General features: G+C 45.8%; 2 protein-coding genes across 2 annotated transcripts; one reads left to right on the top strand and one right to left on the bottom strand.

Annotated features, from left to right (window-relative positions):
• Positions 1-4,104: 4,104 nt before the first annotated feature.
• Positions 4,105-30,973, top strand: LOC8039016 (sodium- and chloride-dependent neutral and basic amino acid transporter B(0+)). The gene is made up of 16 exons (XM_029968921.4): positions 4,105-4,166; positions 10,751-10,843; positions 19,736-19,901; positions 20,704-20,835; positions 21,991-22,166; positions 23,008-23,189; positions 23,935-24,067; positions 24,591-24,725; positions 24,817-24,920; positions 25,038-25,162; positions 26,147-26,259; positions 26,888-27,016; positions 28,106-28,205; positions 28,924-29,024; positions 29,874-30,032; positions 30,824-30,973. Exons 2-16 carry the CDS (start codon positions 10,751-10,753, stop codon positions 30,959-30,961), a joined length of 1,986 nt encoding a protein of 661 aa, XP_029824781.2. The 5' UTR covers positions 4,105-4,166; the 3' UTR covers positions 30,962-30,973.
• A 4,578-nt stretch (positions 30,974-35,551) lies between these two features.
• Positions 35,552-58,575, bottom strand: LOC120848682 (probable caffeoyl-CoA O-methyltransferase 1). Its single transcript, XM_042286751.1, has 10 exons — positions 58,482-58,575; positions 58,156-58,274; positions 57,801-57,855; positions 56,908-57,041; positions 41,987-42,094; positions 40,989-41,094; positions 40,669-40,787; positions 40,480-40,534; positions 39,576-39,709; positions 35,552-35,713 (listed from the first exon to the last, which is right to left on the bottom strand). The coding sequence occupies exons 1-10, from the start codon at positions 58,558-58,560 to the stop codon at positions 35,552-35,554; spliced, it is 1,071 nt and encodes a 356-aa protein (XP_042142685.1). The 5' UTR covers positions 58,561-58,575.
• Positions 58,576-71,641: the final 13,066 nt, after the last annotated feature.

Here is a 71,641-nt window from a genome sequence, read left to right on the forward strand (position 1 = left end):
CCTTGCGTGACGTCCAGCTTCCAGGCGGGTACAGTCAGTGACCTTGCTGGCTGGGGCGACTGGTTGCGCGTGTGACGGCCAAGCGTGCCCGGCGGTCATGCCGTGCATAACACAGCGACCGAGTGCGGTTCGGGTTTTTCTTTTCCCCGAAGGCGGATAGTACATACTACCTACCCACTACCGCTTCGTTCACCTCCAAGCTGACAGTGCAGTGCAAGCTACGTAATCGTTGGGCTAGTCACGCGCCTCCTTCTCCACGTGATCACACCCGTAACTTTGCAAAGAGCAGACGCTGCGGTCTTTTCGAACCAATCGGAGCGACGGAGACGAGGCACGTGACATCAGTGCTAGACCAAGCAGTTTGAGAAGTGGGGGGAAGGAGGAACTCGGGGGCCGTGTCCAACCTCTCCCAGACGTCGCTCTTCTCCCTACTCCGGCGCGCTGATTGGCTCGCTGGAACCGTAGCCTTGGTCGTTTGCCAAGTTACGGAGAGCAGCCTCGTGCTGCGCTTGGGCACGAAAGGGTTGGGCGCCACACTTTGCTTGCTTGCATCCTGCGCGCGTAATTATGACGTAATGGGCAGGTGCGAGACGGATGCCCGGCCATGTTTCGCGGAGCTCGTCTTTTCTTGTTTTTCTTCTCTCGGACGAGTCTTCCTCCCGGCCGTGCAACGAGCAACACGTGTAGACCCCATCACTTTGCGAGCGCCTTCTTTTCAACGTTGTATAGTTTCTTGTCGGAGATGGCCTGTGTGTGTGTGAGGTCGGAATTTCTTCACGCACGGCCTATTTTCTTTTTTGTATGGTCATTGGCGGAGAGTTTGAGATATGTAGTACATTTAAAGAGACGATGAAACATAATCTGGGAGTGGGAAAACGGATACTTTATTATTCTTTCTCTCTCTCTCGCTCTCGCTGTTTCGAGTTTACGTAATGCTGATGTCATCGTGCATCCCAACTATAGGGCCATAGGTGGCTGCTGTTCACGCAGACGTGGCTAAGCGTGCGCGGGAAGTTTGACCGCAGGGTATGACATGTCGTGTTCAGCAGTTTCCAGTCGTTCTTCACAAATTTTAAGTGTATAAAAGATATGGTTGTTTGGATGTAGTGCGAGTTCCAGCAGCTATCGAAATCTGGCAAAGAAATTTCTCGTTCACATCGGACAGTGGAGAAATCTAATCGATCGTTCCGACACCTTCGATACCAATACCCGACAACGATACAATGCATGCGTAAAGACGCCGGCTTTACTCGCCTATCGTATCAGATCGTATCGTTATTAGGGAGTTTTAGGGAACCGTTATCGCACATGCGATGTGATACGATGGGCTCTCCGGTACGAACTGCGCATGCGCCATAACGCAGAAGACTCTCCCATGCGCAGTTCGTATTGGACGGCCCTATCGTACAGTATGTGATGTGCAAAAAATGTTCCCTAAAGCTCTCTATTGGAATTGTCGAACTGATCCACCAGAACTTCCCACCTTGCTTTCGTACTTTCTTATCCATTTTTTCGGTCGTAGTCGAACGCAGGTGTGTGAAACTGTGGACGGGGTTTGATACCTATTCTACGAGTAATCAGAAACGCCAGTATTCCAAGGCGATATTCTAATGTGGTACCCCTTCTTGATGTGCAGCCTGTGCATACACTACTTTGCGCATAAGGGCTTTGTTACGAAATGTTCGCGAGTCCAATTACCAATCGCGAAACTGTGTGAATCACGCATATCCCCGCCATTAATCAAGACTGTGTATTTTACGTTGCACAAGGTGTCTTAGTTAATCCCCGATGCTTATTTCATAAAATCTTGTAAACAATTTGGAATGGAGTGTCATAGGAAACAAGCTGTGTTTTAACGGGTTCGGAATGTACCATAAGGATTTAATCGATTAGTATGTTTTACCTTTTTTTTTTTTTTTTTTGATTAGTTAAAGTCGGCTTGTCCGAAATATTTAACTTTTTTCTAAGAAAAAGCGTTGCCAAGGTAAACGCCCCAGCCTTGACATTGTTTTCCTTTCTTGGTGATATCTTAGAACACCGACTGATATCTTTGTTCCGAAGACCACCACCACCAACTGATTGCGTATCAATCGCGCAAACCGGCCCGTAATCTTTGTTGATTTGCCGTTGCCCCAAAAGCCCCCCAAGCAGATTGCACCTCGCGTCAATAACACGTGCACATGCGTTATATACATAGCTTGCACTGACGTCGCTTGGTCAGACATATTGGGGGAAAGGGGCGCATTCGCATCTTGCCACCAGAAAGAAGGGCGGACTGACGTCAAGTGCAAGCCATGGCAGGAATGAGAGCGGAAGAGAAGAGTTTCATTTGTCGCACCTCCAGCGCTAGCAGCTTCCTGCCTTCGACGGTGCTTCGGCGTCTCGTGAGCCTCGCGGGTGCACACGCAGCCAAAGCATGGTGGAAGGCAGCGAGCGTGTACTGTAGGCCGGACATAGGGAAGAGATGTCCTGCGCCTTCTCACTGCGAGGTCGAGGTCAATCGGTTAGATGGAGGGTCACTCTGTTCTTTCGCGTGCGAGGAATAATGAGGCTACCCAACGAAGAAGGCAACAACAAAAAAAATAAAGAAAGATTCCTTAATCTAAGGCCACCGTTTGAGGAAAGTGTACGCTAACCTTCAAAAGGGGGTAATTCCTCTTTTAGGTAATGCAATGTAATAAGATATAACGACCTCTCTTAGGTATTTTCTTTTGTGAGGAATTGTTTACTCTTCTGTTTTTTATTAGTCGACTGAGAAAAATATACTGCTTGGCTGGCCCCAATTTACCCCCCCCCCCCCCCCTTTTTTTCCCTCCCTTTTTCTCTTTTTATTAGATGTAGGCAAGGTACGACATGCTTTAAAAGTTGTAGTCCCGTTTCGTGGTCCCTAGCCATTACCTAAATCACAACACGCGCACACATACACACAAACAAAACTCTTTGGTACTGGACAGATATGTTATTTCGGCAGCCTCATCTCCGCTGTGTGACCGTATGAATACGGAGGCTGCCAAAATGTATTACAATTGCATCCTTGTTCCTCGTGTAACCTTTCACCGAGTATGCAATGGAATATTTTTCGACTTGTTCTAAAAGGCGCTACGTAGTAATTCGTCTGAAAGTCCGAAGTTGCATGTTTAGGTGCTATTCCAACCCGAGGCAGATCTCACGCATCGCTTGAGCAGAAAAATGGCGTCATGTTCATGCGTCGCTTGCGGGGTCGGTTCTTTTTGTTCGTCTCGCATCCGCTCACTATAAGGTTATAATCATGACGTGTTTCACAATGCCGTCGGCGGTCGTCATTGCTTGGAACGAAGCGTATGTGATTGGTTCCGAGTGATCGCCGAACGCTGACGTCAGTCCTCGTGCCCAATACATGCTCAGAGTATGTGATCAAGCAATGGCGGATGGGCTTTGAGGCGGACTTTTGAAAAGGATCTATGGGAAGACCATGCACCCTTTCCCCACGCTCTTGTCTCTGACGCAGCTCGCAATGCAACTGACTTGTTGGCAGTTTGGAGCACATGGAGTGTAAGCTCGCGCTGCGGAAACTAGGGCCGGCTTGCTAGAATCGGCGTCTCGACCGAGACTGTGAAAGAAAACACCGCTGAAGCTAGCGCACGAGCGAAGGGGCGCGTGAAGTCTGTCTCAAGCGCTCGAACTCCCCTGCGGCTTCGCCGGGCTGACATTCCTCATCTATCATTATTACTCCGTGTACATAAAATCCCCCCTCAAAAAAGAGAAAACGAAAGAAATGAAGTATTTTTTTTTTCCTCGTGGTGTTGAGGGAGCGCCCGCTGTCTGCTCGCTGTCGTCGTCTGCTCGGAAAACAAGGCGTAGAACGCTGTTTTCGCTCAAACCGTATTTGTCGGGGACGTCGCACTTCTCGGAATGTTGCAGCGACACTCCTGATTTCTGTGATGGCGTTTAGTTTTCTGTGACGGCGTCACAACAACCTAAACCAGGTGTCTGCTGATTCACAGTCTGTTTTGTTCGCTTTGAGTCATCATGGAAACAAAAGGAGCCTGACGTTTTCGGATATCAGGACCGCATTGTTCTGACAGTTAAAAGGCAGTCTTTGGTGTCTGCCTGTGGCGTGGTATCCGGTAGTTTGCATTTTGCCCATCCGCTTGTAATACTCCTGCCGAGCGGCCGACAGCCTATTGGTATGTATTCCCCGTACTGCAGCTTTCAATTGCAAGTTTTCCTTGTTCTCGTACGTCGGTCGGCCTTGCTTTTTTTTTTTTTTTTTTTTTTTTTTCGCGGTGGAAGGTTTTAGGCCGATATGAGCCTATAGCCGTTTTTCAGCTATAGCCCGTATACAAAAAACTGCCATGTAGTGTACACATGATCAATTAGTAAATTTCCCCCATATTGAAGGGTTCCCGGACGATAGTTTCGCCCGAGGAACAATGATCCCGGCAAAGTTGTTTATTTTCATTTCTTTCGTCAAGTAATTTTTCCGTCTTCATAGTGAGCGCTCGCACTGCCACGTCGCAACATGCCTTTTAAACCTGTCTTGAACGGCATCGGGCCCTTCGAATAATTAGTTACCACTTCAAGATGAACTACTGCGTTGGCGTACATCGTATGTGAGAACGAACGTACAAAACACGAGGACCAAAAACAAAGGCACCAGAACACGCACGCACAAACGCGTGCCGACTTGCACGCGGCTTCTTTTGTCTCCGTGTATTGTGCCTTCATTGAAGTGCGTAGAAACACTAGGAGGATCAGAACGTCAGTGAAGTCTTTCATGATTCAAAAAACCCCAAGGCTGCCGGTAAAAACACACACTGAAAAAGTCTCCAACCGTTTTAGGGGGTCATTAAAATAACTTTTAAAAGTGCCAAATATGGCAAGCTGATGAACCCGTTAGGATCGACGGGGTCACACTACTTGTACATGATACAAAACAAAACAAAAAAAAGTCTGCAAACACGAGTTACCGCAATATCTGTGGTTCGAATGCCGCGTGCCAAGTTTCTCCTCTGAACGCGTTGCTATGCGGCATTCGAAGCACGGATCTCGCGGTGACTCGCATTCGAATCTGTATGCACACTGTCTTTTATATGGTGTATAGGCAGTGTGACCTCGGCTGTAGAGCTCTTTTACGACCTAATTCTTGTTCAGAGGGCACATGTGCTGGTATATATTCGGGAACCCGGCTGATAAACACCTTGTTTTGAAAACCTGAGCCTACGAGACTAAAGGAGTTAGCGAAATATTTGAGATCGATTTTTTTTTTTACACGTGACTTGCCGTGTTGGATTTTATGCCTCTCTATAGCTTCCCATACAAATTACGATCCCAAAGATAATTTCAGAATTCTAAACAGGTTCCCGTGTGCCCAAGAACGATGGAACGCGCAATTACGATGCCACCGCACAATTCTTTGAAGTTGGGTCAAGGTTGCAGCTAGCCATTACAGCTCGATTTATTGGTATCGCTATCCGAGCTTGTGTCGTCTTTCTGATGTGCTTGGGAGCGGGTATAAATATACAAACATCGAGACTTGTCCCAGCCCCATGATTATGTGATTTCCCCAGTCTACTGATATCATCCGCCGGGCAAACTTAGGTATACATATCAAAGGGTTGCGTTGCCTATGTGAGCTCTCGCACATGCCATTTTTCTCTTGGAATTTCTTAAGTTACAATATATAAGTGGCCCCAAATATTCGAGCACCTCTTAGCTTTTATGGGCGATTCTCGCACAGCAAATGCACAAACTGTATCAGGTTTAGTGCTGAATTTATGGTGTGGGATGTGATGGCCGTGGTTCAGATGCTGCGGTGTTTGCTACTTCCTGGTCTTCCTGGTACCACGTGCAGAGCCGGTCTTTTTCCAAATTATTGTTATTACAGCCCTACCGTCCCTTCTCTACTTTTTTTTCCCGGAAAACGTGTCGAGAATCTGCGTGGTGAAGCATGCGAGCTCTAGTGTAGCGATCTCTAGTGTTGCAATTTGTGTCGATGTATTCCAAGATCGAGCTCACGAACTGGACAGCATGTCTTGAGTTCCGGAGGGTTATGACTGCTGGCTATGTTTCTTCCGCTTAGCGTATTTCTACATATCGCTTGAAGATGTTTGTACCTAGGGTTAGTTTTCTGAAAACTCAAAACAAGTAGCGTAATTGTGTTTTATTTTTAAGCTATTGTTGTGAAACATTTGGTAACATTTAATGGGGCCGTAGCAGGCTGCAGAGCAACCGTTAAAATTTCTAAAATCTGTCTCCTGCTTCTATACATATATGGATTCCTTGTGTCTTTTTGTAATGCACGTTTTCTACTCCACTATTAAACATGTCAAAGCTAGTGTTGTGATTGCGTAATTTTTGGTATTTCTGATAGCTTCTTTAAACTCTTTTGTATTAACGTTTTTTACGATTGCAGCAGTTCATTTTTACAGTATATCGTAGCGTTTTGCTTGATCTTTATGTTTCAAAATACCGCCCCCGTTTGATTCCCATGAATCCGTTTTTCATGTATTAAGAATAAATGTTCACTCTTCGGGCACATTGAACTCACGCGTGTGTTCGCATTCAGAAAGAAGCTAAAGGTTGATCTCAAAATGGTAACGCACGAAGACGAGTGTACTTTTTTGAGAGTGGACTACTGTATACCTTATATTATTCCGTGACTCGTGAGCTTTCTGCCATGTCACGATGCGCTGGCATTGCACTTTGAAAGGTCGAATGGTAACTGTGTAAGCGGGTCACTATGAGCTTTCCTCTGCCGTTTTTTTTCCCTACAGTGGCGGATCAGTCTGTATAGGCGATACGTGTGCTCTTGACAGTAAACCGTCGCATAGGCAATATTTCATACAAACTAGCAGCTCACATAAGTTTTAATTGAAGGGAACTAATTGGTACGGCGAGTAATTATTATAATCCAGTCGTCGCAAGCAGAACTTAAATTGCGGACAGCAAACGTTAGGTTGTGGTGTACATTAATTTCACCACCTCGTTCACGAGAAACCTCGTTGAACTCGATAATGAGCAAAGCATTTGATACTTGGTAAGGCCCAGCTGTGTTGGGTACCAAGAAATGTTCGCGAACCACCGTTACGAAAGGGCTCGCGTATGAATGTCCTGAAATAAAAAAAGTAACATTTTTTTTTATTTTTATAGTTTAATGGTGCATGAAATGGCAGTATTAAAGGAGCCATTGTTCAAATTTGTTTCGATGATATAAACATTCGCTTCGGGGAGTGAAAAACCTATGCAATTATCATTTTCCCGCCAAACCTATAGAGGGGAAAATGACTTGGTGCACAGGTCACATGACGATCATTTTCTCGCCAAGTTTAGTGGGCAGATTAAATTGGTGTACAGGTCAGGTCACGTGATGTCAAACTCCCCGCTAGATTTAGCGAGGAACAGTCTGAGGGCCGTACCAAATTTTGAGATTGCGAGCTCCATTAAAAAGCTATAAACTACAACGCTGTGACAAGTTTGGTTTTGTTTCACATTGTTGTGTGCCGGTAAAATAAATGCCACGGTGGAGTGCGGTGACCTGAAGCTTGTTTGGTAGTTGCGAACGCAGCTGGTGACACGTATACAATATACTCGCCGGATTGGTTCCCGATCTTTATCAATCCCGGGGGAGCGTCTTGTTTTCTAGCGTAAACACCGGTGCAATGTCGAAAGTGCTCGAGATAAAAAAAATAAAAAAATGTTTCCGATCGACGGATAAATGCACGCGAGGTTGCCTCGACAATCGCGGGAAAAAACCTTCGCACGTACTGGTTTTTCTTTTTCTTTTTTTGCCGACGCAGCGAACGAAACCGGAACGTGTGTGATGCTATGCCAGAGCACGAGTCCTTCGAGGGAAGTGTGCCTACTACGTCAACACCTCTAGATATGCCTCGTTCCGTTTTCTAAAGTCCGCCCGCAGTCGAGGCCCTTGCATCGCTTAGTACTCGGATGAAAAATGCTGAGTCAGTAAGTTGTGGCCGCATGCTCAGCGTCTGATATACAGTACCGCACAGCAAAGCAACCGCGCGGCGTGCTCCGAAGGCCTTCCACAGCCCAGCAGACGAAGATGGCAGAGCGCGGAAGGCGACTTTTGCAAAGGTCTATGCTCTCCGATGGCCAGCCAATCAAGCAGATCCCAAAGCGCACCGTCACGGCACTCACTGCCATTGTTATCAACACCTAAACCAATTTTAATAAAAAAAGAGATAGAAAGACCGGTGGAAATTATCGAGGGACAATTGAATGACGTACAACTAGGCTAGGTGGCGCTAGGTATCGCCCAATATGCACTTTTTCCGTTGCTAGACTGGCTCTAATGGGTCGTAGCGTCGACTCCCTACCAAAAAACCCAGTATAACTTTTCACTATCTGGATTACGGAAGCAGAAATTTGTTTCTGCAAACCCGAAATCCAGATTTCCGACAAAGGAGTAATTTCTGAAAACCTAAAATCCAGATAGAATTCAGATAGATTTTCGGTTCCATAATCCAGATAGCGAAAAGTTCTACTGGGTTTTTCGGTAGGGCAGAGCCGCAGCCAATGGCCTGTTCTTCCCATCAGTGATTTCCCTACACCCCCCCCCCCCCCCCCCCCTCTTTTTTTCTGAAGGCATCCCCTTAATTCGCAACACTTCTCTATTCTCAATCCCCCCTCGATTCCTGGTGAAACCCCTGCCTTCGGTGGTCCGAAGAATGGTCGAAGAGTGACAGCATTGGTTTTGTGACCGCAGCGACACTGCGATCATACAAAGAAGTGCGACTGAGGGTTCGAATGAGATACCAATGGTTTCGATGAAAACGGTCATTTATAGCGGGTGCGATTTATACGGGGGGTACTGCTAAGAGACCGCAAAATGCACTGCATTAAATTTCAAGGCCCAAGTGTGGTTGATTACTTTTTCTTCTTTTTCTTTCCCCTGAAACGTGTACATGCCTTCTAATGTGACGTAAGTGTGTGGGTGTCAAAGTTGCTTAGGTGACGCTAAAGACGACTAGAATGTCAGCTTGATTTATATACGACCGTGTACCCATTCACGGTCATCCCGTCAGCAAAAAAAAAAAAAAGCTATCATCCTCTGCATTTTTTATGAGACTTTATATTTATCAGAACCTCCCCGCCCCCTTCCCTCCCCCCAGTTCCCCTCCGCATATACACCCACCCACTATACATGTCTTGTATTTCCTGAGGAATAAGGTTGTGAAACGACGACTTTGCAAAGTGTTACACCGTCAGCGAGGACACTTTTCTGGGACGCATGCCAGTTTGCTCAATGCGAGTGGATTTATGGCACCTCGCGCCGCCCATCACGAGTAGTTTATACTCCGTTTTCGCTTAAGTCCAGACGCAGCCGATGCTGCAAGCACGAGCTCCGGGCTTTCAGCGTCTGACAATCACGCGCACTATACTCTGTTTCATACTTAGCGTGCAACGCTGTGAAAGCTACTGGCGCGAGCGTGGGGCTTGATCTCGCTGATCATTTGCACGCGTTCTCGCGCAAACGAAACCATAGATGAAGCCACGCGCTCGCGCCAGTAGCTTTGACAGCGTTGCACGCTAAGTATGAAACAGAGTATAGGAAGTATTCACTGGCGGCCATAGCTGTGTGCGCGAATGCTGAGCGCGTGCTGATAGCGAGCTTCCACAGTTCTTTTGTAACGTGCATTTCGCACCCGCAAGATTGCCGGTCTTAGCAGCCTATTCATGTGGGCTCGTTCAGAGCATGCGCTCTAGACATCACTTACAAATATGGCGCCCAGTGAATACTCCTTATAGTGCAGTGCAAGCACTGTTCAGGGCCACATGCTCGCGCTCATAGCAATGGCTGCTTCTCGACTTGAGCTGTAACGAAATATAGAAAGCAGTAGGTTATCTGAGCACTCCTACACCTGTCTCGCACTGACGTCATACAGGCTATTATTGTGGCAATCATGTTGCCGGCCGCGTACGTAGGGAGAATAGACTAGGTAACCGGGAACTAACTTAATATATGGCTCCTGAATAAACACGACACAGTCCAAATATTGCTAGCGGATGTCTTGAAACACAATTAAACAGTCGTACGTTGGAGGAAGCCGACAGCCAAGCATAACGGGCAAAGGTCCCCGGCGTCGGTTGGGCTCGAAGATGGCGAATTGGGCTTGGCCATTCGGTGTTCGCGTTGCGTGTCAGTGACGTAATTGACGAGCTGTCAACGAGGCCACGCCAGCCAGCCAAACCCTCTATGAAATACAGTTTTGAAACTAAAATCTAGATGGCGCTTCAAACGACGGGAGGCGAACCGAAGGGAGTGAGGAGTGGCCCCGGGAGTTCCGCAACTGAGCCTGACTGTGCTAATCTATGCCGTTGACAGGTTTAAGAATTTAGGGGAAGCTCCTCCCACCTCTTTCCGCTTTAGCAGAGCAAACGCTGGAGAGGACGTGGTCGCCTCCTTTCCAGCATTCGCTCTGCTAAAGTGGAAAGAGGTGGGAGGAGCTTCCCCTGCGCTCCCCTGCGGTGGCGCTTGGATCAGCTCGCCGCAGGAGTATAGACGCTGCACTTGGGACAAATGGGCACGCGCAGTGACAACTCCAGGTATGGGCAAACGCTGAACTTGTGTGCAAACAGTGTGTTGGTCTATATTCTGTTTCGCTTTACCTAACGAAAGCTATAAACACCCACACACCGTAAAAAAAAAAAGGGGGAAAAAAAAAAGGCTAGAGAGTTGTTTAGGTTTACGCGAAGCGTGATTCTTATTATCATCCGGTGATTTTTTTTTTCTTTTTCATTCTTGCAGATGCACCTGGAGGCTCCTGCTTTCGTCAATCCGGCCTTCCAACCTGATGAGAAGAAAGCGGAAATCATCTCTAATGGAGACGGTGCCGTCATGGTAAGTCCTCTTTTTATTAAAGCTTGAAATGAATTTTAACTCTGCCCCCAATCCCAAGATTGTGTCCGTCCTGCCGTCCTTTCGTCCGTGTGTGCATCTTGCTCTAAATTTGGCGAGGAAAGGTATGTCACGTGACCTATTCATCGCGGGGAAATTGACGGCACCTGACCCATATACACCAATGGACCGATCTCACCAACCGTTCGGTGCATAAGCGAACTTGAGGAAGCAACCTTGGGTGCCGCCATAACTTTTGTTGAAGGACGCGACGGACGCGGTAGAACCGCGGAGGCTGCGTACTCGCAGGTCCAAAGCCTAGCTGCTGCCGTCACCTTGTTCCTTCGTTGACGCATGACACTACCAAAACAAGCAAAAGAGTTGAGCTTTTTTTTCCCCCACTCTAAGAAAGCGGGAGTATGCTGCCTGGCTTTTTCTTTCGGTCCTTGGTATTTGAACACGCGACCCAATTCGAGGGGCACCGGTATGTCTCATGCTTTGGCCCCAAAGTTCACTTGCAGTGTTTAGGAGGGAATGTTGTAGACTAGCACCACGGGTTCAATGAATCCCTCCCGAGAAAGAAATTACGATTTAATTAAGCCCTTTTTGAGCCGTGATGCTGTTCAGGGGCACACACGTATAGTGGCAAGTTTTATTTTTTTTATTTTTTTTTTTTGTTGATAGAGACACGTTTTGGGCAGAAACATCAATGTATGCGCAATCTCTTGTAGCCGACATTTGTAAACCCGCCGCACTGTTTGTTAAAGATAAGGCTAGGGTTTAGTGTTAGTTTTTGCAACGTAGTTGTTAGAGGGGGGAACAGTGCAGGCTAGCTGGTTAAACGACAAATTTAAAACCCAGAGGAGAGGCTAAATAAAAATACAAAAACGGACAAGACAACAAAAGTTGTCTCGTCCGGTTTTTTATTTATCCTTTTCTCAGGGTTTTCAACCATGTAAATACTTGGATGGTTTGCCGACAAACATGCTGAGCAACATTTGCCCTTGTAGACATTCAGACCCCGTTGTTTCTGCGTTATGGTGCATTGCGCAATGCACAACGTTTTTTCATTGTTCATAACTTGGCTTTCTGCTTTGGCAAAAATGTTTTGGGGTATTTCTGCAAACGAGGCGCTAGTTTACACATTGGAAATGAGCTTCGCCGATGCTATAGTTTATGCAATGTGCCTGTTCGTTGCTTCTACCTTCGAGGCAGGTTTTAAAAATAGCGTTTGATAATTTGACTTTGCGTAACCAGTCGGGGGCACGAAGAAAGCTACCGGTAAACACAGGTCGAGTGTTTAACGAACGAGTGCCGAACACAAGATAGCAGGCGTTTCGGGACGCAAACACGATCGGAGGAAAGCAGGATCACACTACACCTCCGACCCAGGGTTCACTTCGCGGTTCTGTCGGTTTTATCCTAATCTATTCTCAACAACAAGGCAGTCGGAATCCGTGTTTGTTTCTGAGCACACACAAGACCTATTTACCGTCCCTTACTGCCTGCTCGGCGAATTTCGGAAAGTTATGAAACCCAACATTCTTGTGTCTAATGCTGCTGCTGCTGCTGCTGCTGCTGCTGCTGTTGTTGCTGTCGCCAGAACTTATACCCGTGTTCGCCCCAAGAACCATAATAAAACAATTTCGGCTCTACGCAGAACGTTACTAATTTCCCCCTTCATGTGTTGAATTAAAATATAGGTGCATCTTAGAAATATGTTATTTTATCGAGACGGACATGTTTCAAACGCCAAAAAACTTCGATTCTTTCTTGGACAATCAAATATTCTAAAAACTACTCGCGCAGCGCGTGAGTGATGCGCACAACCTTTACTTTTCGTGTTATGATGAGTATAGGTTCACTAAATAAGCCAGGCTTATCCCCCTGCCAGATGGTAAATTTAATGTAATTTTCCTCTGTGGCTTTAAACAGTGATCGTCTCGCTCGTGTTCTGCGAACATAAGCGCACTGCCAAGCTGCAGTGTAGTATTTGCTGTAAACAATGTAGACAGGCAAAGATATTTTCATTTTTTTGTTTTTGTTTTTGCGTTTGAGCGTTTGTACGTGTTTTGTTTGTGCAGCAGGAGCCTTAAATAAAGCTACCCTTTCGTGAAAATAATAGTTCTGCTCTAAAACAGGCCGTGGGGATCGACATGCAACCAACCTACAATTTTATAATAATTTTATTATGCATTATTCTCGCGAAATGGCATAACATATCTGACATTAGCGGCAAGCTTGCAAGACACCCGTTCATGCCTCCCGACATTTTATTTACCGGGAAAAGAGTAATCTCACCAGACCAGACAACGATCCTGAGGGCTCATTTCATTCCCAGACTGACAGCCGAAGGCTTCCGAGAACTTGGCGAAGTTCCGCAGCGGAATATTAAGCTTAACGTCAGGCGGCGTCTCTCTAAACTCAACGAGCCTCTTCACGTAAGGAGCGCTGTCCTGCTCGCAGTGACTAAGCGCGTAGTAGACAAAGAAGAGCTGTTCCACTGTGAAGCCTCCGATGGGTGCCCTGGCCTTTCGGGCGGTAGCAGTGTCCACGCCAAGAACGTCGAGATAGTAGTCGTACAGCGGTGCTACTATTGCGTTCTCGACAATGTTGTCTTCCAGGTCCAACATGGGATCCGCGTTTGTGAACTTGAGCTGTATCTCGTCCGTGTACTGTTTTCGAAAGCAGTGCTTGATGCGGCCATACTTTTTGAGTGCTGCCTTGCTCCACCAGTCCTGGAGCCTGCTTTGGTGGTCAACAAAGGAGCCTCTCTCGTCCACCGCCATAAAAAGACCCTTCAAGAGGAACTTGGCGACCATCGGGATGAAGAGGGGCTCGATCTTGCTGGTCCAACCTTTGAGGAACGCCAACACTGCGTACGGTAGAAAGAGGTGGTTTCGGCCGCGGACATACTCGACGTCCGGTCGGAGGCTGCTCACGTGATGTTGGTTATCAAGGTCCAGCGTTCGATGCCAGGGGTCGAAGTATGCTCTCTTGGTGCCGGCCTGAATGTCGAAGAAGCTTTGCAGGAGCTTGGACCCGTCGAAAGGCGCAGACTGTGCATTGTAATAGACGGCCGGAATGCTGAGATCCTTCACGGTGCCCATGAAGGCGAAGTCCATCCGTTCTATTTTTTCTTTCGCAATAACTTTCTCGATGGGGTTGAGCCAGTAAGCGTTCTTCGCGAGGTTTGACATGAGGCGTTGGGTGTGGTTGAACATCGTCTCAATTTGAGAGTCTAACAACGTTGAGTACTTGAGCGGATGGATGTCTCCGAGGGACATTCTAAGGAACGCTGTCATTCCAAAAGGAAAAAGCTTCTCAAGGAGATGCACGCATGCTTGAAATCGCTCACCGACTCCTACTATAGGTTTCTCCAAACTCAGGGGAACTAGGAAATTGACTTCGTCTGGTAGCAGGGGAGCCAGATGCACCATAACCCGATAGCCAATGTAGTTGGTCAGCGTTGTGTACGATGTGTTATCCATGATCTCGGCAAGCTCCTTGAAGTAGCCCGTGGCAACATCTTCCACGTTCTCGAAGCTGTTAGACGCGTAGCCAAAGATGGAGTTGATGTAGTCTACCCAACTCCACTTTGTACTCCTAGACAGGGAGGCAACTGCCTTCGTCCTGAGGAAGGGCGGACTAAATGTTTTTGACTCGATCGCCTCTTCAAGTCTCATCTCCAGAATAACGATGTTTTCGGCAATTATGTCAACCTGCTGGAGGACGCGAAGGACGCTCAACGCTCTCGCTACCATCTGCGTGTAGTTGAAAACGTTTTCCCCAGTGTGCCATAGCTGGTGACGCCGCAAGATTGTCCTGGGAGCGTCTAGTTGGACGACGTGACCCTTTACATACTCTTTTGTGACCCTGATCTCGGTGAAGGGGAAGACGCCCAGGGTGCGGTCTACAAGACCCGCGATGGCTGAGATGTTTTTGTTCGGGGGAACTCTGGTGAACGGCCATCCTTCAAGGCCTAGCTTAGGGAGCATTTCCTGCCAGGGGTCCCACCCGAGTCCGTTCCGACTGTAGATTGACGTGCAGTTGGGGATAAAGAAAAGGGCCTGGCTGATGAAAGTCCCGGGAAAGTCGTAATAGGTCTGAGGCTTCATCTTGAAGTAGTTGTGGAGCGTCTTCGGAAGAGCGTGCATTAGTTTCGCCGAAGTCTGTACGAGGTATGGGGCGTTGTCGACCTACAGTCGTCCAAGAAAAAATACAGGACAAACACATGTTCATCAACATATCAATGCAAAATTCATAACTGACATTTATAGATAAAAACATGGTGACGCTGCGACTGCCCGAGCCTCACAGTTGTTTAATTTTTTTTCGGATTTTTGTTTTTTACTTTAGCGTTTTTTAAAGATTCAAGTGAGTTAGCACTATGCATACATACTAAAATTGTTGGGGAGTGTACTTGATTCTCTTCCACTAACTTGCAACTGTCCCGCGCGGTGTGATGAAAGCTAGACATCTCAGTTTTGACAGTAAGGAGAAAAAAAAGTAAAATATTCATGCCAGATCTCTTTCTTCGTTGATACTCAATTCGAAGGCACAACAAATAAACGCTGTCCCACATGCATACCTTTGCGTCCTTGGCGGCCCAAGAACGCGAACAGACGTAGGCGTAGAAATCCTCGCAGGGTTCCTGGTATTTCTCCAGGTGTTCTCGCAGATAGGCGTCCAGGCGTTCACACACTGGCTGGCTACACACTCTCACATCGCTTCTAAGTGATGGCCTGTCTAGCAGGGGCAACACCGTGGGTACAACCCCGCCACCAATGGCAACAGCAACATTAGCATCAGCGCTCGCAGAACCAGTGCCACCGATGGGTGACATTGAAACACGGGTCTTGGTGATTCTCCGCTCCTGTAGAAACCTGGATCGGTCAAACGAAGTCCGATTCCTGCAAGAGACCCACAAGTCGATGCCCTTGCTTGACGCCAAGACCATTCACTACTTCTATGACCATTCACTACTTCTATGACCATTCACTACTTCTATGACCATTCACTACTTCTATGACCATTCACTACTTCTATGACCATTCACTACTTCTATGACCATTCACTACTTCTATGACCATTCACTACTTCTATGACCATTCACTACTTCTATGACCATTCACTACTTCTATGACCATTCACTACTTCTATGACCATTCACTACTTCTATGACCATTCACTACTTCTATGACCATTCACTACTTCTATGACCATTCACTACTTCTATGACCATTCACTACTTCTATGACCATTCACTACTTCTATGACCATTCACTACTTCTATGACCATTCACCAGGCTTCTAAAGCCATTCACTACTTCTATGACCATTCACCAGGCTTCTAAAGCCATTCACTACTTCCAAGACCATTCACTCCTGCCAGCTTCTTTCGGTTTCGCAGGACCTGTTTGGATGTCACTGAGCATAACAAAGAACCTATCTGAAGATGCTTGATTCTCAAGAAGACAGCCAACAATCAAGTTTGCTGTCTTCCTTCCGGGGCCGTTGATTTGCCAAGAATATTGTGGAGGGCAAAGGCCTCGTCAGGCTTTTCAGCCTTTAGCAACACGTATCTGATCGAGAACCTCAACAAATATAAGCTAAAAATAAATAAATAAGTTTCCCATGGGGTCTAGTTTAATGACGCTATGTTCCAACAGCCTGATATTTGATAGAACATTTCTGAAATATTGAATAGAGACGTTTTTTCATGGCGTAAGATTGAAAAGTGTCAGGATTTTTCAAGCGTAAGAACCATTTTTACCAGATGTCAATATTATAGCGAGGAAGTTTCATCAGATTTTTTTTTTCTTTTGTATAACGGTATCCGTATGGCGAGCTCGCAGTGCCTCTTCGCAGCATGCTTTGACGCGCGCCTCTGGGGATGCTGGGCCCTCGAAAACAACTTGCTAAAACTCTCCTATTCCCAACACCTGCCGCTATAAATGACATAAAGTTCAACCCAGAATGGAAGGCACGAAGCACGGCCACTGATATGAAGGATGCCGTCGCTCTTGCAAGCTGAACGACCAACACGGTGTAGACAGAGGCATGGCTTGTGCTGCTGTCCGATCAGCAGCTGTAGGAAGTATTTACTGGCGGCCATAGTTGACGCCGCGGCATCGGAACGCGTGCTGACGGTAAGCTTCCACGGTTATTCTCTTGCAACGTGCATTCCACACCATCAAGATCGCCGGCCTCAGCAGCCTATATATGTGACCTCGCTCTGTGAACAGCGCACCGGCGTTCAGTAAATGCCCCTATTGAAGGGCATCGCTTCTGCGCACTACAAGAACAGTGTGACCACAAAGGAAAACTGGCGGTTCTCCCCCAGCTTTCTTTGCAAGTCAAGATTCATCGCAAGTTCCTCGACTGTCTCTGAGATAGGCCTAGTGAGAGACAAGGTGTCCCCAAAATAGTGGTGTTTTATTTCTTTATATTTTTCACCGCAAAAGGAAATGCGCATCACCGAAAGCGCATCGCCGAAAGGTTTGAACGAAACCGTTGCTTAGTTCAAAGGTTATAAGCGATTTTCCGAAATCTTTAATGGTAAAATGGCGTCTGACAGAGCTCTGGGGGGCTATGTTGCGCTTTTTGCACTCCCAGGAGACTAGGGAGAGGGAAGTGACGTCAACGACGCAGCAAACGCAGATTGGGTGTTGATTTCGTTTTCTTCTGCCAACATCCAATCTGCATTTGCTGTGTCGTTGACGTCACTTCCCTCTTCCAAGTCTCCTGGGAGTGCAAAAAGCGCGACATAGCACCCCTGGACTGTACGGAGCTTTATGGCGCCGCTACCAAAAAAAAGTTCAAAAATGGGCCCCATCTTTTTCATTTAAATATTTTGAAAATCCCTGATAACTTTTGAATAAGATAGCGGTTAGCGATGAAACTTTGTGGCATCTCACTCGAACCGATAGCTTTAGATTTTTGCGGAAAACTGAGCGTTCGGCAATGCGCAATTTATTTTTGCGGTGAAAAAAACAAACAAAAACAAAACTACAATATTTGAGGGAAAACGAGCTTATAGTTATAGGCCAAAAAGACCGGCAATCCTGATGCTGTGAGAAAACAAAACGCAAAAAGAATGTTGCAGAAGAACTGCGGAAAGCCTGCCCTCAACACGCGCTCAACAGCCGCAAACTCAGCTATAGGGCCGCGAGTGAATCCTCTCGATTCCTTTATGCGGTGCCAAATATGCGGGTTTTTATTCGGACCTTCTGCAGCACGTATATTTCGAGCCGCTGAATACGTTTTTGTTTCTCGGCAAGAATTGGTGTGAGTGACTAAGTGGAACAGTGGGATGGCGTCACGCGCAAGTCACGTATTGGCGTCAAGCCTAGTTCACATGCAGCGGTTTTGGCCCTAGAGCGGCGCGATTTCTGCCGTCGCGGCGCTCTGGCCAGCACCAGCAATTCTGCGGCACGAGCGCCGCGACGGCAGACATCGCGCCGCTCTAGGGCCAAAACCGCTGCATGTGAACTAGGCTTCAGGGAGAAAGGCGAATGGAACAAGGACGGTGCCCGATCTTGGAACGCACCATGCTCTGGATCGGGCTGGCTGTGTCTGGCGTGCCCCCCAGAAGAAGACGGCCCCTATGACGATCCCGGTGGTCAAGACCAGGACCCAGAGCGGCTGGCGGAGCCTCATTGCCGGCGGCGTCTTGTTTGGGCGACCGGGTTGCTGGTCCGCTGGTCCCGCTGCTTTTTCCTCTTTAGCCCCGAATGCTGCCCTCGTGCCCGACAGGGGGACACGAGCTACTTCTTCTCCGTGAAAGCCCACTCGCGCGTACCTCTTACCTTGTTAGTAAAACCGAAATCCTTACCCCCCTCCCCCCCCCCCCCCAAAAAAAAAAAACAAATATTGCTGGAACACGTGTGCAATTATTAACCCAAAATAAAACTGAGTTCAGGGCATGGGCGAAATTCCTTCCAGCTTCCTTCAAGAAACCAGGGAATTTACTGCACGAAAATCGAACTCTTAGTTTTTTGAAAAGCCTAATAAAATTCTTGTGCGACAAAAAAAAAAGAAAAAAAAAACTATGCCCGCGGCTTTTTTGTAAAAAAACAAAAATGGTGTGGAACTATTTTTTTATGTTACAAAAATCATGCAATTTTCGCCTATTTTTTTCCTGCACATGTGGTCTTGTTTTTAATGACAGATTCGAATAACGCGATTTTGCTTGAAAATTTGCAGCTGCATGCTACGTCGAACACAGCAACTTCCCCCAGATTTTTTTTTTTCGTACGAGTGACGTATCAATTGCGAAATCGCAAGTGAAATCGCACCATGCGATCGTTAAGTCTAGATCAGATAATGCTTGGATATAGGCTAGTATGTTGGTTTTACTCGCACCTACGCAGCGTAGTAAACCATCACAATCTAGAGCAGAGAACGACTTTCTGAAGCCTTTCAGAAGTATAAAGTATGGACGTGCATATATTCTTGATCGGCGCTCAATGATCGCGAGAGCCCACAGCATTGACATTATTTACTCGGAAAGTTGTACTCAAGTATATCTCATTCTGCATCACTCGAGAATAATGCACACGAGGAACCTGAATATTTATTTTTGTTTGGATTGTTTACTGTGCTATCGATAAAAGAAAGGCCTTCTGGCCGGTGCTTTTATCAGCATTCTTGCTTATGATTACTCCGTTTCACTTGAACGAGCTCCGGGCTTTCAGCGTCCCTGTCAAGCGCTCGGGCTCGTGCAGAGCAAGCATTGTTCAGGACCACATGCTTGTAGCATCGGCTGTGTCTGGACTTAAGCTGAAACAAAGTGTCGAACCTGTGCTCGCTGGGCTGCGGTGATCGCACGCTGTGCTAACACATTATGTTTATATTGACTGATGTTTTTTTTGTCATTTCTTTTCGTTCTAGAATGGCATTCACGCAGCAGAGGCTGCGAGTCCTGTCGCCAAAGAAGAGCATCCAGAGAGGGGTCAGTGGGCCAACAAGACGGAGTTTATTCTATCCTGTATAGGTCTCTCCGTGGGCATCGGCAACATTTGGAGGTTTCCGTTCCTGGCCTACCAAAATGGCGGAGGTGCGTGAGCTTTTGCACTCGCAGATTATGTGAAACTTTGTTAGACAGCGGCAGTCAGCATTATCCTACAAATCTAAAACATCTACAAAAAATATATATATATATATGTGTATATACTTTCAGCTAGTAGGTAAAGGGATCTAATTCTTTAATTTAAATTTTTTTAGGAATGATCAGTACCTTTTTTACTGCTACATAAATTGGTATTCGAGGAACATATTTGTATACGACATTCACTAGAGGATTGTTCTAAATTTGATGTCTTATATAATATGGATTCACTATCTTATTCAGCTCCTTAGTTGAACCAAAGGGATTATCGGCATAACACATAGCGGGACTTGTTAGGAATAAAAAACAACAACAGTTACTTTCTGTTGAAAAAAAAAGAAGCAATTGGACTCTTTCTTTATATATCTTTTACTTGAAAAAGGACGCATTGCTTCCGACTTGGTTCTTTGAACAAACTTCAGTCGTTTCGCCTTTTGCTATAGGAGAAAAAAAAAACTAAGGTTCTGCATCCTACACAACTTCTGGGTCCCCGTAACTCAGGGAATGTAGAATATCTAACCCAATCAGTTATAGCCACTACCATTTTAAGAAACAAAGGGCTTTTCACCTTTCACGCTTCTTGCTTTGGGATTCATTTTTCCGCCTTGCTACTGGTTAATGAAGCAATATCATTGATAGATGCACGGGCCTCGACACGCTCCGCATTTATTAAGTAGCCAGTATGACATATACACACCCACTATATTCCGGGAGTCTAAAAAATTGGTTCTGGTGTACATCTCTCATCTAGGAGCCTTTTTACTGCCCTACGTCATCCTCATGCTGCTGGTAGGGAAGCCCATGTACTTCATGGAAGTTGCCCTAGGTCAGTTCACGAGTCTGGGACCACTCTCGGTCTGGAGGTGCCTGCCCATCGCCAAGGGTGAGTTAGCATTTACAGATCCTTTGGACTCGGTCGTTTTCGAAGTTTGACCCTGCGATTTCTAATATCGCCGTGCATATAAGTGAAGTAGCCGTGTTGTGTGTACGTCTATCTAGTGGGGTGTTCGTTAGTTGGTCCCAATGGGCGTCTTGTGTCTTCGCTTTAGGTGAAAAAAAAATTAACCAGTGAACGCAACCAAGGTCCTTGTGAATTTTTGAGTTACCCCAACTAACTGTATTTCGGAATTGCCGGCCTTTACCCTCTCCGATATGCTATGGTAGTATCGCGAAATTCAAAATGGTTATTGGGAAATCGGCAAGTAAGAATGATGCCAAAGCCCACTACAAATATACCCGCTCTTTTCAGTACCGTGACGTCAGGAGAAGGCGGGCTTGCAGGTCGAGCGGACAGTCTATAGAAATGGTCCATGCATGCCAAAGCATTTGTTTCGTGCTGCTGCGCGAGTGCTTAGAGCGAGCTCCCAAAGCTTTCGTTTGACAAACATGAAACTGCTTTTACTCAGTTGGGAACAAAGTCTACAGTCCAAAGAGTGAACCCCTGCCTTCCCCAGGCGTCACTTTTTCATAGTTGCCAGTAGAGACTAAGTTTGAAAAACGAGGCGACGACCAATATTGTAAATTCAATAACTTCGCAAAAAAGATGTCTTTTGGCCCAATGATCGGGGTTACTATTTCAACGATGTTTGTTAGCGTGTTCAGAAAGTTTCCAGGCAAATCGGAGCCTAGTCCTCTAATTAACGTGCATCATGCAGTAGTGATACACGGCCGCACGCCGGAACGACACTCATCCACATCGGAACGGGCGGGGGTAGAACTTCCGTATAAGTGGAAGGGATGGAATGTATAGAAAGTGATATACTCCTGCACCCTCTCATAAACTCTATGCAGTGCTGTCGAAAGCTTAGGCGAGATCTTCGCTCAACAATTTTTTTGAACGATTAATCTTTAAAGAAATATATATTTATACGGCCAAACGCCTTAATGCTCGCGCTGTACACAAAACTGCGCTGAACTTCTGCAGTATAGTCCGAGAGAACCGTTCTCGACTTCTGTTATCTATGCTTTGAGAAGGCTCACACAGAAGAACAAGTATCGGTCATTGGAAATAACCAGACAATTTTGTTTTCGCCTCTAGGTGTCGGCGTTGCAATGGTGGTGGTGTCCCTAATCGTCGCCGTCTATTACAACGTCATCTTGGCCTACACGGTCTTCTACATGGCACAAAGCTTCCGTTCCGAGCTGCCCTGGGTGAACTGTCACGAGTGGTGGGGCGCAGACCTGGAGACGTGCTATGTCCGGAGCAAAAATGTGGTAAGTGTGTGCATCCGAGGTTTTTGACGGAATTAATATTTCACTAGGCACTCGTCTACGCCGGCTAATAAAGCAATTCAGTAAAGCGACATGTCGGTCTTGAGAACATGTATTAAAAAAAAAATACTGCGTGTTTTTTGTGATGCGAATTGTGAGATGACGTCACGACATATTGTGTATTAGAATAAAGTGCGTTGATGTTCATATATACTATTTAAGCATAAAAATGACTAAAATACATATTTATATGCTGTTACTGATAGGCTTAATTTTTATGGTTCCTAATTTACCGAATTTTAAGAATCAACGTGAGCACTACACAGCCCAGGGTTATAAACTGGCCCCTGCAATGTTGGCGAGCATGGAACGAAGATCACGCTTGGATTGAATCATTTTGTTTTATTATTAAAAACAAAAACGGCATACAACGTAAACTCCAAAGCTGAGCACGATCGACACCTCGTTTGATAAGAAAAAAAATATTAAAATACATTAATATATAGCTTTTAAAAGTACTGTAATATGCTTTTCACTTGTCAAAGAAATGCGCCGGAGCATGCGCATTCGTGACCAAATTGGTTTACAGTGCGAAAGCAGTGCCCTTAAAGCACGCAAAAAAAAAAAGAAAAAGAAAAAGCCGCTGGAGCGGCTTTTTCAATTCAATTAAAATTATCTTTATCATATATATAGCGTACCTAAAGTTTTTTTTTTCATTCTTATTTTGGTATTTTTTCGAGAGTAAGCAGTGTATTCGTAAAAAGGTCAACCTTGTAGAACTTGTCCGCGTTTCGTGCTTGTGAAAAAACTGTTCAAAATCATTTTTCGTTTGTTTTTGTTTTAGGAACGCTGCGTGATGACCGGAAAGAATCTGATCCAAGAATACATGAACTCCACGAACATCACGAGCGGTATTGCAGTTCTAGGCACCGACAACATGACAGTCTTCGTTCCCGAGGACGTCTACACGGCTCGCTACAGCAACTGTACAAACGCCACGCAAACAGCAAGTCAGCAGTTCTGGGAGTGAGTTCTCATTCGTGCATTCTGAAGCAGTTCAATGTATACCTTCAACCCTCGTTGCCCCACTAAAAAAAGATGACGTTTTCCGCATTATGCACGCGCTGCGCGACGTAATGTTACAAGGTATGGGAGTATTGGGGGGGGGGGGGGGGGGGGGGGTCGAAAAAATTGTTGGTTTTTGCGTTTGAATTGTGTACGCCTCGATAAAATAATTCAAAGCTAATCTAAGATGCACCTACGTATATCTTAATCCGACACATGAAGGGGACAATTAGAAAAGTTCCGCGAGAATCCGGACTTCCTTGTCCGCCATTTGTTTGGGCGCGTACCCTGAGCGTGTATTGGACACGAGAACTGCGTCAGTGTTCGGCGAGTAGTCGGATCTAATCACACACTTTGAGCGATCAAGAAATGGCGACCACCAAGGTGTCTCGAGGGGGTCTTGAAAAGGGTCGATTGGTCGCTCTAGTCGGTACGTGACAGGTTAAGAATCCCCAAGATTCTCCACATCGACTGCGAGCTTTGTGTCCTTCATAACTTTTCGTACCACGCGCATCCAAAGCACGGCGGGAAGGCAACCAGTGTGTGTTGGAGGCGGAGCATCTTCTGGGTTCGTTACCTCGCACAGACTGGAAATGGCATCAAGGGATTGCGAGCGGGCTGCAAGTTTGTGTTAAAGAAAGAAAGATCTCCTGGTATATATGTTAACGTTAGTTGTCCTGTGCTTTATTATATTTTATTTTTTCAGACGCTACGTTCTCAATATAACCGGCGGCATCGAGGAGCTCGGTGTTGTTCGTTGGGATCTCAGCCTCTGCCTCCTTGCCAGTTGGGTGGTGGTCTTCCTTTGTCTCATGAAGGGAGTCAAGTCTACCGGAAAGGTATGGGGCTGTCGACTATCAGCGTTTAGCGTTTGGTGTCACAAACCTTCACAAAAGGCAAACCGAACTCAAAATAAGATTCGCAATCGTTACGCAATTTTGAAGCAGTTGTTTCGAACTGCCGAAGCCGCAGCTACACTGCTCGTTCACCATACAGACGACTCGGTGTTCGATGCAAGCATGATGACAGAAGTGTGTGCGGATAGCATGTTCGAAGCAAGTTTGCTTCATACATGCGTCCAACATGGCCCCAGACATGTTTTCGTTTGACCAATGTGAGCGCCTTCATACAAGAAAACAAAAACACCTCAAACAGCGTTTGTAGCCTGTTTTATTATGATGTATTTAAGCAGTCTGATCGCGGTTTTGTTCACTTTGGAAAAATCTCGGCTGTGTGTACAGAGAAGATATTATAAAAGTGTTGTGACACTGGTGTTGGGGTGTTTCATTTTGTAACACGACCAAAACACTAGGTAAACATTCTGGAAGATTTGTATATTTATCTTTCTCACCCCCATTGCAGGTGGTCTACTTCACAGCGACATTTCCCTACCTCGTTCTCTTCATTCTACTCATCAAAGGAGCCACTTTGCCTGGAGCGGTAGAAGGCATCAAGTATTTTCTCATTCCCGAGTGGAGCAGGCTTCTGGAGATTGATGTAAGTTGGGAATTTCGGCGAGCCATCGCTTCGTTCAAGCGAGTCTGATACCTTCGATGGAGATATCAAGCGGCGGTCTGCATTCTTGCAGATTTGGCGCAAAGCTGCGGAACAACTGTTTTACTCTTTGGGCATATCTTGGGGAGGCATCATTATGTTCGGAAGTTACAACAAGTTCAAGAACCCTGTTCACAGGTTAGTTGTCACAATTCTTTTCAGCTTCGCTCGAAGTCAGTTTATCGGCCCAATTGAGTTCGCTGATGGCCAAGCGAGCGAGATGATTACAATCTGGTCGTGTTCACGCTCTTGCAGGGATGCACTGTTCATCAGTACCATGGACTTCTTGACAAGCATCATTGGGGGAATCGTCATCTTCTCAGTCCTAGGCAACATGTCCACGGAACTTGGAATCGACATTAAGGATGTTGCCAAAGCAGGTATGTAAATCTAATATCCTTAATATCATGGAAGCTAAAGTTGCTAAGTGGGACTAAAAGGACTGGAGAAAGGGTCAGCTCAAATCTCCTTTAGCTAGTTACCCACTAGATAACCAAAATCAGACAATGTTAAAGATGATATGACAGGCAACCTAATCTTCTTAGAAGAGAGGCGATCGGCATTTCGTCAGAAGACACTATTTTCCAAATTAAACATAATTTTTTTTCTTTTTCTTTTCTTTTTTTTGGGGGGTGGGGAGGGCACTAAGTAGCAAGAGCATGGCACAAACGAGTGCGAACGTTCCTTCCATCAACGAAGCCATATCTTGTCTGCTCCATTTAGGTGTTGTGACCTAGAGTGAGCTCCAGAAATCTTGATTTTTGCCCATTGTGAGTCATCTTTTGGTTGTTTCTTTTTTATAGGGGTAGTTCACCAGTTTTCCTGCGTTTTTTTTTTTGTTTTTTTTTTGCACTTTAATAATCTTTCTTCTCCAAGTTCGTACAAAGAAGCTTTTCCTCTCGCCTTCCTAATTGATTCCTTTGTTTTCATAAGTTTCCTACCCATGAATCCTTGAACCGAGCCTCCGAGAGGGGGACGGTCTACCAAAAGTGGTGACTTGACGAAATCAGTAGTTTGTAATCCGGTGATACTAATTCAATAAGAGCAATAGAAAAGGCCCCTTTTCAAACCAGCAAAGAAATTTGCCGCTATGACAATCTGGAGTAACTGACAAAGTAACGGCTACTTTTTCAATTAATGGTCCATTTCTTTTCTCAAGTAATATAATAAAACACTTTTTAACTAAAAGTAATTATAATCGATTACCTTTATAAATAACGAGTACAACACTGGCACCAATGCACCCAATAGCAACCTTTTTTCTCGTGTCATTTTTTTTAAGTTTTTTTTCTTTCTTTCTTTTTTTTTTTACAATTTATGAAGTTACGAGGCATCCCAATTAATGTGGTCGTTCCGTTTCTCAGGTCAGGGGTTGGCGTTCGTTGCCTACCCCGAAGCCTTGTCCAGGCTGGTGGTTCCGCAACTCTGGTCCTTCCTGTTCTTCTTCATGCTGTTTCTCCTGGGTCTCGACAGCGAGGTAAGTTTTAAAGATAATTATTCGTTTAAAATCTAAAGGGTTTATTTTTTGAGATGGTGTTAAATTGCTCGGAATACTTGTTTAGAAACTGCGCCTATGAAACGCAAGGCCGGCGTCGCATAAAAGCAGTGTATTCGGAGTACAGTAAGCTGCTCTTAATAGTGCTGTTCACTGCTCTTGCTACCATTGTTTATAAAAAAATGGAATTCGTAAACCTGTGTACTATGTCTGGGATAGGCATTCAATAGTGTGCCCTCATAAACGCAGCAAATTACGTTACAGGTTTCTGTGGAAATAACTCAACTCCGGGATTCGGGTGGTAGGCTTCAAATTTTTTGTGCGCATCTAACTAACTGGTGCAGGCGCAACCTCGTTTAAACCTATGGCTGTTGAACTTTCCAATGGCTACCCAGTCTACAGGCTGGTCACATGTCAATAGGTGTCTGCCTTGTTCACGGTGGTTTCTAGGAACGCCACCAGTGTAGCAAAGAGCTGATGAGCTGTGGGCAATGCACACGGTTTAAATTGAGCTCCAATAAAGGCCAATCAATCACGCCAGTCGAACAGGCGTCCTAGGAACCTTAATCTCAGCAGTCAAATGACGCCGCGTTTCCTCGTCTCATTCCAGTTCGCTCTGCTGGAAACCTTCTTGACGGCCTTCTACGACGAGTTTCCAAACTCCAGAAAGTACAAGGTGCCCCTGACCTTCGGCATCTGTCTGCTCTGCTTCCTTCTTGGAATTCCGTGCGTCATGCAGGTACGCCTATTGTTTCCCTCGTACCCCTTAACGACCGCTAGTGTAGGTATTAGGTCGTTGGGACCGTTTGCTGAAGCGAGTCTATAATCTCTAACCGTGCCACCTGTCTTACGGGGACGCGAAAAAATACACACCGCGACGCCGATTACGGCCTTCATTCGTTATTTAGAGGATCTCTCTCTCTCTCTCTCTCTTTGTTTTTTGATACACGCACACAGCTAGTATTTCTTACCCTGTGATTGAGCAGGGTAAGACTGAACAGGGAAAGCGAAGTCACAAATAACAGGACATATCTGACGTTGTTCGTGTTTCTTTTTTTTTTTTCGTAGCGTGTTAAGCAAACTATTAAACGTCAATATTTATTTTAAAAAAATCAAATCTCTTAGTTTGTTTATCTACGAGCAGAGGGACAAGCGCTAAGCGTTCTTTGTAAATGTCTAGTTCATGTGTCTGAAAGCCGCGCTCACACCGATAATAAATCATAGATACGACAGTCTACAGACAACGCTCGAGGCATGTCTTCTCCTTGTATGATGGTCTTGTCCCGTTGATTGCGCAAATGCAGACAAGTTTGAAGCACACAAATGTACGCGGAGCGCAAGCTCGTCTGCTTCTTTTGCAGAGGTTGTGGTGGCGTCAGAACGCCCATCTCTAATTGGCTCTGATTGAAGGATAGGGGGAATAGATGGTTACAGCTCAAGGCAGCTTGCTTTAAGGTCTACCCACTATCCTTCAATCCCAGCCAATCAGAGCTCAGCCTTCTGACGTCACCACAACCCCTGCAAACGAAGCAGACGAGCTTGCGCTCCGCATAAAGCAAGCACGCTTTGAACGTGCTCGAGGCGCGTCCGCAGACACTTCTGTCGTCGTATATTGGCAGTAAACAGTGCTTTTTTTGTATTTTTTGTACGCTGAATTATTTGCGACTGTGGCTTTATGGAACCACGTGCGCGCAGCTTTTAGGGGCCCCTTTATAACATTGCACATGGATGGATGGAAGGATGCTAACGGCTGTACCCTTTATAACGGGCGGTAGCTTGCGCCACCTAGCCTAGAAATTAAGAACCATATTGTTGTCCTTGTTTCCAGGGTGGCCAATACATTCTCAATCTGATGGACACCTACGCTGGAGGAGGCGCCGTGCTGTTCATCGCCATCTGCGAGATCGTCGGTCTTATGTGGTTCTATGGTACGTTCTTGCGGATCGCCATCTCCTTTCAGGATGAAACATGAAGCAGTCATTTAATGTACCGTAAATGTCTCACTTCGCGAACTATAAGACGATTGACCTCTATGATGTCTCCTGACAGTGCTTCACAGCTTAGATGAAACCGAGAAGCACCTTATCTCACTGACACTGAAGAGCAGGGTATTAACGTCATATCGGGACGACCGAGCAGAGTAGACACTCCGAAGCACTGTCAGCGGTGCAGCCTATAGGACCTTTGATAACCGTGGTTAGACGGCTGCACCTTGGCGGTATGGAACCGCTGCCCAGATGAAAATACAAATATCAGAGGAAGAAACTTCTCTGCCAATCAAGTTTTGCGTGCCTTCAGAGTTCGCAATGTCGTAACGGTATAACGATAGGTCCCGAAGAGCTACGTGCGAGCTCTGTCTTGCATGCACACATTCCTGAACTAACCCGTTTGAACCTTAGTCACGCCATTGCAACGTGCCGTCCGTTTGCTACCGTGTACTTTCATAGCTCTACCTTGTCTCGTGCGGGCACAACCTGCTTTGTAAATGTTGGCACAGAGGGCGACAGGCTGCAGTGTGAACGGTTTGCCCGTTCTTGCAAATGGGACAACTACGGGCAATTTACACAGCGTGGGGAAATTTTTACTTTCCTTGGTATAAAAATGGACATAAAGTTGCACTTGTAAGTTTCCGATTTTTGTGTTTAGGAATGCGGCGGTTCTGCGCCGATCTGAAAATGATGCTGGGACACGAGATTGGATGGTACTGGAAGGTCAGCTGGCTCGTCTTCTGTCCTCTCATTCTTGGAGTGAGTATTTTCTTTCCGAGTTTCACCCTGTCCAGGTACATCACTTTCGAGCTTGCCGAAATAAACCCCCATTCAAATTGAGCCAGTAAGTTGTTGCTATAGATAGAATTCCGCGTTATCAGTATTTACAGAATGATTCCAAAAACTGCCCGCCCAATCTCTTTTTTTTAATTTAGATTTTTATTGAAAAGCTTTAAATCTTTGAAGTTTGCTTTGTCAATCACAAGGGATCCTGCTTCCGACGTTTCGAAATCGCTACACGGCAAAACAGCCCCAAAGCTGGGATGAGGCTGACTTTAGAAGTGTTATTTTGCTAGTAGACACTTCGGTAAGATTACAATAAGTAAGGTCGTAAGCAGGGTTCAGTATTTCCTGTATGCAACGATATATTCCGAAAATGAAGCACCGAGGCTCGGGGTTCTTCGAAACCAGACCTTTTATTTCGTTTTCCTTCTCTCGTTGGTGCCGGGACGTTTTTCTAGTATTCGGCTTACGGGCATGCTACCCCGAAGTTGGAGAATCCCATCCTAATATGTTCTGTTTCGTTTTTTCGTTTTCTTCTCAAGCATAAGCCAAGATATGTCTATTCTTTGTCTGACACCAAAAATGAATATCAAAAATCAGCAAAACCATGAAAAATAGGCCCCAAAACGGGGAGCTTATAATCATTAGACAGATATGCGAGGATGGCCCGCTTCTCGAGATCATTTGCTCAGCAAGGACACGAAGTTTCGTTACTGTGGTCTCGAGGTGACCACCATGAGATGTCGTTTATTATGAAAGTATACCTTTTCTAACCTTCTGCGAAGTGCACATGCCTTATGTATGCGGTCGTATTTTTGCTCGCAGTTCTTGTTCGTCTACGGCCTGGTCAAGCACAAGCCAATCATGTATGACGACGTTGTGAAGTATCCTGCCTGGGCCGACGGAGTTGGCTGGTTCCTGGCGCTTATTTCCATGGCGCAGATCCCCATCTGGGGCCTTGTTATGCTGTTGATCAACTGGAAGGTCAGTTCTCAGAGGATTCGTGCAAAGTTATGTGTATATATGTATATATGTGTGTATATATGTATATATATGTATGTATGTATATGTGGACATAAACGCATCCAACGTCTGACCTATACGGTATTTTCTGTGGGCTGTTTTATACGTCGCTTGCATTGACGTCATACCGGCGGCCGTTGTTGTGGCAGTGCTGCTGAGCGAATACCTTCCGGTGCATACATTAGGCACCATCCGACTTGTTTTCTTAACCAGAACAAGTAAGCATGACCACTACTAAACAAGCTACGCTTCAGAGTAACGACATCTCAGTCATCTTGGTACTTAAAATCATGGATGCCGGTTTTCTGAAGCCTTATCTGAAATCGCAGGATACGTTTTTCCGTCCTCCAGAAATGTTACAACAGTTCGCGAACATGCAAAACGATAGCACTTGAGCTCCCTAACGCAGTGTCTAAAGCTGAGGAAGTCACATTTGTTTTTTAATTGGGACGAAAGACAGTTGCGTCTGCACTTCTCTAAGCACCAAGATGGCGGCGCACACTAACAGATCTGGGAACGGAGTGCCGATACTCTACGCGTAGCTCATTTAGTGGCTCCAACCACCACCATGATGCGATGACGTCAGACGCAAACCGTTATGTCTAATGCTCCTGTTAAAAAAGAAAAAAATCTTGCTACTTGTAAACGATACATGGGATGTGCACATTAATTTTTGAGGCTTTCCACCCCATAGGTGGATTTTTTTTCGCCAGAGTTTCTAACGAGTCACTTTTGTTGTTCCCCGATTCTAGAACCCTCGAAAAGCGTTCACGCCTGAGAACCGATGGGGACCTGGGGACCCAGACGAAATGGTGCTCTACAACGCCCCTTCGGGGATCACGAACCTGGGTTTCGACTACAATCCCGACCACATCAAGTCGATTATGTGAAAAAAAAAAAAATAGACACTGACCACTGCATTTTTGCAGAAACCAAGTCACAATGTACAGACGCTTCGAAATGTTCTTCATATGTCCACATCTGCTAGAATGTAGTTAACGATGCCGGTATTACCCAGAAAAATATCATTTAGACGGGCCTTGATTGTCCCTATAGTAGATTTGTTTTGTGTTTCTCAGGTTATTCTTAACCAAACGATCCAAGCGTTTTTTTTTTTTTTTTTTGGGGGGGGGGGGGGGAAATACATTTTAATGTACGGTGTTGTCATGGCTGCCCTTTTGTTTCCTAAGACATAAGTGGGTTGCTTGCTTAAATTTTTTTTCATTGTTTTCCGAGAAGTTGTTTTATCTATATATCGTATGAAATGACAAAAATATTTATAAACTATCATTAGACTCTACCGCTTTTTATACGGCATGTGTGGCCAATCACGTGAGACATTCTTGTTTTCATATCCGAGTAGACCAAGCACAGGGAACTTCTCAAATATTGCTTGCTGGTCAAGCAATTGTGGACAATTTTTTATTAGATGTTTTCAGCGGTTTTAGTGCCCTGTGATTTCTAGGCAAAATTAATCTCTCGCCAATTGTGATAGCTTGCATAAAAGGCGAGATCCGTATTTTTTTTTCTTGTAGCAGCTACGCTAATGACGTCATGAAAGTGTCTTTCATGTAAATAGACTATTGTACGATTTCAATTATGATACTTGGGATGATTGATTATTTATTCGGTGCAGTTGTGTGTTGCACGAACTGAGTGATAGTTTTGTACATGTATGTGGATTTTTAAGCGCGATCCAGAGACTAGCTGGGCTAGTCGATTGTTCGAGAAATAAAAAACAAACAAACTATTATTTTGTATAGCCCTTTTTAACGATGCACTGTACATAATGTCGCGCTCTTTTTAAAACAACGGCGGTATTAGTTTTGCCGCCTTTTTTGTACAAGACACTCGTATCTTGTGTCTATTTTTATGCTTTATACGAGTGAAATAAATTATTCATACGGGACACGCGATGTTCCGCTGCTTTCGAAATGTTTTCTTTTTGATCTATCAGTGTCTTAAATGGTGTTTTCTTTTGGCCACTCAGATTTCCAAAACGAAAACAAACCAATTTTGAATTTTTCATTCTTTTATCATAATCCCGGAATATTTTTTTTTCTTTTTGCGATTTCTTAAGTAAAGCCACGGTCATACGGCAAATACAAAAGACTGCCCCTGTAGACCCTGCCTGAGGAATGTGTCTCTCTTTATGGTGGATTCCGAGTCAGATCATCGAACGCGTCAGAACATCCATCGAGTCAAAACATCCATTCGTGGATGTTTTGCCTCGGTGGATGTTCCGACTCGGATGGTTGTCTTGACTCGTTGGATGTTCTGACTCTAGTGCCACGTGACCTGTTGGATGTTTTGACTCGATGCATGTTCTGACCCAATGGATGTTCTGGCCATAAGCGTTTATGATGGCCCTGTAACGTTGGTCATACAAAAGCTCTCTGACGGACTTGTTAGAAGCGTACATCTGTATGAAGGAAACCTGTCGTCGAACCTGTTTGAGGGGCGTCCTCAGATAATTTTTTCATGATGTCAGCCGCAAACACCGTGTTTTTTGTCTGGTGCGTACGAGCAGCGCGGCGGCGGTGGCTGAGAGTCCTCTCTTGGGGAACTAAGCTCGGCGGTATAAACTATTTTTTGTAACGCGTTGCGTGTAGTTTATAATTAGGCACCGGTGCGTTTAATTTGGAGTATTAACATCCGCGCAGTGAGATAGCAGGATGTTTGCCCCAGTCGCGTGCTTTCCAATGATGGCGAAATTTGTTAACATCGAATTTTGTACAAATTTCACGAAAAGAATGAAGCAACTTGACTTGTAAAGTATACTTTCATTACCAGATTTCTAGCGATTCCGTCAATCAATTGAGTCAATGCGTGTTCCTTTAATTGGGAGCTTTAGTAGATCGTTCCAGTAGCTCCGATAACGACACGCGATACTCCGCGGGCTTTTTCTTTGGGCATGCATCGAGTCGTTATTGGGTGTGTGGTTATCGGAATTACCGGAACAACCTATACTAAAAATGAAAAAGACGTCGCTGAAGAGAAGCGGTGGCCCGCACCGTCTCGGCGTGTTGGCCGTGTCAATCAGACACCGGGAAATATAGAACCGCGTTTGGTTAGGGGAATAGAAGCTAGGTGGGCTAGTTCTGCAACGATTTAGAGCTGATAAAAAAAAATAAAGATAAAATAATATATAATTAAACGAACTTTTTTGAACCGTCGCAGACTTCCCAATTGTCCCCACCCTTTCGATCGCCCTGAGCAGAGTCAGCACAACCGCCAAACGTCACCACATAAAAAATAAAAAAATAATAAAAAAAATTCGGAGGCTGAACTTGCCGTGAAAGGTTTTCTATATTGGCCGCCAGGTGCCGTTGATTTCGCAGAAGTTGCCAATATCGCTCAGTCTACGAATTATTGGATGTTTGCGTACAAGCTGATGCATACGTCACAGAAAAAAGTGAATGTGTAACTTCCATTTTTTTAGGGCAGTAAGAACTTTTTCGCAAGGCGTTGTTACATAAACCCGCTGAAGTGTTTTTTTTTTTTTTTTTCAAGCCAGCGCATTGGATTTGTTTCCAGTTCTTGCAAAGCGTACACTGGCTGCCCATTTTAGAAATAAATAATTTGATATGGACAAAGTCCCACAAGAAAATTAAAAAAAAAGAGATAGCGAGTACAATCTAACAAAGCCGCGTGCTGGCGTTTAATGTGTTTCTGAGGCAATTGAGGAGTACACAGTCTGCACGTGTTCGGTTGATGTACAGAGATCAACATGCGATTGCCGCCTTTTCTTCTGTTTTATACTTCAAATCCAAACAACTCTGGTGTGTATGTCTTCTACTTCTTTGCGAGAAATAGGCAAAATAGTATCACGAAAAAAAAAAAAAAGATAACACCCGTGAGTTTTTTGAAGCACGAGCCGAGACTTCCATCTGCATGGCATCAACCTACATCTTCAACTTGCAGTTCTTTGTAAATCGGCCAAAATTATTTGCCAGAAAAATATATTTAAAATCTATGCCAGAGGTGGGCAACACCTGCAGGAGCTAGGGCTCTGGCTGGAGCATAACAGGAAAATAGGAAACGGGAAAAGAAGCACTAATCGTCAGCAGAGAGAGCGACGGCGAAAGCACGGGAAACAATAGCTCTACTATGGTGATGTCGTAGCGTAACGGGTATCAGTGTTGTTTCGGCAGCCACTAACTCATTTTTATTATATTATTACGCTATAGACATTATATTACAAAATTTCGAAACGCATCCTTAGCTTAAAACACGAAAAGTGTCATCTCTGTTTCTTCTTAGCTCATCCCTTTTTAAAACCCCATCAAGAAACTGTGTGTGTGTGTGCGCGCGCGTGTGTGCGTGTGCGTGTGCATGCGCATGTGTGTGTGGGTAGGGAAGGGAGGGGGCGCTTGGAATGCTTTAGCATGACTCTTGGGAACGCCACACACGTCTCCCTCTGGGAAACGCTAGCGCTGGCCTATTCACTTTTTTTTTCTTTCGGCTTTCTTTTTTGCTTCCTCTATTTCTTGCTCCCTCTTTATGGCCTTGTTACAGGGTCAATGTCAGCATTTCCCAAAGGAGGACGTGTGTCGCGTTCCCAAAGGTCATGGTAACGCATTTCCTAAGAATCCACGAATGAATCTTCCTGTAATTTCCTTCGGCCCCTTTCTGTGCTTTGCCTATCAGAATATGTCGACGCCCTTGGATACGGTCGTCCATATCACTCGTGGAAAGAACCACATCCATTCCCCTGATGGAAGGAACCGCATTCATATCACTCGTGGAGGGAACCGCCGTCCATCGTTTTAGCTACTCACATACATCACAGCCCACACACAGTATACTACGGAAAACCAGAGCGAAGAACAAGCGGCGAATGCGGAGCTGCAACTGAGCACGCCCGCATTGCACCGGGCCGTGGCGAAGCGTGTAGTGCTCAATGAGACGGCGCCATTAGGTAAGGCCAACGCTGGGCACAGATTGGAGACGACGGTTGCGTCAACGTTCGGCTGAAACTTGATTCAAAGCCAAGCGTTGCCCTTCTCTGATGACGCCATCTCATTCAGCAGTAAGGCTCTATAGGAGGTGTTGCGCAGCGTCTCCTCTTCTCTGGCTCCACGCGAGCTGTGCGCGTGGCAGACGAAAACGAAAGGCTCGTTCTGACGAAAACCCGCGGCGGTGTCTGTCAGTTTGTCAGCGCCAGGGAGAGGGGAAGAGATTGACGCGGTGCTGACGTCAGCTCTTCGGACCAATGGGAGCACCACACGCGTTTCCCTCTCTCCCTCTTTCTCCCTCTCTCCCCAGCGCTTACAAACGAAATACACCACCGGGGTTTCGTCTAAACGAGCGTTCTAATGCTAACGCGTTAAAAATTGCGCGTGGCATTGTCGAACATTGATGACATCGTTCTTAATCGGAATGACAACAATATTCGCCTGGGACAGGAGTATAAGTAACGCAGAAACCCGATGTCTCATCGACCGGAGAGTAGAGTATACTTTATTGACACGAGAGTTCTATTTCTTAAGTGCCAACGTCACACCATCGGCCAAGGTGAGCATGCACAGATGAATGCGATCATCTCGGTGCAGTTTTCGATTGAGTGCTCGCAGCGCCACCGTTCCTTTCTCGAAGTAAGGATCGTCGATGGTACCGTAGACGTACCCCATCCAAAAGACCTTAAACGAAGAAAATAACGAATAATTCAACTCTTTATGCGCAGTACAGTCATGGACAGTTAAGCACACGCAGGAAGGGGCTTAATACGTCCAAGCTTCTACAGTCACCACGCTGCTAATATACCATACAAAAGACAGTCTACGCACACTGTCTGAGCCATGGCTCTTCCTTGTATGACAGTCTGCCACGTTGGCCATACGACTGCCAGCAGATAATCCTGCCGCCATGTCCACAGTGAACACAATGTCGTTTGTGGGATGCACGAGCAGTTATGTAGCACGACATTATTAAGAACAGTGCAGAAGGACGGGACGAGAGTAGGAGCACACAGGAAGGACGCTGCCCAACAACTGAATGTTTATTGGAAATTCCACACGAGCGCAGTGTCTCTCACGTGAACGCGGTCGTCTAATCACATATCTTAAAATCGCCACTATATAAATCCGAACGCTGGCTCGAGCAAACCAGCTGCGTCACACGCGATGAGCCTAATCAGGTGGATGACGAAACGAGAACAAAAATATGATTAATCACTGTTAATGAATTGCGGTTCCCTGCTCGTCAAATGTATATGGGCGCGACACTGTTAGAGCGATCTTGTTCGCAGGCAAGTATAAGGGTTGCTTCCAACATCTCCCGCCCCAAAGTTCCTCTGCTGCGAGGCTGCCAGCTGAGTGTTGCCCAACGAGGGGGAACAACCCCATTCCCTGCAGTGTATTGGCAAGTGATACCCATAGCCGTTGAGAGCGAAGCCGCGTGCTCTCGCAGTTTGTTGTTCACATAACGACCGGTCTGGCCTATATACACTTCTACGGCTCAGAAAAAGCCTGTACACAGCTTCAGTGGCGCAGGGCACGGAGTGCTTGGCGTGCTTCTCGTCGCATTTCTCTTTACTTTTTTTTTATTTTTATTTTTTTTTTGGGGGGGGGGGGGGGGGTGTTTTGTTTCCGCTCAACATCACGCACATTTTGTTATACTTTCCAGGAGGCTATGAAAACGACATCAATGTTGAAATTCGCTCCTATACGTGTCAAGTTATGTGAGGCCGTGTGCACGTAGGGCAGCACTTGGAACTTTTTTAGCCGTTTTCAAGGTGCCTTCTCGGGGTTTTTCAGCTTCTTTAGCGGGGATTCTGCCACTCCTCCCAAAAGAAAAGGATGGAAAGCTGACTGTTTCAGGCGAACTACCTGACGGTCAAAGTTTTCGCGAACTACGTGTGCACAGGATTTTAAAGGGATACTTCAACGAAATTTGAATTATACCCGTCGTGTTCAAAAATAGGTTGAATATGATCCACAATATCCGTGAATGACAATCGCACGTTTGCATTTTGAGCCTGGTGGCTGTATTTTTCGTTATAAACGGCCCACTCTGGCAAGCGCACGGAGAACAACCAGCGGAGAGCATGTGACATCCAACGCAATCGTGACGTAGTTCATCTCGGGACGAGCAAAGCTACGGCGAGGCTGACGTTGAGAGGATGGCCTAGTCGTTCCAGCCGGGCCTTAGTTCCAGCCACCGAACCAGCTGCTTTTGTACGAATTTCGAGTGACGGTTCAATCTTCTATAATCTTGTAGGGGGACAATAGCGACTTTTGGGACACACAGAAGGGATTCTCGAGTAGAGGGAAGTTCCTCCTTCCCCTCTTCTGTCGTCGTGGCCGGAGGCGAGACAGTAAACGTCACTACCTTTCAAGTTTCCTAGACGGGCATTACAAACGAGGCGTTAGCGACGGTGCTCTTTGCTAATCGTTTAATTCGTTTTAAAATTCTCTTTCGTGACTTTTTTAACAAGATGTTGGTGTGTTCGATGTGATACTGCTCCTTTGAACACATATAGACCAAAAAATGAGCGCTCAAATTTCGTTGTAGTATCCCTTTAATAAAGCCGAACGGACGCACCGTGAGGCGATACCGCAATTTGGGGATCAGCCGAGTTCAAGGGGAAAAAAAAAAGGTATTTTTCCACTTGGACTGGTTGGTAAATTACTTTGTAGCAATTTAAAAGAAAAACACACGAAATAAAATATAGAAAAAAAAGGCGCAGAGCCCACGCGGGTCTACGGGAAGCAAAGGAAAGCTTAAAGGGACACGCGTGCGCACTGCGCGGTCCTGGGCAGCAGGCACGGCGTGCCGTCAGGGAGCGCGGAGATGAAAATCGGTCGGCGCTCCGGTGTTACGTGTGTGACGTCACTTCCGTGACCAAGTTTTCGTGACATCGATCTCCCAACTTCGCGCCCCCTTCCAAGCGCGAAGAAAGACGTAGTTCCACGTCGAAACGAAATTCTACACACTGTACGTCGAGAACATACTGTTGTACCAATACGAAGGCAATAATATTGAGGCATCAACCAATAAAAAAACGGTAGAACACACCGCATAGCCCCAATTGTGATCATAATACACCAAGCACTAGGTTTCTCCACTGTTGGGAAGGAGTAGTGCCTCAAGTAGGTTTAGAAAACTTGCACTTGAAGAACATTCTCGGGGCACGTACTTGGACTTTACTTAGAGTATTTGTTCTGGTACTTTCCGAGCAAAGAACAATTCCCGACCTTCAAGTACATTCCCAAAATATGGTCTTGCTAAATTTGTGTCACAAAATGATGTTTTGTCAACTCTGGAGAAATACTGGGAGAGATAAGTTCTACTCTAACCAGAAATGCGAGCAGACAACATCGTTCCGTTTATGCTGGGGGCGGCTTTTCCGCCGCCTTCCGAACTCTCGCAATGTCTCGCACGGTCAGCGCAAGAAATGAGGTTAAAAATATTAGGACAAAACACACCTCCACGAGAGGTCTGCTCGTGGAAGCTAGGGGGTTGACGCCATAGTCTTGGGTGCAAAGGGTACTTTTGAATTCGGCGTCATTTCTGGAAAAGATTGCTCACTTACAGTTAAGAAAAAAAAATTGTAAAAAGAATGAGTGGTCTAACTTTTGGTGTGCAACCGAGAAAAGTTGAAAACGTTGTATTTTTAGATTATGCGTCTGATAGGATGGCGTCGGGAGCAGCGTCGAGAGGCGTAGCCGACCAGCGAAAGAAAGCACATGACACGCAGACAAAATCCGTCGGCAGCAAGAACGCCGTCGTTATGCAACCGCGTTTTTTCCTTTCTTTTCTTTTTTTATCTTTAAGCTTTACTTTTATTGTCCGAATTTATTTCTAACTAAAAGTACACTACAAATAGATTACCTTCATTATAGTGAATCACGGTCGTTGTGAGCAGTCTCGATAAAAAGGTAGTGCCATTTATCAATACGTGCACCCTCGCCCCGCCGCTCGACTCACTTGTCTGCATCGCATCGCCGCCGTTGACTCTGGCAATTTTTTTGTCCCTATTTCTTTACAGAAATGGAGCTACGCTTTATAATTTTCAAAAAAAAAACCTACCTGCTCATACACTTTTCACGAAAAGTTTAGGTTGATTCATGCAGGCGTCGATTTTTACGGTCCACTTTACATCGAGCCTAGTGACTTGAACCACCCTATATTTATAGTAGTTTACTTTAAGTAGATTGCGCTTCGGTTACTTACTACTCTACTTGAAGTACATAACCTCTCATTAGCCTTGTACTTGACTTCAAGTACTTTTTTAGATGAACTTTTACCAACATTATATTTCGAAAGCTGTCAGTGTCGGTAGCTTCATGAATCGCTGTTTTACGTTCTTATCTGTTAATTCTAGGGCCGGGCGTCGATTAAAATGTTTACCCGAATGATCCACACCCTTTAATCGACTAAGTAATCGATTAATCGGTTTCGTTCATTCCAATGCATAATAGTTTTTATAGTCGGCGCTCTGACGACGCCTCCTCCTGTCCATCAGTCCCTCTCCGTATACAGTAAAGCAATCGAACTCACATTGTCAATAGCAATGATGCCGTTCCTTCTGACCAGCTGCAAACTCTTCTCGTAGTAGACGTCGCAATTATCCTTGTCCGCGTCGATGAAAACAAAATCGAATGTTCCGGCTTGGCCTTCCGCTATTAATGCATCTGAAATTGGTTTTGGGAAGAAATTAGGTTGCTCGCTACGACTCCTTGCTTTGCGGCAGGTAAAGAAATCAGTGATGTATGAACTTGAAGCCAATCGCAGCCACCTGTGTTCATGACGTACCGGCTGTAAGGTGGAAATTCTTTTAATATGGAAGACGGTCGTGATATATTAGCAATGAGGGGAGCAAGGGGCTTCATCGAGGCTGACAGACGCGCTTGCGTACGGGTTCTAACCATCGTGCACAGATACGCACCGCCTACCGGGCAATCCAGGGTGACTTACTCTCGGAAAGAAATTATTATGAGCACAGAAAATGTTTTATCAGCCGAAATCTTTAAGAGAACCGTCATGAAGAAGTGTCATGAAGAATTGTCATGAAGAGCACTGACATATCACGTGATATCATGAGGTCATGCGACACCATGATTCCACGTGACGCCACGTCATCGCGTGACACCCTAAGGTAATCTGACACATTGACGTCACATGACGCCGTGATAAACTATCATTAGGTCACGTGACACCGTTAAGTCACACAGTCATGTGACTTCACGATGGCATATGACATCATGACAAGGCTTCTCACTTTATTAGCGCGTTGCAACGAGCAATGGCATCACTAATAAAATAATTAAAAAAAAAAACTCGAGCATTATACGTAAAAATAATCTTAATTTGCAATAAAAAAGGCGCCTGCTTTTTTTTTACGTTGGAATTATGGTATCATTTGCGTTGGGCCCGGGGAAATGGAAGGGGTGTTCTTGCTTACCCAGCGTCTCTTTGGCTGGCCCGATCCTAGTCTCAATCTTTTGATCCACGTCCGCCTTGAGCAAAACAAGAAAGCGTCAGAGGTTGGTGGGACTTTCATCCTTTCTCTGCTATATTCTAAAATTTACGCGTGATTTATTCTACAAAAAATATGGGTTGAGACGAATGTGAGTTAAGGGGTGTAACGTGCCTTCTCCCAGAAAGGCCGACCGATATCCACGTGGCACTCGTGAAGTTCCAGAGTAACCACTTTGCCGTCAGGGGGCAGCGCCAACGCAGCAGCCATTGCGCTGCACCCAGTGTAAGTACCTGCAGGAACCCAACTTCGAGAAACTTTCCGGGAGTCTAGCTTTCATACAAATAAATAAAGCGGGGGAAAAAAAAAACTCACGAACTCGAAAGAATTGCAAATTGCCCCAGCGTTTAAAGCATAAACTTTGCTGTCTCCGAAGCCTCAATTCCTGCACACCGCGGTACTAAGGCTGACACGATTAAAATATTCTTACTTACCGATTTCGAGATATTTCTTCGCATTTATTGCCCTAAGTAGAAGCTGAAAAAACTGGAGCTCGCATCTGTCTCCCATCATGCCACCCCAGGGCAGACTTTTGGTCAACTGCAAAACACAAGCACGCGAAACACGCATTCGTATTACTCCCGAAGCTTTAGCTACATAATTAAAAAAGAAATAGAGCCAAGAAAACTGCTTCAGAAAATTGCGGTTGCACGGTTAGCAGTGGCAGTGATGCCACTGCTAACCGTGCAAGGCGGGCGAAAGAGACAGAAGAGAGGAAGCAGCACCTATTAGCGGCGAAATGTTTCGGTGGCGCCCTCGTTCGGTTACCTTTCGTGACGTCCTTACCTTGTGAACAGCAAGTTCGATGGTGTTTGTAATGAACATGGGGGAAGCCTGAAATCACAGCGCTCTCAAAGCAGCACTGCCAACACTGTCAAAATTGAAGCACTTAACATTCCTCTTATTTCCAACGATGAGACATCCTTTGCTGATGTCATAGTCAGCATTCGGCCAATTGTGGTGGGCCGACCACAGCGACGCTTTCGATCGCTCACGTCGCCAATACTCTGTTCACTCTTAAACTGAGAGAGACTACAGTCAAAGCTACAAGTGCGAGCTAGCCCGCGCTCCTGGCTTTGAGACGTACATTTTTAGAGCGAGTGCTCGTTCTGTGGATGAATTAAAATAATTAGAGCAAAAATATAACGGAAGATCCATCGTGGATCCGGCGTTAGCATGACTGTTGGGAAACGCTAACACTGATCCCGGTACAAAGGCATAGAAGAGTCAGCAAAAACTTGAGGAAGCAAAATAGAAAGGCAAGACAGAAAAGCGAAGAGGTCAGCGTTAGCGTTTCCCAAAGGGAGACTTGTGTGGCGTTTCCCAAAGGTCATGCTAACGCATTCCCTAAGGATCCACCAATGGATCTTCCTTTTATGTCCTGGATATATCAGTAACAAAGAAACTGAGTGAGCGCTAAAAGCAGTCTTACGTCGATCAGCTCCGCCTGCGCAGGATGAAGGCGAAGGCTGTTATCAGCGGCATACTGTACAGCGTTCTCGTCGGTGTGACCAGCTTTCGGTGGAATGTTGGAGAGATTCTAGACCAGTATAAAACAGAATATAAACATAGTCAGTTGCACTATAGCCCCTGGAGCGCGTCTCTGACTGGTGTGTATACCATGTTCATTTACGCCCGATGATGTCACTGAGGTTCCATGCGCTTGCTTGTCGCGATCCTGGCGGTGGCACAGCAGCAGAGGTGTGTGCGGCCACCGCCTATCCTGTTACAGGTCGCTCTGCGGCCAGACAGTCGACGGAAACCAAAACAGACACGAACTGGCACGTCGCGACGGCAGCGACCCTCGCGTCTGCTCGCCGTTTTCGGGTGCATTTCTTCGGCCAACCGCCAGGATCGCGGCATCCGACAGAATGACACGACATCTCTTGTGACGTGTTTTGTTGCCACTTAGGAACCCCTTTAGATGTATGAGCGGGATAGGACGGTAAACACACAAGTCATATACCCAATTCACACGATCATAAAGGTACCTTTTGCTCCAAGACGTTGACGGTCGGCAACGAATCAGTTCGCGAATCTCCGCGCGTGACAGGTGCTCGCAACCAAGGAGAACGTTTTGACTCGCCGATTGCAAAAGGCCGTATTAATGGGGTTTATAATTATGGTTTCGTCTTTTTCCGAAAAATCTGATAAACTCCGAAAAACACTTGCCGGTAAAATTCTCTACAATTCGGACGTATACGAAAAACTCCGAATTTCGAGATCATGGCAGCAAATTAAAAGCACACACAAAAAAAAAAGAGAGGGCTCTACGAATAAAGCTTTTGTCAAAGTTTGTCAACACGTGTCATTAGTGGCAATGAAAAAATCAAAACATTTTTTAGACTATTGAAAAAAAATTATTTTTGTTTATCTCGCCAGGGTTCGTTCAGTACAATGGACCAATCTGCTTCTGGACCACATCAAAATCCACTGTTCCGGTTTCCAGTGCGGACCATTGTCTTGTTGTGGTGGTTGTGGTTGCGGTTGTTGTACTTCTAAAAGCCTGTTCACACCCTTACGACTGAGTAGGACCGACTGAGACAAGACCTGTTTTTAAGTCTCTTGCGACGGCTGAGGACCAGATGCGCTGCTGAGGAACAGGTCCTAAGCCGTCGCAAGAGGCTTAAAAACAGGTCTTGTCTCAGTCGGTCCTACTCGGGTAGAAGTGTGTGAATGGGCCTTTAGAGGAGCGAGGGGTTGTATTTTCATCGCAGTGAAAGATGTGAACCTGTAGATTTTATAGAATGGGGAGGGCGGCTGAAGTTTTTTTATGGGACAGTTAGTACAGTGAGTCGCAAGGGCGCCAACTCCAATAGCAGCTGCAGAATTACCTTTCGATACTGTTGTTGTTTTTTGTTGTCGTTGTTTGTTACTGTCACTGTTGCTGTTATTGTTGCTGTTGTTGTTTTGTTGTTGCTGCTGTCGTTGTTGTCGTTGTCGTCGTTGGTGTTGTTGTTGCTGCTGTTTTTGTTAGTGAATGTCTTTGTCCGGACATTATCTAATTTAAAAAAAAATTAAAACGAAGTAAATAAACTTGGAAATTTGAGAATTGGGAATCTTCGAAAAATAATTTCCGCTAAACCCCAAATTTACAACGAAAAAAGAACTCTGAAAAACACCCTCCGAATACCGCAAAAAAATTATATCGCAAATACCGCACATTGCGAAAATCGCAAACACTCCGAAAGTGCTTAATCCTACTTATACGCAGAGTTCCGTATTTTCGGGCTTTATTTTCCTTCAAATTCGGGGGGAGGTTTAGGGTTAGTTTTGTTTAAGAAAATCGTTTATCATCGATGTCGGACAAACATCCGGTGTTTAAAGGGCCCTCTGTTGAAGAGAACAAGACACGGGCATGGAATACCCCAACCTTCACTAAACACATTTGTGCACAAAATACTTGGAAAACGTCCAGGTACGAATAAACGAAGAAAACAAGATACGGGGTCTGGTTTTCGAAGAAAAAAGCTGCTTTGCGGACAGTTCGTCGAGACTGTATTTGATGTAAACAAAAACTAAAGTTGTAGTTGCAGATGTTTTACCGGGAAGCGAGTCTTGCTCAGTGACAAAAAAGCTCCAATTCAGTTCTTCTTTTTTCGTTTTTTTTTTTTTTTTTCAATTTTGATGAAACTGGCTAGGAGGCCCCCCTCCCCTCCTAGCCGGTCTCATAGTTTTCCGGGTGTATAGGAAACACGGACTCCCTACCTATAAGATGCGTTCTGGGCACCGTAATTACACACGGAGTCGTGAATACGAATGGCTCACTATATTGATTTCGACTTTATTATTCTGCTGCAGCTTCCGACCACAAAGACACAGGGTAGAGATGAATACCTAATCGACATATTTACCCTGGAGCCGAACGCTTTTGCTCCATCGGTATGGCAGCCGGTAAATGCCCTCCGGAACCACTTTTTGGCATAGCGCGTCACACCCGCACAAGGACAACTGTTTCCAGCTCATCAACGAGCCTGTTTGAAACAGTTTTCATACTAAGTTTTAGACAGTTACAAGCAAAGGTACTCACGACGTTCATTATTCAACCGAACTGCTGGATGGAAAAAGCTTGAGCAGGATATATGCAACGATCCTGGACAGGGGTTCGGCAAACAAGCTTCCGTTACCTCACCTAGCCCAGACTCGTTTTACATGCCTACTGCGTAGGTAGGTCACCAGCTGCCGATGCATGTACAGCTACTGTAGCCAGGTGCAACCTACTTCGGGCTTGAACCGCTATCCCGACGTCATCCGTCTACATTACCTGGAGGGGTTTAATTTTGGTTACCGCCAGAGCGAGATCTGACTTGCCTCCGGCGGAGCGAGTTATAAGATGGCGTTTGCGGACGCTTTGTGCACTAACGCGAACGAAGAACGCGGTACGTCTGCTACGAAGACCTCCATGGTACGAAGCAGGGAGGTAGGAAGAAGGGGAGGCGACATATCGGCTCAAGTCATGCCAAACAAGAAAATCCCGATTAAAGCCGTAAGATGGTCGCTGTCGGTGGGAACGCCCGAAAGAGGGTCCTCTCCCCCCAATAGCGTCTTCTTGTACGTTTTTAGTCATCGTTGGGGACGTGTCCCACCAAATAAAAGTTTTTCCCCGGCTTCATCTCTGGTGCAGCCGGGGAAACCTAACCTGGGGAACCTCCTGGGTTCGATCCCCGCCGCCCCCGCCCGTTTCGATCTGGATGAGTTTCGTACCGGCACGCGTTCGTGTGATCACTACTGCGTGATGCACGTTAAAAACCCCAAGTTAGCGGTTGTACTGTTACACATTTTTGAAAACCGGAGACGACGGACGAAGAAGGGGACAACACACAAAACGTCTCAAACGCAGCTACTAAATTTTATTTGAACAGTCGTTTATATAGCATCTCTCCCACACGTCTTCCGGAACTTCCCACGTCACAGCAACTTTTAGCCAGAGTACATCTCGTCTTGACCCTTTTTTTTTTTATCTCTCTCTCTTTTTCTCTTTTATCACCTCACTTAGTTTGTACAAAGCATTGCAATACAAGCACCATCATCACACCCGCTAAAGTCGGACCCAAGGAACCACACCTTCACACCCCACGTAACCTAACTGGCAAAAAAAAAAAAAAATTGATAATAACACAAAACTTTTTGGGTCGCTTCGTCTAGTCTGATAACAATTCAAATCTCCGAACTCCCTTCATTGTCGCAACCCCCGAAGGTCAGACCCAACGCACACACCTTCACACAAGCTGCAAGGCCTAACTCGCATCTCGTATCACGCACAAGCACGCCGCATTAAAACATACAAAAAAAAAAAAATTTACAACAGCAAAAATTTTCGGGTCGTTCGTCTAATGCGATTGACGGCTGACTGATACAGTTTCCAACAGTCGTGATTCTAATTGTCTCTTTCAAAACTCTTTTTGCGCAATCTTTTTCTTTGCTTAAAACAACAGTAGACCCCCACACCGGCAGACAATTATTGCACTCCTGTACGTGTTTAGCAATCTCAGAGTTTGAAGACCCGATCTTAACTGCCCTCATGTGTTCAAGCAGTCTCTCATTCAAGCACCTTTTTGTCTGCCCCACGTAGGTGAAACCGCAGGCCATTGGAATATCGTACACTACACCAACCTGGCAATCAACGGCAGCTTCTCTGTGCCGTTTCTGACAACCTCGCGCCCCTCCCACGAACGGCGTAAGCCTGTTCAACTTAAAGTCGGGAGTGAAGACCACCTTTATCTTGAATCTCCCAGCAACCGCCAACAAGTTGTGCGAAAACTTATGGAAAAAAGGAATGCACACTACCCTCTCTGGTTTCTCAATTTCTTTCCTCACTTCTCCTCTGAGTCTCACCACACACTTCCTTGCGACACCCTCCACAAGGCTACTCTTATACCCTGCCTCCTTAATGCGTTCTAATTGTCTTATAACAGCTTTATGTACTTTGTGCCGACAAGATTTTTTCAAAGCGTTGTCTAGCAGAGACATGACCACTGGCTAATTTTCTCATCTGCAGCTAAGAGATCGATTACCCGTTGAGGCGCATCTCCATCAAGGCTGTATAAACATAAAGAGCAAACCAATCTTTTTTTTCATCTCTGGCGGCATCATGCCGCCTCCAGAAGTTTCCTACCTCCGTGATACGAAGCGTCATTCGCCGGAAATAAAAAAAAAAACAAAAAAAAACACAAAAAAAAAAACACCCGGTACTAACAGACCGGAAAAAAAGTTAATCGTCTGCTTCGAGCCGAGCGCCGTGGCGAAGTGAGGTCTGGACGCGGCGAAGTGAGACTGTCTCCAATTTTATAATGGAAGCCACTGACAGCTCGCCCTTCGTTCGGAAAGATCAAATGGTTCTGCTGCCGTACACAAGCTTACATTGACCCGCGCATCAGTGAGTATTAAGGACAAGCGCATGAGAGGCCACAAGACCTCTCACGCTATTTGTACATTGGTGAGACGTTCTTACCAAGATATTGTCCAGATTGATGGTGTAAATGAAGCGCCTAGTTCCTCTCCTTCATTCAACTCGCAAATCAGTCAGAATGTCTCGTTAGTTGATGACGCGCAAGCTGTGGCTTTACGTCTGATAAGCGACTGCTGGACCATGTCTCCGACAGGTATGTTTACCGTCCTCTCCCGCCCGTGCCTCGAAAGCGGTCCTGAAGTGACAACAGGTGGTGTCACACGAGCCGGCGTATCACGCTGTCAGCTGTCGCTATCCTGGCGGTTGGTCTAGAAACGCTGGTAAAAAAAGGCGAGCGGACGGAAGGGTCGCTGTCGTCTAGGCGTTTCAACTCGTGTCTGCTTTGTCTACTATCGACTGTCTGACTGGAGAGCGTCCTGCAGTAAAGAAGGCTTTCGCCATATTTATTTCTGCTGTTGTATACCACCGCCGGGAACGCGACTGGCAACGTTATTTCATTAACTCAGTTACAGAAACCACCCATAGACGCCGCTTCCACGAGCAGTACTCCTCTCTATCCCCAAGGCTCGCGTATCCCTTCCCGCGGGAGTTCCACAACTGAGATGATCTAATAACGATTGCGACAACAATTTTTATGACGTCATCAAGTGGAATTGGAGGGACGGCACCACGCCGGCTGCCGTGGGCGTCCGTTGGCAAGCATGCATCACGACAACGAAAGAGCATTGCTTCCGGTTAAGCTGCACTATTTACGTTGTATGCTTTTTTCTTTGTGAAACTTTTTTTTATCGTTTCGCGAATGTGGAAACGCCGGAAAGCGAGAAATTCCAAACCTGGTGCTTACATGACACAGCTGTGATTCGTAGAACCGCAGGCGTAACGCAATGTTGCTTTTTTAGTTGTTTTCATTTATGTCACCTAACTCACTGTGCAGAAGCTCGATGGCTCGGCGAATTGATGGAACGCTTGGGCTGAGGGTTACCCAACACTCAGCTATGTTCCGTCACGGCGCGGTGGTGGCGCGTCGGGCGCATTTCTGGACTGGGGGTGTGGGCGGAATTCACCATGCGGGACGTGCATTCCTGTGTTGTTTTGGAAGAAACCTGATAAAAACCTGCCTTCCCGTCAAAGCGTCGCGACTGGGGCTGTACTAAAAGAATCGATAAATGTTTGAAGGTGAGTTTTTATGTTATGTGCCAGCTCGGTTCGTCCGAGAACGTGGTTAGGGGCCGTGACAAAGGAAAACCAGACGCCGCCGGATCACGATTTCTTGTGCGGGAAGTACTTTCGGTTGAATTCACGGATACTTCTGGTCATCAAATGTATTTGTTTTGTTCCAACATGAACGCGGGAAAACCGCCAAGTTGAACAGGCCGCCTGCGGACTACGTTCAGTGCATCTTCAACTTCAGAAACGGCCGTCTGATCGTTCGAACTGTCGTCTGCTCGCTCAAACGACAGCGGCCCGCAGACCAAACGTTGACCCGGTAATTGCGATAATAAGTAAGTGCAGGCCTCAAAAGACTTTTAAGTGTGAAAGTTGGTTGGGGTAAGTGAGCTCAGTGTAAACAGTAAATACAAGGAGATGTTGATAATTGTTACCAGTGGCCATCATCGGCTTGTGATGCCTGCTTCCCTTGGTCCCATACTGCTTGCGATTTTCAGTATCGACGTCGACCGTCTCGGCTACGGTTCACGCTTTTGCAGCCTGGCCGATGTCATGACTGAAAATAGCGAGCAGAATCTCATCATGCGAATCAGGTTTTAGCGTAAATACTGCGGCGTCCACGCGGAATGAATCGCCGCATGTCCCATTATTCATGCGAAGTTTTGCGGTGTAGCGAGCCTTGTTAATTTTGTTGAGGCCGCTAAAGCAGTCAAACATTGCCAGGAAGACGTAGAATCAAATATTGAAGTGCCAAAAACAGCACGGGGACTCACACCAACAAAGACATCGCATTCCAATGGTTGGTTTGTAATTACGGGCGATGGCGTTCTTTTTGCCCACACTCCACCGTGCGTGCGCGGCGCCGGTAGCGTCCGCTAGGGGCGCTCCGGTTTGTTTGTAAACTTTGTAAACATGAGTTGGGGCCCTAATCTGGACACTGTTAGAACTGCCTTTCTGAAAATTTCATTGGGAAATGGGGCCTCGCCATGGCCAACTTCCTCGGACATTCCGATCTAGTTCTAAAACTTCCCGTGGCGTGGCGCCGCGTGGCGCCACAGAAAGAGATCGGTGGCTAGAGGGAATGCAGACAAAGACGGCTCTGGAAAGCTATAGATTAAACAAAACAGTTATTGCCAAAGAAAGCATTTATGACAATTCTAGGGGAAGCTCATTGCTGTTTGAGGCGAGGACGGGTGTTCTGCGAACCAGAACATACAGAGTGAAGTACCCGGAAATGGATACAGTGTGCACTGCTTGTGGAGAGGAGGACGAGACGGCTGAGCACTTGATACTCTATTGTAAGGGGCTTCACCCTATGCCTATCGAAGACAACATAGATTTAATAAAGTCATTGGGTTTTAGAGACAGCGAAAGGAGAGTGGATTTCAAGACTGTAGAGATTACCAAGCAAAGATTAAGTGAATGGTGGCAGAAATCGAGAGAAAACTAGGTATTTTCTTGTTCACTGATGGCAAGGGGGTTTCATAGCCTCACTTTCTTTGCACTGCGGAGTGAATATAGATTTCACATTTAAATATTCTAAGCTTAAATGGTAAAACACAATGGCTAGGTGGCGTAAGCTACCGCCCGATCCAAACGGCTCAGCCGTATTCATCCATCCATCCATCCTTGAGCAAGATTTGGAGGCCTGGGTTTCCCGCTATGTAAACCTTCTCGTAAATGTGTACTTTCAAGTTTGCTCTTTTTTTTTTTACTTTGTTTTTTAGAGAAAAAGCTGCCTCAAGCATCGCAATCATTGGGGCGTGGAAAGAGTGTTTGCTAACCGTGAACAGCACTTGGGTTCTCTGGAAAGTTCGTCAAGAGGAAGATACGATTGACAATTTCGTGGTCGACATCAAGGCAGATATGCATCAATACATTTTTAAACTTTCTACTACACTTCGTCTACCTAAACTCCTTTGATAGTTCTTTTTACAAGCATCGACAACCAGTACAAATGACAAACCACATTCTTGCTTTTTGAGCCGTAAGAACGTTTGGAGTATGAGACTATAACTTTATGTTTGGTGGTAATTTTGCACCCCCTAGAATGGTGACATCTTGCTTCTTGACGTGTGTCAGCGGTCTTGTTCACCAGCGAGGTCAGGACTCGCTCCCAAAAGACATCTGTGTATTCTGCAGGAGTCCGATGGCGCGTTTTGTAGGCCCTTTCTGCAGCGTATCCTCTCGCACCGGAAGAATAGCACTCGATTTTCAGGCAATTCTTGGCGTGACCGGTTGAAGCTGGGCTGTATCTATGGCCACAAGAAACATATATTTTAAGGCTTATATATTCATAATTGATGAAATTGTTATCTCTCCTTGGTATGTTCTTACCTTGGAATCTTCCTGTAAAAACGTTATTTCAAATCCGTGCGGGATGACTCCTTGTTTTTATTAAACGTTAATTATTAAATAAAACTTTATTTCCTAAAACCTGCAACGTGTTTTGTTAACGAGATGAAAATTGCTTTGCTGCGATGCATTTGTGAATGCGGTTGTGATGAACTTTACGACGATTCCTCGCGCAGGTCAATTGAAGAAACGTCTGGGGAATAAAACTTTTTTCAAGGAAATATAAAATTTCTAATTGATCTACGTTCAATAACACACAGTCAAACATAGTCCTCGGGAACATTACAATTTTATTTCTAGAAAAGCAAAAATTATAATGTTGTGTTTGTAATTAATTGGATTCATCACATCACTATTTGATGATGATGTAAATAAAATTGATTGATTGATTGACTGATTCAATGGAAACACTTTTTTTTATATCAGTGGAATAAAATATACACGCGTCCAAAAGTTTAATTCCTGCTTATTGATATTTTATGAGTGTAATCTCAAATATTCCCGGGAAATATTGCGACATCTATTAACGTCTCGTTTCAGTAAACACAGCAGAGGCGCGTTGAGAGAAGGCCGCAAGGCGTTAATGTACAAGGAAGTTTGGGATATGAGACAATAAATTTATCTAGGATGGCAATTGGTAGCATACATTTAAAGGTTTATGTATGTGCAATTAATGGACTTGGTATATCTTTGTTATATTCTTATCTAGAAATCTTCCCGCGGAAACGTTACTCCAAATCCGTGCTGGATGCCCCCTTGGTTGGAAGCACTTATGCAAAATAACGCTTCCTTCTTAAAAAAGGAATAAAAGTTTTTTTTTTGTGTTTTGAAGTGACGTTCTATCGTTTTAACTCTTAATGAAATTAAATAATAAAATTCCCACAACCTACAAAACACCTTGTTAACAAAATAAAAGTCGCGTTGCTGCAATTCATTCGCGTGAATGCGATTGAGATGAGTTTACGGTTATTCCAACTCAGGTCAACACAAGAAACGATAGTGGAATAAACGTTTTTCAAGGATACATCAAAAATTCTTTTTGATTTGCGTTCTATAATACACAGGCAATTGTAGTCCTCGCGAACACTACGATATTTTGTTAGAAAATGGATAAATTGGTAATTTTGTACATTTGGCATCTAGAATTCAATGCAAAGAAACTTTGCAGAACCGTGGAATGAAAACTATACGTATTCAAAAGTTTAATGACTACTTATTAATATTTTATGACTGGCATATAAAATATCCCCGGGGAGCATGGCGACGTTTGTTGTTTATCAGTTTCAATTATCATTTTCGTACATTTAGCAGAGAAGCACCAAGAGAGGGTGCAAGGCGTTGCTGTCCAAAAAAGTTGGAGATATTTTCGTCTGTTTTCGGTAACCAGTGCCATTCAGCTCCGAGTTTTCGAGAGCTCCCTCGGGCGTCGTTTTCCCAATGAAAAATTCTAGAGAATTTCGTACAACCTTTTGCGTAAGATAACGGTTATAGTTCTTAAACTTTGGCATATATTTCTAACTTTTAGCGCTACAATTGGCAGAAAATGATCCGTATTCGGCGATCCGTAGTTTATTTTTGCGGTAAAAAATACCCCGTAAATTTATTTTTAGGATGCCCTATTATAGACCTTTCCAGCGCTTATCACCGCGGAGGAAAATGATGAGTCACCGAACTGCAAACGCATCTGCGGCGTTTCATATTTTGTGGAAGTGCGCTTCTGCGCAAGATCAGAACGTCTTCTACAGCTCAGTATATAGACCAAGATGACAGCGCGCAGAAGGCGATTGTCAGAAAATGTCTATACTCCGTTTCACATTGAACGCTACGACCCGATGGAGCGAGACAAGCAGCGCCGAAAGTGCATTGCCACGGCGCTCGTTGTCATTGTAAACTTACCGTCACCGGCTTAAAAGCCGACCTTCAGAATCGACTTCTGCCGGGCAGAAAATCGGTTCCCAGTTTCCTTCTTACCACTCCCTCTTGCACGCTTCTCTCCTCCTCTCCCCACAGGAGGGCGTCTCTGAGCTACTCCCCGCAGAAAGAAGGAGCGTCTCCCACTTTCTCGAATGGAAAGGAGAAATAGAGGGGGTTTCCTCCTTTCTGCTCATTGGTCGGCCTTTAAGTCTAGACGCAGTCGACGCTACGAGCTGACAGGACCAATCGGGAGGTGTGAAAAGCACTCCATCACGGTGTTCGTCGTGTTTCTGTACGTGTTGTATAATCGCTGAACCAGAAACAGAAAAGGCCAGTAACTTGCGCTATTCACGTAGCTCGATCGGTCCCATTAGGGAATTTTCGTACATCGTTTTCGCCGTCCCGCAACGCCCTCCGCAACCCGCTACGTTACCCGGAACTCTACAGTCAAGGCCATCGGCGCGCAGGCGCAGGAGCAACCTCTTCGTTGCGGAGGGCTTAGCGGAGGGGGAAACGCAGTCTACAAAAACTCCCTATTAGCTCGCAGCGTCCGCTGCGTGAGCTGAATCGAAGGATCTCCGAACAACTCCTAGCGCAGTCGTCCTGAAACAAGGACAGTGCGCAGCGCACTTCGGTCGTACGACCCACCGCCAGATGCTGTGATTATATGACTGGCCCGAAAGAGCTGGCGACTGAACCTGCAGAGCCAACTTTCTATTTGAGCCGTACCGTCGATTTCGCAGAAGTCGCCAATATCGCCAAGTTTACGAGTTATTGGATGTCTGCGTGCAAGGTTCTCCGTGCGTAACGGTAAAAATGAAATGTGTAACTTTCATTTCCTTATGCGAGTGGAAAGCGTTTCGCGAGGTGTTGGTATATAAAAACTGCTGGAGTGTTTGTTTTGTTTTTTCGCAAGGATGCCCATTGGATGCGTTTCCACTCCTTCAAAGCGTGCCCTGGCTGCACATTTTGGTAATAATAATTGGCGAGTGCACAGTACAAACGTGTTCGATTGACGTATACAGAGATCGGCGCAAAAAAAGAGATTGCCGCCCTTTTTTTTTTTACTTCAAATTGATACAATTTTGGTGAATTCCTCTTCTACTTATTTGCGACAAATAAACAAAATAGCACCACGAAAAAAAAAAAAAAAGGAAACCATGAAGTCACTAAAACACGAATCCGGGCCTCCATCTGAATGGCGTCAAACTACATTTTCAACTTGGGGTGTTTCGAAAATCGGCAACAGTGACTTGCAAAAAATTTATATTTAGAAAGCTGTATCAGAGTTTCGCAACAGCCTGTGGAACATAACAGGAATGCAGGAAACGAGAAAAACACTCAAGTCGTCGGTAGAGAGAGAGCGACTGGACATCACGGTAAACAATACCTGTACGAAAGTGACGTTATGGTCGCTACGGGTTACACAGTATTGCTTCAGATACAAGTTACTAACCCATTTTTTTATTATATTATTATGTTACAGGTGTTATAGTACAGCATTTCAAAGAAGAGATTAAGTTTAGCTTAAAACACGACGAAGAGAAAAGAGCCCTTCTTGTTCCCATCTTAATGGACCAATTTCAAAACACCGTCGAGCAACATTGGCCGTCGCCATTTTGTGGGCACGAAGCGCGTGATTGGATCCGAGTCCTCGCCGAACTCACGCCGAATGCTGACGCAGCCCTCGTGACCATTCACGTGCTCAGGGTACGTGCCCCAGCAATGGTGGACTCGCTTTATTAGAACAGTAGGATGGCGGGCACTTTTAAAAAGGATCTACTCAGTATTCGGTTTGGGGCGTTCTTTCAGGCTTCATGCCATAGGTGTCATCTTTGCTTCGTATTTGACGCAAAGTGGTGTCATATCTAAAAAAAATGGCGCTTAATAAAATCAACCAATTTTATCCACAGTAGCAACTCTGTTCTATATTACATTAAAAAAACTAAATCTTGACCCACGTTTTTTTTTTTTTAGTCATTAAAAGTTATGATTATAGTGAATTTGCCTCATCATTTTCATGGCGTACGTATAACTACACTATAAGAAAATTCGTGTGGCACCAGGGACTTTTAGGAAACCGTTACCGTGTTCCTTACGGCAACGCTCCGGAGTCCGGACGCGGGCTTAAAACCATACTTCAAAGGCTCCAGTACTGCACAGTACGCTGAACACGGTAACGATTCGCTAAATGTCCCTATTGTCGTCGTTCTTAATCAGACTGACATTTGCTGGAAATTGCAATAATTCTTGCCTGTGCCCCTGGCGGTGCTCCAGCCTCTGACGTCCCAGACAACTTCCGGTTCTTAAAAAAAACGTACACAAAGCCCACCTTAACAGCGCTGCTTAAAATGTCGAAGAATCGTTTAACCACCTATCCTACAGGTGAACGCCAAAAGGTCGAAGAAGCGCTATAGGTGTGTTCAAATTTTTCGAATACTCTTGTAAGCCAACTTGTATCATCCAAAACGTTAAACTGTACAGCCGAATGTTCTCGTTAAACCTCCATGTTTGTTGTCCGTGCAGCATTTTGCTTTCTACATAAGCAACCTCGAAAGGCTTGATGTTGCTTGGGACACAAGAGGCGGTGTAAACTCCCTAACCCGATTCTCATCGGCCGGAAAGTAAAGTACTTTATTCACACGAAAGTTCTATTTCTTAAGGGCCAACGTCACACCATCGGCCATGGTGAGCATGCAGAGGTGAATGCGATCATCTCGGTGCAGTTTTCGGTTGAGTGCTCGCAGCGCCACCGCTCCTTCCTCGTAGCGAGGAGCGTGGACGGTACCGTAGACGTTCCCCATCCAAAAGACCTTAAACGAAGAAAATAACCAATAATTAACTCTTCGTGCGCTGTAGGACTCACGGACAGTTTAGCAGACGCAGATGGGGTCTTATTATATTCGAGCTTCTATTGTAACCACACTGCTAATACATCATACAAAAGACAGTCTGCGGACTGTCTGAGGCGTGCTTCTTCCTTGTGCGGCAGTCCTGCCACATTGGCCATAGAAGAACTGTCTGGAGACGTCATCGGAACACACATATGTGGCGTATCCGCCGATAATTCAGCCATTATGTCTGCAACAAACACGATGTCGCCTGTATGATGGATACGAGCAGTGTAGGTCCGGAACATTCTATTACCGCTCCGAAGACAATAATATTGAGGCATCAGCCAATAAAGGAGAGACACAGTACACTCTAAAAAGAGCGTGCCACCTTACACCCTTTTGGTGCCATATAATGCACCCCAAAACTTCAATTCGACGTACAGCACACTATAGTCGAACAGACGGCCCCAAATCTCGCGAGGGGCTTGGTAACGGTGCGATATAACTCGTTAAATAGTTAAAGTACGTATCAAATACCACGGAAAGAATACACTGAGGTTTTGCAGTAGGGCCAAGAAAAACCCCGATTATTTTCTTGTAGTTAGTAACACGTATATTAACTATTTTAATAAGTTGTACCACAGGGCTATCAAGCCTCTCGTGTAAGTTAGTACCATCAGATTGAGGTCAATGTGCTTTACGTCGAACTGAAGTTTTGGGGTGTCTTATATGGGACAAGGGGTGTAAGAATACACTCTTTTTCTCTGAGAGTGTAGAACACGTCGCATAAGTGTCTGTAGCTTCGTAATTCGGTTCTCGACATTCTTATCTGTTGATTCTAGGGCTGGGCGTCGATTAAAAAATTTAACCCGAATGATCGACACCCCTTGATCGATTATTTATTCGATTAATCGGTTTCGTTCATTCCCATATGCACAATAGCTTATGTAGTCACACTGTCGTGTCGTGCCGAATACTCAGAAAAAGTAATTAGTATAAGATACTAAAAACCCGTTTGAAAATGTTATTAGAGTGGTATCTAAGTCACTTTTAACGCGAACCATCTTGAGTAGGGTGCAAATACTTTGAAAAATTAATTAAATTAATTCAGAATCACATTCTGCTTTGATCTTTATGACTTGCAAGAAGAGACTCAGCTCTTGCAATCGAAGTTTACTTTGAAATAATTTGGTACATGCAGCATTATAAGTACCAAAAGATTTTAGGAACAAGGGGTACTCGCGTATTGCAGGCATGGCCACTGGCGGGCTTTAGTTTGGCGGCATGGCACGGCTCAATAAGTTCGTAATATGTCTTGACTCGACTCGGAGCACTTGACAGATATTCCGGCATTGCATATCCCGAACAGTCGAATTAGAAGGGGATCAGGCAGCCAGACTTGACGATGAGAAGGCGAGTGAACGACAAACGTTCACGATCAGGAGAAACATCGGCTCGAGGACAGCATGCAGCCTCTGTCACTGATCAACAACCACGAGGCAATATTTTATGTCTACTGCTAAGGTCGAGGAGGAGCGCTTGTACCTTCAAACTCTCCAAAAAAAGTTAGGAGGGTCAAGACGGTAACACAAGTAACACAAGAGAGTGTCCAAGAAAGCGCTTCCAATATATCCATTCCCTTCCGCATCCGCATCGTAAAGAAATTGAACTCACATTGTCAATAGCAATGATGCCGTTCCTTCTGACCAGCTGCAAACTCTTCTCGTAGTAAACGTCGACATCACCCTTGTCCGCGTCGATAAAGACAAAGTCGAATGTTCCCGCTTGGCCTTCCGCTAGTAGGGCGTCTGAAATAGAAGTTTTGGGAAGGAGTTAAGGGCGCTCGCCGCGACCCTTTGGTGGCAGGTCAAGAATTCAGTGACGTAAAAACTTGAAGCCAATCGCCACCACCTGTGTTGATGACGTAACGGTTGTAAGGTGGAAATTGCTTTGACATGGAAGACGGTCTCGAGAACGGCAACGAGGACACAAGAGTCTTCATCGAGGCTGACAGACGCGCTTGCGTACCGGTGCTAACCTTCGTGCACAGATACGCACTGCCTCCCGTGCCATCCAGGATGACGTACTCTCGCAAACGCCTTATTACGAACACAGAGTGGGTTTCATCAGCCGAGTTCTATGAGAAAACCGTCACGAAGGAGCGTCATGAACAACCGTCATGAGGGACAGTGACATTACGTGGTATCTTGAAGTCACGTGACGCCACACCTTGGCGTGACACCCCGAGGTCATGCGATACCATGACGTCACATGACGCCGTGATGTGCCATCATGAGGTCACGTCACACCGTGAAGTCACACAGTCACGTGACGTCACGATGCCATGGGACATCATGACAAGGCTTCCTACTTTATTCGCGCGTTGCAACAGGCAATCACTTTTAAAGTGTTAAATCAAGAAAAAATGTCAACATTATACGTAAAAATACTCTTAATTGATAACAATAAAAACGGCGCCTGCTTTTCTTTTTCTTTTTTTTTTTACGTTAGAATTTCGATGGCATTTGCAGTTGGCCCGGGGAAATGGAAGGTGTGTTCTTGCTTACTCAACGTCTCTCTGGCTGGCCCGATCCTAGTCTCAATCTTATGATCCACGCCCGCCTGGAGAAAAACAATAAAACGTCAGAGGAATGGCGGGACTTTCATTCTTTAGCAAAATGATTTGTTGGCCTAGTTGGTTAAACATTACGAAAATTAAAAAGCGCAAAAGACAAGGACAAGAGGGAGACAACACAGGACAAGCGCTTGTCCTGTGTTGTCTCCCTCTTGTCCTTGTCTTTTGCGCTTTTTAATTTTCGTAACTTTCATTCTTTCTCTGCTATATTTTAAAATTGGCGCGTGCTTTATTTTTCAAAAAGAAATACGGGTTCAGACGAATGTGAGTTGAGGGGTGTTACGTGCCTGCTTCCAGAAAGGTCGACCGAGATCCACGTGGCACTCGTGAAGTTCCAGTGTAACCAGTTTGCCGTCAGGGGGCAGCGCCAACGCAGCAGCCAGTGCGCTGCACCCAGTGTAAGTACCTGCAAGACCACAATTTGTCGAAACTTCCATAAAGTTTAGCTTTCATATAAATAAATGAAGCGAAAAAAAAAAAAAAAAGAAACTCAAGAATTCGGAAGAAATAGAAATTGCCTCAGCGTTTATAGTATAAACTTTGCTGTCTCCGAAGCCTCAACTCCTGCACACCGCAGTACTAGAGCTGACACAATTAAAATATTCTTGCTTACCGATTTCGAGATATTTCTTCGCATTTATTGCCCTAAGTAGAAGCTGGAAAAGCTGGAGCTCGCAACTGTCTCCCATCATGCGACCCCCGGGCAGACTATTGGTCAACTGCAAAATACAACACGCGTATATACACGCATTAGTATTACTCCCGAAGCTCTAGGTACATAATTAAAAAAAAAAAAAAAATTGGTGCCAGGAAAACTGCACAAATGTTCACTTTTAACGGGATAGCGTTAGGGAGCTCGTGTCGCAAAAAATCCGGCGTCGGTGGCGTGGAATTAAAGCCCGCGTCGGTGGCGTGAGCGAAAATCCTGATTGGTCATTAGCAGTGATCTTTATGGCGATTGCTAGATCGCGCTTCCCCGCTCCGCGAGTGCAGCCACCGGACGGCCATCTTGGGACACGGAAAATCGACCTTTTGGAGCGTTGCGGAGGCTGGGCGGCAGCGTGCTCAAGACACGTTTTCATAGATGGCGTCGGGAGCAGCGTCTGAAGGTGCAGCCGACCAGCGAAAGATAGCAGACGACACGCAGCAGAAATCCGTTGGCAGCAAAAGCGCCGCCGTTATGCAGACGCGTTTTTTACTTTAAATGTAGCTTTTATTGTTCGCATTTATGTTTTAACCGAAGGTGCATTTCAAAAAGATTATATTCATTTTAATAAACCACAGTGGTCGCGAGCCGTCGCGATAAGGAGGTATACCCCATCTATGAATACGAACGCCAAACACCCCCTACTACTGGACCCCCGTCGTCTGCGTTGCTGCCCGCCGTAGACCTTGGCAAGTTTCTTGGCCTTATTTTTTACAGAAAGAGAGCTACGTTTTGTAATTTTACAAGAAAAAACCGACCTGTGAATTACACCTTTGACGAGAAGTTTAGATGGCTACGTGCAGGCGTCAATTTTTACGGTCCATTTTAGATCGAGCTTGGTGACTTGAACCACCCTATATATATGTATATATATATATATATAACACGAGGCAAAATCTATGCCTTCCTGTGAGATATGTGAGCGCCAGACGTGAATGTCTCTTTCTCTCGCCCATAGCACCTGGGAGGCAACGTTATGGAGCAAGCTCACTTTCGCAGCTCCCTATTCTCGCCTGCTGAGGCGAGTGGCCCAGGTGGCGGTCACGAGAATTAGCGGCGCTGCAGTCGGATCTTACTTCCCTGTCTCGCGCGTCTTCTGCTACCACCACGTTGAGAGCCTTTTATTTTCCTTTTTCAATTTCCTTTTCTTCCCTTTTTTTTTTTTTTACAAAAAAAATGATGATGCTGAAGTGTAATACACCACAGAGATCAGAGTCGGCGCAGTGTGAAAATTCTTTCTTTGAGTGTTTGAAATTTATTTTTGTGCGCGTCTGTTTCCTAGCGCTGTGAAGTGTTAGTTTGAATCACCGGTTCGCCCAATGCTAATCAAACTTGGCGGGCTAGACAATCCGGAAGTAAGACTCGGCTGCAGCGCTGCTAGTTCTCGTGACCGCCACTGAGCCCACGTCGCAGGCGGAGCTGTAAAACTGAGCTTGCTCCAGCAACGTTGCTGGGAGGCACCTCGCGGTCAGCTTCTAGTCAGCTCGCATCGTGGACAGAGAGGGCAGAACATGCCACCGAACGATTGGACACGAGTGTTGGGTCACGGTTCGGCAGGGCACTTTTGACCACGGACATTCGAGCTCGAGTCCAATGGTTACGGCCATGGGCCTTCTCAAAGATGGGAGAATTGGACATAAAACGACGCCTCCTGTCGGACCAGAGCTAGAAAATCGCATTTCTTTTTCCTTTCGTCAGCACCTCATCCGCAGAGGGGTTCTTCATTACTCATTAATCTAGTAGTTTTTTTGTCCCTGCTTTATTTTTCCAATTTGTCTCACAACGTTTCGGCTCGCCCAATGGATACGTTTTCATTTGCATTTCAAACAAACCGTATTTTGTTGTTTATTAATGCCTAAGCATTAGCAGCCATATGACAGGGAAAAGCTGACGGCGTTCGTTTGCGGACACCGTCAGCATATACAAGCGCGAGCTTGCCTGCGCTCATGGATTTGAGACATACATTTTTAGCGCGAGTGCTCGATCTGCGGATGAATTAATTAATAAAAAAAATATATATATAAAGAAAGATCCATCTTGGATCCTTAGGGAATGCGTTAGCATACCATTTGGGAAACGCCACACATGTTCCCTTTTGGGAAACGCTAACACTGAATCCGTTACGAAGCCAAAGAGAGGCAGCAGAAAATTGAGGAAGCAAAAAAGAAAGCCAAAACAGAAAGGCGAAGGGGTCAGCATCAGCGTTTCCCTTAGGGATACGTGTGTAGCGTTTCCCAAAGGTCATGCTAACGCATTCCCTAAGGATGCATCAATGGATCGTCCTTTCATGTCCTGGAAATATCAGTAACAAAGGAACCGAAGGAGAGCAGAAATCAGTCTTACGTAGATCAGCTCCAGCTGCGCAGGATGAAGGCGAAGGCTGTTAGCTGCGGCATACTGCACAGCGTTCTCGTCGGTGTGACCAGCTTTCGGTGGAATGTTGAAGAGATTCTAGACCAGTATAAACAGATTATAAACATCGTCAGTTGCACTGTAGCCCCCTGGATCGCGTCTCCGACTGGTGTGTATACCATGTCCATTTTCGCCCGATGACGCGACAGAAGTGCCATGCGCCAGAGCCGTATCTTGGGAGGGTTTGGCCATACATTAGTTTGAATCACGGTGTAAGGTAATACTCTTCAGGTGAGGACAGCGCGCTCCTCGCGACGTGCCCGATAAAGTTCGCTCTTCACTCTCTCTCACTATGGTTTGAGGCGGCGCCGGCAGGTGACTCGTCGACCCGTGGGCACGTACAAGACGGCTCGTGCCGCCTCATGTACCACACGCGCAGAGCTACAGCGAGGTTGTCGCACGTGCGGAAAGACCACGGTTTACTGGGGTGTCATGGCAACGAGATAATTTGTTTCGCTCGCACACAGTTTCGCCGTTTGGCCGCCGGCGACACTGTCAGCCGCGGGCACGCAGAGCCGTTTATTGAGAGAGTTGGCCATATCATTGGTTTGAATAGGCGAGCATCTCGGGGCCAACCACAGGCCGCGAAACAGCCCCTAGCGGTGGTGGTGTGCTCTAAATTTGTGACACGACTAATTTAAGCCGTTTTAGCGTCGCTAGAGTGGAAAGCTTTAGTTCTCGGTGACTGACATTCCAATATTCAGGTGTAGAATAAACGAACATGCGCTCCAATCCAAGGCCGACTTGCCAGAAACAGCGTCTCAGCTGAGACGGGGAAAGAAAGCACTGCCAAAACCAGCGCACGAGCCAAGCGGGACTCCGCGTCTCAAGACGCTCGCGCGCCCCACCCTTTGCACTTTTTTTTTCAGCCAGTATCAGCTTAGAGGCGCTGTTCTAGCAAGCCGGCCCAGAGCAAACTGTCACCGATACTCCATCTGCGCAAACATCAGCAGTGCAGACAAAGGCATGGGCACGAGCGCTTGGCTTTGGAAAATGCCTCCTATGCACGAGTTCTCGTACAAACAAAAGCATTTCTCTGAGCTAGGCTCACCCGCCTGTGCCTGTGTCTTTACTGCAGACATTTGTGAGATGGAGTAGAGAGGCCGAGATTGAGCGCTTCTATTTCACGCCTTAAAGGGGTGCTCCACCGATTTTTTGAGCTACCTCAACTAACTATATTTCCTGACTCCCCGGCCTTTACTCTCTCCGGTATGCTATTTAGAATCGCGAAATTCATAATAGTTATTGCGAAATCGGCAAATGAAAATGATGCAAACACCAACATTCAAATATACGCGCGCTTTTCAGGGCCGTGACGTCAGTGGCAGGCAGGCTTGCCAGTCGAGCAAGCAGCCAAAAAATAGAATATGCCAATCATTTGTTCCGTGCTGGAGCGCGGGTACTGCAGCGAGCTTCCCAAGCATTCATTTGACACCATGAAACTGCTTCGAATCAGTTTAAAACAAAATCTACAACCCAAAGAGTGAACCCCTGCCTTCCACTGACGTCACCTTTTCATTGTTGCCAGTAGAGACTTCAAGCTTGAAAAACACGGTGAGGACCAAAACTGTAAATTCAATAACTTCGCGAAAAAACAATATTTTGACCTAATATTTGGGATACTATTTTCGCGATGTTTGTTGGTTAGTTTAGCAAAATTTCAAGCAAATCGGAGACAATGAAAAAATCGGTGGAGTAGCCCTTTAAAGGGATTGTCCGGTCAAATTTTGTATTCGAGAAAACAATTGAATATCATTGTTTTTTCCTCGAGTCGGGTCGCACGTGCAATATCTGAATTTTATGTGCCCCTCTGCGTGAGTAATTGAATTTATGCTGCTCCAATCGCATTCTAGCGTAAACGCTGCTTTCGTTGGCAACATTGAAGCTCTGACGTCACAGAACACAAAGCGAGCATTTTTGTCTGCCTCAGCGTGCTTCGTTTTTGTTGTTGTGCTCGACTTGTTTCGTAGTTGGGTGAGATTTTTGTTGCGCGGTTGGGTGCCACAACCACCGGGCAGCACGTGCGAGCCAAGACATGACATTCCACACTTTTCCGCGAGACGTGCAGTGTCGAGCGAAGTGGATCGTTACGGGTCCATATCACAAGAGCGAATGACATTTTAGCGAACGGCGACATTTGAGCGAATGGTCGTTTTAGCGAATAACGGGGGCGCGCGTTAACCCATCCGTCGCGCTGCGCTTTACGCCGCTTCGCGGCGACAGTCTGCGGCAACTCATTACAAAAATATGAACTCACTTGGCCCACCCGAAAACGCCGCTTCGCGGCGTCCGACTATTCGCTAAAGTGTCATTCGATGAAACGTGGGCGTTCGCTAAAACGTCATTCGATCAAGTGAGTGCCTCCTGGGACTTATAGGTTCCCGTCAAGATCGAGATCCCGCTTATGCGGCAATCATCTCACAGAAGAGAGCTACGAGCTGAGCTCTAAGCGGACAGAAGGCTCGTAAGCTGAGGTGTGATGCTGTGCCAACGATATAGAACTACGTCCATCCACTCCTCGCCCAAATCGGATTAATCAATTTGATTATGCAGCGAAACCGAAGCCAACAGCTAGGCCATCTGGAAACTATACCAGAAGTTGTAATTAGCACGCGTGCAGCCAGATTCTGTTTGACCCGCGCGTGAAAATGGAGCGTGACTACGATTCACCAAGCTCGTCCAAGTCAAGTGACGACGTGCATTTGAACGATTCGCCGTTTGTCTTCGACCCGCGGACATCCCCTCTGAGGGAACGACCCGCAGCCTCATCACCGATCCAGTGGATCCGCTGACATGTGTACCCATATGCTTCGTGTACTTAGGTGCCACTTCGGAGGCGAAATCTGCATCCTCTGCTTTCCAAGCGCCCCTAGTTCGATCGGCGGCCGTCGCAGTTGTGTTTGCTCGAAACGGCATACGTTTGCTCGAAGCTTATGGCTGTCTGCGAGTAATTTTCTGCTAAAAGGTGTGACTTTTTTTGCACATGCTTGGCAACTGCATTAAAAGAACCGTATTTAAGTAAGGTACAGCCCAGGAGACTATATAATTCGAAGCAAAATACAAGACAACCATTGACCAACGCTTGTTATCCCGACCATCCGACAAACCTTTGCATTTTGTGACGTCACGCAGCACCTACGGATGTCAGCCATTGACACTGGCGAAATTCGGGGTGCAGTTTCGTACGTACGCTCATGAAAGGTTTAATTAATAACGGGAGATCATATATCAAAATAAAAATGATGTTTGTCTACATGAAGGCTCCCTCGACCTAACGAGCGCAAGAACTTAAGTACTTCCGGTTTCGACCGGACAATCCCTTTAAATGTCGTTTGCAATGTTGTGACGTCGCGGTCTCCTGATTGGTCGACGCTGTGTCGTACCTTTAGTTTACGCTCTAACCGCGGGGGGAGTTTTCGGCGCTGGCGGCAGCCTTTGCTCCGCCCATTGTCCAAACTCTCCCAATATACGGCTCTGCGGGCACGCAGAGCCGTTTATTGAGAGAGTTTGGCCATACATTGGTTTGAATAGGCGAGCATCTCGGGGCCAGAGCCATATATAGGGTTAGAGTTTGGCCAGTGTGTGATCTCGCCGCTTTTCTAGCACCGCCCATCACGTGATGACAATGTACGTTCTCATTCGACACGTCGTCGCCTAGCAACATGATGCAAGTGTCACTTCCGGTAACATCCGGGACGCTCCATGCGCGCCAAAAAAAAACCGCCATTTTCATTCATTCCGCCCATCCCATACGTACCGCGCTGCAGCCGCGTTCAAGTTTTTCGGTGACGGCGGCGTTTTGCTTGGTCTTTGTGCCGTGAACGGAAATACAATGGCCGGCTGCTGTGCTGTCGGGTGCAGCAACAGCACTAAAAAAAGGGTTCCGACTTTTCAAACTGCCAAGAGACAAAGCACGGCGGAAAATACGGCTGGCAAAACTGAAGAGGGACAAGTGGAAACCCTCTGAACGAATGGCACTGTGTGAGGTAAGTCGATTTTGTTATATTAAAAATGTTCCCTATACTGACGGCGCGGAGTTCGCCAGAACAGTGGTATTTGAACTCGACTTAATTTGTAACTTGTTCCATAGGTGGTTATAGCATATAAACAAATCGGTGCTCCTTCGCGTACGTCTCACTCGTGCAAGTTAGTGTCTTAGTGTCAAAAGTTGTCAAGCGAATTAAAGTCACGCTGCTCTTGATCGCCAGCATACTGCTGGGGATGGAGAATTAGCTCTAGCAATGTCGCCTTTTGTACGTCGACATGACATTTGTAGAAAGCCCATTCGAGAGAACCAGGTTACATACACCCTTGATCGATTAAAACCAAGTCACTGGATTGTCGACACTAGTAGATCGCAGTACAATACAGTACAGTACAGTACAATAATCGCAGTACAATACCCCCATTCTAGTCAAGAATCACGCGGGGGTCTAAACCGAATGTCGGCAGCTTCGTCACTGGCAGCTGGCTTTGTTTTTCTTGTTTCCCCTTTGCCGCGCGCTCCTGTGACCTTGTGTCAATTGATGAAGGGTGGTCCAATACATATCCTGTTTGTCCAGTTTGCGTCCAAGTGCCAACTGCTAAGGCATTCAGGAGTGTTTCTGATCAGTGAACACAACCGAGCATGCCTAGATTAACTACGAGTTTTAATTTAATGTGACACTTTTAGTAGGATCAGGCGGCTTCATCCAAAGTGTAAGAATGAGTGTGGCAAAAATCATTGTGATCAATGTCTGCCTTTACAGTTGAGCAAAACTAGCTTGATAAACCTCAATGAATTTGGGAGACTCGCATCTTTGTGATGATATATATTTGCAATCAAACGTGACTTCTGGTTTCAGGTGCATTTCGAATCATCCCAATTTGCAATGAATAGAAAGGATGGGTGGAGAAAACTTAAATCTACAGCCGTCCCGTCCTTAGTTGCACACAATGTGCTCAAGAGACCTCTAAAGGAGAGAAGCCACCAAAGGAACGATGTGCTACAAATGACAAAGTATGGTTATCCTTTCTTGCTACTTTTCATTACAAGTTATCAACCTGTTTCACGCAGCGATCTTTGCAAATGAGTGCCTGCAACATTTTTTTTTCGTTGCTGATTTTCAATTGCAATAGTGTGGATAACATAATGGGCACAAAAGGACATAACCTCAAAATTATTTCTTACTAAATTTTTGCCCACAGGCTTCACCCACTGGCACTGAACTGCCTATGAATACTGACTCCGAGTTGGTTACACAGGCATCCACGGTACTTGAGAAATGAGAACTAAATTAGTTTTATGGAGCGAAACTGCAGTGTTATTAGACTACACTTTCAATCTCTGAAAATTCTGTGTAGCATACCTCGCCCAGACCATCAAGCGATTTCGATGCAGCTCGGACCTTGCTGTCGCTCCAGGACTTTGACAATGCAGCTGACTCTGTGGTGAGATCATGAAACCTTATTCTTGCTTATGTCCAGCTGACCAACTTTCCTCATACCAATTCCTCGAAATTAATCGCTGTAGCTAGAGCCCACACTGGTGTCAACTGCTTCAGGTTGGTCACCACTGCCCAACACAGTGCAGAAAGTTACAGGGAACGCCTTTCAGTCTGTGTTTAATTCATAAAATGTCTTCAAGTAGAGGCCTCATTCTTTTCTTCTCGGCTGACTGCACCTCTCTAACCTATCAATTGGAACCTCTCTGCAGCCATCAGCATCTGATGGCTGCAGTTCTCCTATGCTGGTTGAGACCCTGCCTCTAATCACAGACGTAAGAAATTCTGCTCAGCCTGCCATAATCAAGTCCTCCTACATAGAGATGACTTCCTTTCCCTCACGTACTGACTTGTTCGTCGTGAAACTTCTCTGCAGCCGACGACGTTTGTGGAGCCTGTTTGTCCTGTGACATCCGGGACCCTACCTCTAGTCCCAGGCGTAAGCAATTTTGCTCAGCCTGCTGTAATCAAGTCCTACATAGAGATGACTTCCTTTCCTTCGCGTGCTGACTTGTTCGTCGTGGAACTTCTCTGCAGCCGACGACGTTTGCGGAGCCCATTCGTCCTGCGACATCGGGTACCCTACCTCTAGTCACAGACGTAAGCAATTCTGCTCAGCCTGCCGTAATCAAGTCCTTCTAGATAGAGATTGCTTCCTTTCCTTCACGTACTGACTTGTTCGTCGTGAAACTTCTCTGCAGCCGACGACATTTGCGGAGCCCATTCGTCCTGCGACATCCGGGACCTTACCTCTAGTCACAGGCGTAAGCAATTCTGCTAAGCCTGCTGTAATCAAGTCCTTCTACATAGAAATGACTTCCTTTACTTCACGTGCTGACTTGTTCGTCGTGAAACTTTTCTGCAGCCGATGACATTTGCAAAGCCCATTCGTCCTGCGACATCCGGGACCCTACCTCTAGTCACAGACGTAAGCAATTCTGCTCAGCCTGCTGTAATCAAGTCCTTCTACATACCCAGGCAGCACACCAATGTTGGTCCGACATCGGCCTAACATTGGCAAAGACCGGCCTCAATATTGGACAATATTGGAAGCGCTACCCTATCCAACGTTGGCCCACTCATTAGTTCCAATGTTGGACCACTGTTCAGCCATCGTTCCAGCCAATGTGGGCCCCATCATTGGTGCCAATGTTGGGTCATTGCTAAACCACGGTTCCAGCCAATGGTGGTCCCACATTGGCAAAGTCCGGCGTAATATTGGACAACACTGGAAGCGCGACCCGATCCAATGTTGGCCGTCATGCTGATTTTTGGCCATCGTTGCACTCGCCCAGCTCTTTGCAAGTGCACTCGCCAAGTTGTTTGCAAAAAGGAAGGTACACAGACACAGGGGATTGTTTTGAAATCTCCTAAAAGTTCATTACGCACAGCTTATTTTGTAGACAAGTACAAACGCAGCAATTTGTATTATGTGAAGAGGTCCTACTCAGCTGTGATAGAACTGAGAAGATTGCAGAGCAAACAACAACTGGGGTAATTCTTGGGTAGTGTCCAGTCTCCCGGCAGCTGGCACAATTTTTTCCCCGGAATTCTACCGGTAGTCGCCCCTCATTGGCGGTGCAATCAGTTCATCGAACGACATTTCATGGACAGATCGTTTCATCAACACGCGATGTTTTATAAAAAAAACTCAAAATAGCTTTTTCGTTTCTTCTTTTGCAATGAACCGCTGCAGCCTTAGCACAAAGCGGCGTGAAAGGGTGGGCTGGTTCGGTGAGCACGCGCCTCAGGAATACACGGGCGTTGAAATGCCCCTACAGCGTGCAATTCGCGTAACGAATGTCGAAGAAACATTGCGCCTCAGGAATACACGCGCGACGAAATGCCCCTACAGTGTGCAATTCGCGTAACGAATGACGACGAAACGTGTGTTTACGAAAAGGTGGCCACAAAACGTGTTTTTGCGAAAGTCAGTATATTACCTGCAGTTGTGACATTATCTCAGACAGATAATGGCAGGCGACTGTCGGTAAGATTGCGGGAAAAGTATTCTCCCTGCTGCCAGGAGATAGGCATTGCCTAATTCTAGAAGTTATCCGGAAGAGTACCCATACAAGAACGGACAATGATCACCAAGTAGGTTGCAGCGCACTTACGTTGAAAATACCGGACTTGAAAGATGTAATCCGATGTATATGTCGACACGGGCACTGCAAAAAAAACCACTCAAACACAAAAACTAGAAGGAAGTGATCCGTGAAGATTCAACACGATGTAGCACACGCTGCCATTTGCCGAACCGAACACTAAACGATTCACAAGATTGTCTTGGGCTTCTTTGAAGAAATCGATATGGGTAGGACTTTTCGAACGAGATAACATTTACCACAGAAGCGAGATCCACAGCAGGCCCGTACCCCGCAGGCCGCATCACAAGCGAAACTAGGTCCGGTCTTCGCAGGCATTCCGGGTTTGTCAACGGCCAATGCGTCATCTGTCAAACCACGTGATCACGCTTCTGCCGTTACCCGCGCACAGAGAGCGGATTCAAGCGAAAGAAGGTGTACGGTTCAATGGTCCGGCGAGTACGCACCGCCTACCACGCCTTTAGCTTAGGGAGAGGGAGAAAAAGAGAGAAGGAGTAGAAAGGAAGCAGGCCAGAATGGGGGTGCGCCTACAAAGGCTAATTTTTAGGGGCATCTCAACAAAACACGAGAGGATTTGTCACTTCTACCCAAGGTTGATAGTGCAGTGGATGTTATGAGTGACCTTGGGCTTTAGGCAGGTTCCGTGCTCTGCCTTATCGCCAGCTTCGAGCAACCCGAAACCTGTTCTGTCAAAAAGGAGCTGCCATTCGAAAACGGTGAATGCGTCTTTGATCAGAAATTCTCTAGACCGATCCTGCATACATTTTATCACAAATTCGGTGGAAGGTCAATGGAAGAGACTAAGAGGGGCAGGGTATGAAGAAGAGTTCATCAGAAGGAATTTAGATGTACACACTAAGGAGAAAAAGGAAAGAGAAGACACGTCGAAAAGACGGATGGTTGTGATCCCGTATTTTCATGGAATTTCACATTACCTGAAGGCGTGTGCTAAGCAGTTTGGAGTGGAAACAGGAAAGGTCACCGTGAAAAATCGATCGCTTCCAGAAACAGTGTAGTGTATCAAATTCCGATGGCGTGTGGCTTTGCTTATGTAGGGCAAACTTCGAGGTGTGTTAATGACAGACTAACAGAACATAAGAGAAATGTAAGGATTAACGAAACTAATTCTGAAATAGCTAAGCACATAAATGGATGTAACAATTGCACTGCTTTGTGGTCAGAGACGGAAATAATACATAAAGAAGTGAATGACAGTAAAAGACTGGTGAGGGAAACTATTCGGATTAAATCAATCGGTAATTGTATAAGTCAGGGCATCGTTGCAGTTGGGAAACAATGCTAAAGCATTTTTGGAACTGTAAACAGGTTTTTTTTTTTTTAAGGGTGAAGTGGTTTTGCGTTTTTTACAGTGAGTCCTTCTGTATCTGTCTGTTGTGGTTGTTGTTCCGGTTTGGAGGGGTCTAGGAGAACTCGTCACAAGCCAACTCGTCGCAGCCAACTCGTCATAGGTAAACTCGTCAAATGGGGCAAGTCGTCAGAGGGCATCTCGTACACGGAGAAGTCGTAACAGAGGGCCACTGGGCGTTTGTTCATTTCGTCACAATTTACCTTTTTCTCCGATCTTGCGTTTGCAATTCGGCTTCTATAACTGATGGCAAATAGTAACTTACAACTAAAAAATAAAAGCACGACATGGGCTTGTATAGATTTTTCTCAAAAAGAGCTTCTGCTGCCATCCCGAAGAGTTTGTGCGTATGGCACGTGCTTTGCTCGCTTTCCGAAGCGACAAACACGCACGTGCTGGGCTGTAAATATCGCACGGTAGGCCGTACCTGAGAATGGTATATTGTCGGGGACAAGTAAAGAACGCGCACGTTAGCTTCCGCCGTGCTTTGGTTGGGCGTGCGCGCTCGTGCTATCAAGGGAAGCAAACTCATTAGCACAGGACCGACTGTAACAACCACTCTGAAACATGAAAATATTGGGTCTAGGAGAACTGATCACAGCCAACTCATCATAAGTAAACTCATCAAGTAGGACAAGTCGTCATAGTGCATCTGAGGGTGATAGCTTTGGCCTTTGCAATGCTTTCCATCTCTCAGACCCAGTACACAGCGTCGGGGTCTTTTCGGCTAAGCGTATAAGAAAATACCCTTCGCACAGCATGGGAGCGTCACGCTGGGTTTTAATTGGATTCATCATACGAAATGCGGTCGTGCTCTCTGAAGATCCGCACATTTCGCCCCTATATATATATATATATATACGTATTCGAAGCCACTTGGAATGAAAACCCCTTTGGAATAGGTACAGAGAAAAGAGAAGACGCCTCCAAAGACGAAACCTAACTGCTACACTTCCTAGCATCCTGGTGCGGAGGTCTGCATCGCACCCCTGTTTTGTCATTGCAGAATAAGTTCCGACCTGCAAAGCTTCCGAAAAGGGTTTAATGACAAAGGGGCGTCGTAAGGAAAGATAATACCGAAAAGCCGACCACAACCGCCCCCTGCAAACAAGCAATAGGAGAGGCCAAGTTTGAAACTGCGACAAGTTCGATCCGACCACTTTCCAAAATAAAGCCTCCTCCCCCCTAAAAAAAAGTATGTGACGAACTTTCCAAGAACGAGAAGGTCACTGCGATCACTTTCCCTACTACGAGTTCACCTAGAACGAGATGCCCTCTTTGACCAGTTCACCTATGACCAGTTTCCCTATGACGACTTGGCTGTGACGAGTGGGCCTGTTCCCGTTCGTAGTAGGGTGATTCCACGTCAGTTCATGCAATGATGGTCCGGGTCATAATTTAGATATTTTTGTTAAAAATATATATGAAAGCCATGTTCTTGGGAGGAACACTCAGCTAGATATGAACGCCGTAACAATTTTTTTTGCTGAGATATAAAATAGAGAAGCTTGAGGCGTGGAAATTGAGAAGATTTCACAATGCTACTTTGCACTTTGCACAGTCGTCATTTGCTTATCGAACCTTTCACGGCACCATAACTTTTTTAATAGGTTTTACAAAAGTTATACAACACATACACAAACAATTAAAAATATCCATAAAATATTTCTATGCAAACAAAAATATCAAACATGGCAC

This window comes from Ixodes scapularis, unplaced genomic scaffold, assembly GCF_016920785.2.
Source record: "Ixodes scapularis isolate PalLabHiFi unplaced genomic scaffold, ASM1692078v2 PGA_scaffold8__174_contigs__length_109621045, whole genome shotgun sequence".
Taxonomy (NCBI): domain Eukaryota; kingdom Metazoa; phylum Arthropoda; class Arachnida; order Ixodida; family Ixodidae; genus Ixodes; species Ixodes scapularis.

Excerpts from the sequence above, each read along its gene's own strand:
- LOC8039016 (XM_029968921.4), top strand. The coding sequence starts at position 10,751 with ATGCACCTGGAGGCTCCTGCTTTCGTCAATCCGGCCTTCCAACCTGAT. Across the intron at positions 24,726-24,816 it reads GCAGGCTTCTGGAGATTGAT|ATTTGGCGCAAAGCTGCGGA; the intron begins GTAAGTTGGGAA and ends GCATTCTTGCAG. Across the intron at positions 30,033-30,823 it reads TGCTGTTGATCAACTGGAAG|AACCCTCGAAAAGCGTTCAC; the intron begins GTCAGTTCTCAG and ends CCCCGATTCTAG.
- LOC120848682 (XM_042286751.1), bottom strand. The coding sequence starts at position 58,560 with ATGATGGGAGACAGTTGCGAGCTCCAGCTTTTCCAGCTTCTACTTAGG. Across the intron at positions 40,788-40,988 it reads GAAGAAATATCTCGAAATCG|GTACTTACACTGGGTGCAGC; the intron begins GTAAGTAAGAAT and ends GGGTTCCTGCAG. Across the intron at positions 35,714-39,575 it reads GCATCATTGCTATTGACAAT|GTCTTTTGGATGGGGTACGT; the intron begins GTGAGTTCGATT and ends TCTTCGTTTAAG.